Source organism: Pinus tabuliformis, chromosome 7 (genome assembly GCF_031772625.1).
Source record: "Pinus tabuliformis cultivar Carrire ecotype Pingquan chromosome 7, CPIR1, whole genome shotgun sequence".
Taxonomy (NCBI): Eukaryota; Viridiplantae; Streptophyta; class Pinopsida; order Pinales; family Pinaceae; genus Pinus; species Pinus tabuliformis.
Window position 1 is genome coordinate 1,176,770,494 of NC_142293.1, and position 72,089 is coordinate 1,176,842,582.

Below are 72,089 nucleotides of genomic sequence, written 5' to 3' on the forward strand. Positions count from 1 at the left end.
CCGTTTCCATCGCAACAGGGTCTGTGGCGGAACACCAGTAGGAACTCTGCATGCCAACCGCCATTGAGTTCTTGAATACGTAACGTAATGGACATTTAAACTCGTAAGGATTCTTTGCACTAAATGTCATTAATCTCGTTGACGCTGTAATCTGGCCAACCATTAAAGCATTCCATTTCCTTACGAAATGTAATGGACAGCGATATGTTTTAAAATATAAAACATAAAAAATCAAATGCTCCCAGGTTGACACTGTACATTATGCTTCCAGTTAATAAGACGACGCGCACTCTCATGGTCAACGTTGGAGGTATTTAGAACTGTGACAAGATCACTATCACTTTTGTAGTTAGATGGTAAAACCTTTATAAATGGAGAAAGTAAATAATGGAAAATATATGGCGCAGCAATATTTTTTTTTTTAAATTATATTTTTAAATATTTAATAGGAATATATTTAGGAAGTATAATTTTTTTATTATGAAAACATTGATCATAATATTTTATTTGAAATTTTTCATAGAAGTTATAATTTGTTTTTGTTAATAAAAATTTAAACGATAGAGGTTTTTTTGACGAGTTAGTAAATGTTTTTGAAATGAAAAATTTAATTGATAAAAGAGTTTATAACGAGAACAATTGAGGTTTTTTTTATTTGAAAAATTTATTAATTTCTTTTAATAAGAATTTATTTAGGAAATATAATTTTTTTTTAAAGGTTACACTTCCATTAATTTAAACTGATTCATTTTGGACTCGGTTTGAAATGAGGAAAGGGAAGATAAATTCAAATTTTTTTATTTTTTATTTATTTAAAATGTTTATTGAATATTATATATATATATATGAATGGAAGTGTAGTATTATTTTTTATTACGAAAATATTTATTACGATTTTTGATTTAGAAATATAATTTTTTAATAAAAAATATTTAAATTAATTAATAAAAATTAAAAAAAATCGAATAAAGTTAATATTAAATTTATGATATGTTTCCAGAGTAACTCAATCTAATAGAAGTAATAGTTTTGAAGTAATTAATGTGTTTTTGATGTAGTATATTATCACAAAGCAATTTGATTCAACCGATAAAACACATTAATCATTTTTATTTATAATGTATATATGAGATGAATGATTTCATAAGAATAATGCTAGTATTATTGGATTAAAAGACGCAAGTTATTAGAGATTAATTATCTAATCAAAATAATATCATGGATTTGGAAGTTTATTTATATTTATGAAATTTGATCTAATAACTATATTAATTATAATATTTATCTTGATAACATATAAAGTATTAAGTATTTTGATTCTTTTATCAATATTTTACCAATATATATATGGTTGTTTAAAAAATATGTATATTTATACCATTTTTTTTATATGAATTCGATTATAGAGTGATTTACATTAATATATATCTTGATAATATATAAAATATTAATTATTTTGAAAGTATTAAGTATTTTGATTCTTTTATCAATATTTTACCAATATATATATGGTTGTTTAAAAAAATATGTATATTTATATCATTTTTTTATATGAATTAAATTGCAGAGTGATTTACATGGAACAATTTATGAAAACAACGTTTCGGACTAGTTAGGTGAGTCCATCATCAAGGCAATGAGATCTGTATTTTGAGAATAGATGAATAGAAATATATCTTTTAGCTTATAATGTCGGCCTGATTGATTTACACTTATTTATTAATTAATTAATTAATCTTACTATATATATATATATATAAATTAAATTAAATTATTTAATAAATTTTATTTAAAAGACATTTTGATATTAATTATATGATTTTTTTATTTTTTTTTAACTTTATTTTATTATTATTATTATTATTATTATTATTATTATTATTATTATTATTGATTTATTTATTTTGTTTTTATTTATTTATTTATTTATTTATTTATTTATTTATTTTTAATTAATTAATTAGTTATTATAATTATTATTTATATCCTCTCTTTTTATTTTTTATTTTTTATTTTCTTTTTCTTTTTCTTCTTTCTACTCTTTAATACAATTAAATCATTATTCTTATTATTAGTTATTTATCAGTTATTTTATTATTGTTATACATATTATTATTACTAATAATATCATCATTATTATTATTATTATAATTAATATTATAATTATTATTCTTATTATCACTGTCTACTTTATGTTCCCTACATATGTGGCAAACAAAGATAAAATCAAAAGGTTGCTTGATACTAAAACTTTTTTCAATGAGCGGGATCAAAGCATGATTTTGACATATATGCACTGCATTAAACCAATTAATAACATTTAATGAATCTAAATTTAAACCAAGTTCCCGGGCCCAACATAGTAATAATTTCAATGAGAGAAACTACGGGCATTTTTTTGTTCCACTTTGAAGGCTTACTTATGATTTTAAATTTTTGTGGTTATCGATGTAAGTAAATAACCAATCCAACCCCACATCTATTCTGATCATAGGAGCCTTGATCAAAGTATGCCAATGGGATCTGTTGGTTGATTTGTTCTTCTCTGATAATTTGTGAAGCCGAAGTAGAGAAGGAGAATGGGAGTAATGAGAAGATTGTAACAATTTCAATAGCTATGAGAGAGGGAGCCAAAGAAGTGTATCAGAAAAAGCATTTATTTCTTGCGAGGCATATGCCCCACAAGGTTATTTGTGGTACATTCCTTAATTTTTCATCTCACACAACATTCCACCAATTTTGCCAAGCTTCTTTAATGTTTAAACCTCTCCAGGTCATGCTGAGTCCCATGACACTCAGAGATGCTTCCCACACTTTTAAGGTGAATGGGCAGCTTAAAAAGAGATGATTACCAACTCTTCAACATTTTTTGCACAACACACACCAGCGTGGACTATGTTTGTTTCTTTTCTGAAGATTGTCCCCAATAGGCACTTTATTATTGAGGAGACACTAGAGGAATAGCCTTGACTTTGTAGGGTATTCCAGTTTCTAGAGGGATTTTCACCACCATGCTTGTAAATCCTACACTCTTTTGTCAATTTGATAGTTGTAACCAAATTTAGGTGTGTAAAATCCAACTAGTGCATGGTTCATAGACTAATCACTAATTGTTACAAAGTAATTTGTTGATGTCCTCGTCTTAGTCCCTCTGTTGTATCATACATCAAATAAACATGTCCATATCTTCCTACTCGTGTAAGAAGATTAGGAAAATGCTCTCTAATGCTGAAGATTGACCCTTTTTGACTAAGTTCCTGCATCGTCGCTAGTAAACCCTTAAAATGCGCAACGGTTCTCTGTTGTTTTGACTATTAAGGGAATCGATTATTGTTTTCTCTTTGCTATGACTAGACCCACTCTATGGCTAGAGGGGTTGCCTTTGTCTGAAGAGGGAATACTTTCCTATACCTCGATTTGCGTCATTATGCTGGGGGCATGCAAACTTATAACAAGCATAGTTTTTCGTTTGAAGCTTGTGTAAACATGAAATTGAATCCAAGAAGAGTTCTCCATGGCTTAAGCTTGTGTAAAAATGAACCCATACCCAATTTAAATCTTGTGATTGTTGTTTTTATCCACTAAATTCTATTAGATGAGCCTTGGTTGTTTCATTCCATCACCACCATCTCTTTGGCTGATCATATGCTTTCACTTGGTTGTTTTTCCTTTCCTGAGGGACCGCAGCGATGAGTGGTTTTATTAGCCAGCCTCTTGACCATTACATGTTTTGAGCAGTTCCACCATTGTGGGAACCAGTTGCTACCCTTTATACCACTCGTTCCTCTAGGACGATTCACCTTTAAGCTATTTTCTGACTCGTAAAATATGAAAAAGATTGTCGAGTTTTTCATTTTTGTCTTCTTAAATGGAATAAAAAGGTGGTCCACTTTTAGCTCTTTTCCGACCATATAAATGTGAAAAGATGGCTGGGCTTTTGTTGTTTCAAGTTCAATTTTGGTTATGAAATCTCGTGTCTCTGATCGCCTTTTTACATTTCAGGTCAGGAACACTAATTACGAAAAGTACTCCCTGAATGAAATGGTCAAGCGGTTCTCTCGAGTATTGTTTTCTACTTTTTCGGGCCCAACGGACACAAATTTATGAAAAAGGACCCCCCTGGAGTTTTCTTTTCCTTGTCTTTGTTCAAACTCTCTAAACATGAAAAAGACTCCGAGTTTTACCTGTGTCAGACTCATTAAACCCTGATGACATTGGACTTGTCACCATGACGAGACTCGAGCTTCTTGTCCCTAGGGCTCGTTAAACTATTACTAGGTTGGACTCATCCGAAGGTCGAACTTATATCACAAGCATATGCTATCCCCTTCAAGCTTGTTTTCCAAAAATAACTGGGGTACTCCCCAGCAATGGTGGGGGAAAATTTGGAAGTTGTCATTGGTTACCTACGGCAGCTAGTCACTCTTAAACATTGACACTTTTTCTTCTCATTGGGTTGGGATATCCTCACATCATCATTTGCCTTCCGGGGTTTTTGGGTTGCCATTTTGCCTCATTCCATCTGATCCATGTTGTCTCCGTCAAACCTCTGATCCCTTGGTACCAAAATGCTACCACATTCTGGAGTCATGTCAGCGATATGTGCAAGAGTATAATCCTTCTGTAGTTCACGCCCTTACCTCCTGCTCTGATACTCTGTTTAACCATCTACCCCTTGTTCGTTATCTCACGTCGTTGTTGGGGGAAACATTATGGCCCTCCTGCGATAGATCGTCTCCCGTCGACACCAGCTCATTATCCAAGAGATTGGTCTAGAGATCCCCTTCGGTACCTTGGAGGTTGCATGCCTCAATGGCAAGCTCTTCGTGCCTAACGATAGACTTTCATCATTGGTCTTCAATTGGGTGATTCCACGAGTGTTCGACTTTAGCTCATTTTTCACACTTAGTGGATTGTACTGGATAGTACCTTGAGAGCCATTAGCATTATTGGTGGTTTCTCTCGTGCTTGTTAATGGTTTTCATCATTGACTGGTAATCAAGTGACTTTCTATCATGGTCGGCTTCAGCACATTTGTTTGCATGCTAGAATTTGTACTGAGATCAGTTAGGGTTCAGGACCCGGAAATAAGATTACATATGTTCGGGCTGCATGGATTGGCTTGTGATTGCATACATGACTCTTTGATTGGATGGCTGCGAACATACTTGAGTATTCATGGATGGCTGCGAACATACTTGAGTCTTCATGGATGGTTGCGACCATACCTTTATCATTATATATGGTCTTATCAACTCGGTGGTTGCGTCCATACCACATACCAAGTTTCATATGTCTTTTGGATGGATGCGCCCATGCCTATACTACATGTATTCCAGGAGATATCAGTTGTAATTGTGCTTGCAGGTTCTTCGAGGTAGTGTTCTAGTTTGGTCATGGTTTTGTAAAGCATTTCATCCCTCCCACTCTCTCAGGCTTCATGCTTTAGGGGGCATCTGTTACACAGTAATTTGTCACTGTCCTCATCTCAGTCCCTGTGCTATTTCATACATCAAATAAACATGTCCGTATCTTCCCACTCCTGCAAGAAGATTAAGAAAATGCTCTCTAATGCTAAAGATTGACCCTTTTTTACTAAGTTCCTGTATCGTCACTAGTAAACCCCTAAAATGGGTGACGGTTCTCTGTCATGCAATATATCGTTGCGACGTCATCACAAGTCCCCAGTTCATGACCTGCGATGATCTAGATTTGGTGAATTAGTTCAAACAATCAGCCTTCTGGATGTTTCTAAAGCTGGTTGTTGGGTCAGTTTGGCTCTCCTTTCCACTTCTCGGATGGTGGTTCTGCCTCTTGTGCAACCTTCCTTGAGGATAAGCTCCCTCTCCCTCATTTCATGGAGGCTCCTTCTCCTATAATATTAGTCACCATTGCTATGATCTACTAGTTCTTTTGGTTGGACAGTGCTGCTAGTTCTTTTGAGTTTAGTAGATAGTTTTGGTGTGAGTGTGACAAGTGTGGGATTGCTAATAGTTTGGTAAGAGGTTGTGGAGTGCCTTAACCTTGTATTAAAGCTTGTGAGTGAAAGAGAGATATTGTTGGTTTGGGAGATCCATTCTTGAGAGTGAATGCTTAAAGAAACATACTGGCTAGACCCTCTGAGAAGGCTTGCGATGTCAAGACTTGGCTGTAAATTTTGCTCTTGATTCATTTTAATACAATCAATGATGATTTCCTATATCTTGTGTACAAGTTACTTGATAGCTTACGATTTCTTGACTTTATAAATAAATATATCAACGTTGTTCTCGGTTACATGCTCTATTGTTTTCTTATGGTGTTTCAGGATGATTTCTCATTGAGGAGAAAGAAACGAAAGCTGGAGCAGCGCAATGGAAACTTCATCGACCACCGGTTTGAGGTAGGCCTCCAACGATGACTATTTAAGGGAATTGATTGTTGTTTTGTCTTTGTTGTGGCTAGACCCTCTCTAGGGCTAGAGGGGTTGCCTATGTCTGCAAAGGGAACAACTTCCTACCTCACAAGTTGGCGACTCCATTGGGGACTCCTCTGTATGTTTTTTCTCTTGTTTACTTTTGTTTGGTTTTTATTTAGTGTCTCTTAAATTTTCGGGTTAAACCATCAGTTTTTTGGGTTACCTGGGTCAATTTGGGAAGTCCCCTCACAATCTCGAAGAATAGTCTGGTGTTTCTTTGGGAGTTTTCACTTGTTTTTTCCTTGTTTTCAAGCTCGTCACTAAAAAAATCCTGATAGTCGTGACGACGTCGCCCTATCTTTGTTTTGTAAACCTGTGCGTCGTTAAATCCTATCGTACAGTCGCGATGATTCCTAGAATCAACACGTTGCGGAAGACATATGTACTCCTATGATGACGTCGCTTCGTTGCTACAGCTATTGGCTGATCATCACTAGTTGTTGGCTTTATACTCGCGACGATTCCTATGTAAGTTGTTTTTATAGCTTCATCTCCTGAATTCGCCAGTCTTATTCATCCCCTATTGTTTTCCTCTCACCCATCAGCTCGTTAATTGCTTTTGGTTAAAGTTACTGTCTCTTTGGTTTTATTGAGTGAATCTTGTGTTTTTAGGCCTTGTGACCTAGCTCTTTCAAGTTTTTGAATCATTTTCCTGAGTTGCTTGTTCATCTGAGGTTCATCCGCAACCATCTTATTGATTTACTTGAGGCTTCTTCATTGCTTGTTTCTTGCTGGTTGATTTTTAGTGTCGATTATTGAACCAATTTTTTATATTGATTCGATTTATTCACTACTAGGCATAGATCACAATTGTTTGGATCGATCAATTCACACTTTCTTGTTTGTCTGTTTAAATTAAAAACAATCAAAATAAAAATATTTCATTCATTTAGTATACGAAAGTGAAAGTACATTTGCATTTCAAATTTTCATGTCTGAGAAATTGGAAAGCAAACTTTAATTCTATCATTAGTAGTATCGATGCACTGTAGGATTGGTGTGTTAATGCATTGTGTTTCTTAGCGCTTTCATTTGCTTCTCTTGGTTTTTTCTTGGTTTGGGAATGAACTCTCTATCTTTTTTTAAGTAGGTGTTCATCGAAATGAAAGATGCTTTACTCATTCTAGTTTCATCCTAGGGTTTTGATATACATACGGTAAGGCCTAGAAATTGAAACCTAATTCGAGATCAACTCTAAAATGAACTGAATAAACTTAACAATGCATTGGAACTTAATGCACATTATTTACAGGTTTAGGCTAGAGACGTGCTCCGACGTCGTTAAACCTAGTCACTATTGCTTTCACTTAAGGTTGGGTGATTACTCCTTCTGTGACTCAATAGTTGCCTAGTACGGACTTGTGCTCCCAGTACCGTCGAGTATATATCGGGAGACCCCACTAGGTTATCATCCTACATCCATAGGAAGCCGTTTCTATCGCTCTATGAATCGTAACACACCGAACACAACATTCGAGAAGACTGACTACCATACTGAAAGTCCTTGGTCATTTTTTTTTTATTTTATCAGTAAGGTGTATATGCACTTTACGGTTTGTATAGTAAACCTTTTGCCTAATTCTCCAGAGTAGTCACTTTCGTTCCTTTTCGACTCCCTAAAAGAAAAGGATCTTCTAAGCACTTGTCCTTTCAGGCTCATTAAATCTTGAAAGAGATAGAGTCACTTTTTCATCCTTTTCTCGACTCTTGAAACATGAAAAGGTCAAGTTTTGTTCTTGTGTCCTAAAATTTACTGCCCACAAAATATTCTTGGTAACAGTTCAAATTCTTGATTACAGTGCAAGTTCCTTTCAGGCTCATTCCTGATGGCAACCTTCCCTGAGTCTACTAGCCAAGGTCTTCCCCTAGATGGAACTCCTGGTCTGTTTCCTCCATTTGGAAATGTTGGTGCTCCATATATGGCAACATTGTCTTTGCCTACGTTAACCATCGATTTTCCTGTGTGGTTGTTTTCAACCTCGGTGGTCCCGAGCATCATGACCCCTGTTCCGCCGTATGCTTCGTTTGAATCATGACACTATGATTCCAAGGTTGATCCTACACCTTCTTCCCTGTTTCTTCATCTTCATATCCTACTTCGCTTGGTGAAAGTTACACATCTAGTAACCAGGAGACTAGGAAGAAGAAAAAGAAGAAGTTCGATAAGTGCGAGGCCACCCATGCAACTATTTACCCAAGTACATCTCAGGTCAGAACACCTTCTGCTCCTCCGCAGAAGGTTAAGTTTCCTTGCAAATTGTGTAAGGATGACCATCTTCTTCGTGATTGTCCTAGCATTCCTAGGATCTTAGAAGTATGGTCTCACGATCTGGCTCATCCCTCATTTTCCTTTGAAGCTGATGTCGATGTTCAATCCTAAATTGGCAGTGATAAGAAGAAAGGGAAGATTCGATTCCCCTATAGGCTATGTGAAGGCAACCATTCCCTTCACCTTTGTTTACTCATGGATAAAGCTTCAGCTGTTTTGGAGAGTCTTACAGCTTCCTCACCTCCACTTCCAGTTGGTTATCAGAGGCTCTCTTCAGACCCTCTCCCAGTTGACAAAGAGATTAACTTAGATTCTTCTCTTTTCCACCCTTCTCTTCCTGAACATGGCTGTGCTCAGCCCGTTCTTGGCAAACCATTGGTTGGAAAGAGTGTTGACTTGGGTTCACCACCAGTGATCCACTCTGTTCCCGATGAGCATCATGATTATACTTCTCATGTTCTTCTCATGTCATTAGATTCTCTTGAGTCTGAGAATAACACTACTATCCCCATTGACCAAGAGCATCCTTCTTCGGTTCCTATAGAGCATGGGGGTAATCATATGACACCCCCACCAAGTAGTTCCATCATTTCCTTCGATTGGAGTCACTTGACTGCTTTCCAACTTCCATCCTATGAGCCGTTCCAGATTACAGTACATGTCTATGATAAGGCAGTACCTAGCACTGTCTTCAATGAGGGTGCATCAGTTAGCCTCATGCCTTTCACTACTTCGCAAGCTTTGGCCTCCCCACAGCTTGTGCCGTTCATGCAGAATCTGTCGGCATTTGATGGAGGAACCAGTTAACCTTTAGGGATCCTTCCAAAGTTCCCTGTGACTTTGGGAGGCAAAACTGTCTATATAGACATGATGGTTGTCCAAGGTGCTTTAGATTTTAGTCTTCTCCTTGGCCGTGATTATATTTATGCCATGAGCACTCTCGTTTTTTCACTTTTCTGTGTGGTTTTCTTTCCGCACGATGGAAGGATGGTGACTATTAATCAATTGTCATTCTTTAGTCACATGGTGCCTCCTGTACCATCGTCATCCCCCATCGGTTCTTATCCGCAAGTAGTACCTTCCTTGCCACAGATCAATTATGTGGCTACCCGTTTCGTCTCCGCCTCTACTGATGATCATGTAGATGGTCTCGTACATCATGTACTAGGGGCATTGGAACCCAATCTGTCATTAGTGCCTCATGACATGTATTCCTCCCAGAGTGCATTTCTTCCATCTCGTGAAGATCTCTTGGGAGTCATGTTTGCGTATGACCCATGAACAGGAGGCCTGAGGAGAGTTCTTTTCTTGTGTTGACCTCGTTAAAAAATGAAACAAGAAGTCCCGAGGATAGTTTGATCTTGTGTCAACCTCATTAAAAAATGAAACAAGGATCATCTAGCATAGTTCCTTGTCTTGTGTCAAGCTCGTTAAAAAATGAAACAAGGGTTATGATGATATTTCTTTTACTGTGTCAACCTCATTAAAAAATGAAACACCTCCCTTTCCAAATCGAGTCTTTGATTAAGATCTCATAAAATCCGAGTGGATTCTTTCAAAGATCTTGAAAGTGAACCTTCATTCTATCCACCTCGTTGAATGCAATGAAGCTTGGGGACCAGGTACCTTGATTTGCATCATTATGCTAAGGGCATCCGAACTTATAACAAGCATACTTTTTCATTTCAAGCTTGTGTAAACATGAAACCGAATCCAAGAAGCGTTCTCCATGGTTCAATCTTGTGTAAAAATGAACCCATACCTAATTTACATCTTGTGATTGCCATTTTTATCCGCTAAATTCTGCTAGATGATCCTTGGTTGTTTCACTCCATTGCCACCATCTCTTTGGCTGATCATATGCTTTCACTTGGTTGTTTTTCCTTTCCTGAGGGACCGCAACAATGAGTGCTTTTATTAGCCAGCCTCTTGACCATTACATGTTTTGAGCAGTTCCACCATTGTCGGAACCAGTTGCTACCCTTTATACCACTCGTTCCTCTAGGATGAGACACCTTTAAGCTCTTTTCTGACTCGTAAAATATGAAAAGATTGCCGAGTTTTTCCTTTTTGACTTGTTAAACGAAATAAAAAGGTGGTCGACTTTTAGCTCTTTTACAACCGTATAAGTGCAAAAAGATGGTTCGGATTTTGTTGTTTCAAGTTTGATTTTGGTTATGAAACATCGTGTCTCTAATCACTTTTTTACATTTTTGGCTCAGGAACACTAATTACGAAAAGTACTCCTTGATCGATATGGTCAAGCGGTTCTCTCGGGTATTCTTTTCTACTTTTTTGGGCCCGGGGAACACAAATTTACGAAAAAGGACCCCCCTGGAGTTTTATTTTCCATGTCTTTTTTCAAGCTCTCTAAACATGAAAAATACTCAGATTTTTACCTGTGTTGGACTTGTTAAACCCCGGAAACATTTGACTCGTCACCATGACGAGACTCGAGCTTCTCCTCCCTGGGGCTCGTTAAACTATTACTAGGCTAGATTCGTTTGAACGTCGAACTTATATCACAAGCATGTGCTATCCCATTCAAGCTTGTTTTTCAAAAATAACTGGGGTACTCGCCAACAATGGTGTGGGAGAATTTGGAAGTCATCATTGGTTATCGATGGCAGCTAGTCACCCTTGAACATTGACACTTTTGCTTCTCGTCGGGTTCGGATATCGTCACATTGTCATTGGCCTTCCGGGGTTTTTGGGTTGCCATTTTGCCTCATTCCATCTGATCCATGTTGTCTCCGTTAGACCTTTGATCCCTTGGTACCAAAATGCTGCCGCATTCCAGAGTCATGTCGCCAATAAGTTCAAGAGTATAATCCTTTTGTAGTTCACTCCATTACCTCCTCTGATACTCTATTTAACCATCTACCCCTTGTTCCTTATCTCTCGTCATTGACGGGGGAAACATTATGGCCCTCCTGCAATGGATTGTCTCCTGTTGACACCAGCTCATTATCCAGGAGATTGGTCTAGAGATCCCCTTTGGTACCTTGTAGCTTGCATGCCTCAATGGAAAATTCTTCACACCTGACGACAGACTTTCATCATTGGTCTTCGATTGGGTGATTCCACGAGTGTTCAACTTTAGCTCATTTTTCACACTTAGTGGATTGTACTGGATAGTACCTTGAGAGCCATTAGCATTATTGGTGGTTTCTCTCGTGCTTGTTAACGGTTTTCATCATTGATCGGTAATCAAGCGAGTTTCTATCATGCACGGCTTCAGCACATATGTTCACATGCTAGAATTTGTACTCAGATTGATTAGGGTTCAAGACCCCGAACTAAGATTACATATGTTCTGCCTGCGTGGATTGGTTCTTGATTGCATACATGACTCTTTGATTGGATGGCTACAACCATACCTGAGTCTTCATGGATAGATGCGACCGTACCTTTATCATTATATATGGTCTTATCAACTGGGTGGCTGCGTCCATACCACAGACCAAGTTTTATATGTCTTTTGGATGGTTGCGCCCATGCCTAGACTACATGTATTCCACTATCAGAGATATCAATTGTACTTGCACCTATAAGTTCTTCAAGGTAGTGTTCCAGTTCAGTCATGGTTTCGTAAAGCATTTCACCCCTCCCACTCTCTCAGGCTTCATGCATTAGGGGGCATCTGTTACACAGTAATTTGTCACTGTCCTCATCTCAGTCCATCTACTGTGTCATACATCAAATAAACATGCCCATATCTTCCCACTCGTGCAAGAAGATTAAGTGAATGCTCTCTAATGCTAAAGATTGACCCTTTTTTACTAAGTTCCTGCATCGTCACTAGTAAACCCTTGAAATGCATGACCGTTCTCTTTCATGCACTATATCGTTGTAACGTCATCGCAAGTCCCCAGTTCATGACCTGCGATGATCCAGATTTGGCGAATTAGTTCAAACAGTCGGTCTTCTGGATGTTTCTAGAGCTAGTTTTTGGGTCAGTTTGGGTTGTCTTTCTGCCTCTGGGATGGTGGTTCCTCCTCTTGTGCAACCTCCCTTGAGGATAAGCTCCCTTTCCCTCATTTCATGGAGGCTCCTTCTCCTATAAAATCACTCACCATTGCTATGATCTACTAGTTCTTTTGGTTGGACAGTGCTGCTAGTTCTTTTGAGTTTAGTAGATAGTTTTGGTGTGAGTGTGACAAGTTTGGGATTGCTAATAGTCTGGTAAGAGGTTGTGGAGTGCCTTAACCATGTATTAAAGCTTGTGAGTGAGAGAGAGATATTGTTGGTTTGGGAGACCCATTCTTGAGAGCGAATTCTTGAAGAAACATACTGCTTGGACCCTCTTAGAAGGCTTGTGACATTAATACTTGGTTATAAGTTTTGCTCTTGATTCATTTTAATACAATCAATGATGATTTCCTATATCTTGTGTACAATTTACTAAATAGCTTATGATTTCTTGACTTTATAAGTAAATAGATCATTGTTGTTCTCAGTTACATGCTCTGTTGTTTTCTTGTGGTGTTTCAGGCTGATTGCTCATTGAGGAGAAAGAAATGGAAGCTGGAGTAGCGCAACATAAAATTCATCGACCACCGATTTGAGGTAGGCCTCCAACGATGAATATTTAAGGGAATCAATTGTTTTTTTGTCTTTGCTGTGACTAGACCCACTCTAGGGCTAGAGGGGTTTCCTCTTTCCACAGAGGGGACACTTTCCTACCTCACAAGTTGGCGACTCCACTGGGGACTCCTCTATATGTTTTTTTCTCATGTTTGCTTTTGTTTGGTTTTGATTTAATGTCTCCTGAATTTTGGGGTTAAACCATCAGTTTTTTGGGTTACCTAGGTCAATATGGGAAGTCCCCTCACAATCTAGAAGAATAGTCTAGTGTTTGTTTGGGAGTTTTCACTTTTTTTTTTCTTGTGTTCGAGCTTGTCGCTGAAAAATTCTTGACAGTTGCAACGACGTCACGCTGTCTTCGTTTTGTGAACCTGTGCGTCACTGAATCGGCACGTCGCAGAAGACAGGTGTACTCCTGCGACGAAATCGCTATGTTGCTGCGGATATTGGATAATCGTCACTAGCATTGGCTTTATACCCGCGACAATTCCTGTGTGAGTTGTTTTTACGGCTTCACCTCTTGAATTCGCCAGTCTTATCCATCCCCTATTGTTTTCCTCTCACCCATCAGCTTGTTAATTGCTTTTGGTTAAAGGTACTGTCTCTTTGGTTTCATTGAGTGAATCGTGTGTTTTTAGGCCTTGTGACGTAGCTCTTTCAAGTTTTTGAATCATTTGCCTCAGTTTCTTGTCCATCCAAGGTTCATCCACAACCATCTTATTGATTTGCCTGAAGCTTTTTCATTTCTTGTTTCCTGCTAGTTGATTTTTAGTGTTGATTATTGAACCAATTTTTGATATTGATTCGATTTCTTCACTACCAGGCATAGATCACAATTGTTTGAATCAATCAGTTCACACTTACTTGTTTGTCTCTTTAAATTCAAAACAATCAAAATCAAAAGATTGCATTCGTTTAGTATACGAAAGTGAAAGTACATTTGCATTTCAAATTTTCATGTCCGAGAAATTGGAAAGCAAACTTTAATTCTATCATTAGTAGTATCAATGCACCATAGGATTGGTGTGTTAATGCATTGTGTTTCTTAGCAGTTGCATTTGCTTTTCTTGGTTTTGTCTTGGTTTGGGAATGAACTCCCTATATTTTTGTAAGTAGTTGTTCATCGAAATGAAAGATGCTTTACTCATTCTAGTTGCATCCTAGGGTTTTGATATACATACGGTAGGGCTTGGAAATTGAAACCTAATTCAAGATCAACTCTAAAATGAACTGAATAAACATAAGAACACATTAGAACTTAACACACATTATTTAGAGGTCTAGGCTAGGGATGTGCTCCTGCATTGCTAAACCTAGTCACTATTGCTTTCACTTAAGGTTGGGTGATTCCTCCTTTTGTGACTCAATAGCTACCTAGTACGGACTTGTGCTCCCAGTACTGTCGAGCATATATCAAGAGACCCCACTAGGTTATCATCCTACATCCATAGGAAGCCGTGTGTGCCGCCTTACGAACTGTAACACACCGAACACAGCATTTGGGAAGACTGACTCCAGTACAAAAATTCCTTGGTCATTTCTCTTTCATTTGATCACCAAGGTGTATATGTAGTTTTACGGTTTGTCTGGTAAACCTTTTGCCTAGTTCTCCAGAGTAGTTACTTTCATTCCTTTTCGACTCCCTAAAATAAAAGGATCATCTGAGCACTTCTCCTTCCAGGTTGATTAAACCTCAAAAGAGATAAAGTCACCTTTTTGTCCTTTTCTCGACGCTTGAAACATGAAACGGTCAATTTTTGTTCTTGTGTCATAAAATTTACTACCCACGAAATATTCCTGGTAACAGTTCAAGTTCTTGATTATAGTGCAAGTGTTTTTCAGGCTCGTTCCTGATCGCAACATTCCCTGAGTCTACCGACCAAGGTCGTCCCCCAAATGGAACTCCCGGTCCGTTTCCTCCATTTGGAAATGCTAGTGCTCCATATATGGCAACATTGTCTTTGCTTGGGTTAACCATCGGTTTGCCCGTGTGGTTGATTTAAACCTCGGTGTTCCCAAGTGTCATGACCCCTGTTCCGCTGTCTCCTTCGTTTGAATCACGACACGATGATTCCAAGATTGAGCCTATGCCTTCTTCCCCTATTTCTTCATCTTCATCTCCTACTTCGCCTGGTGAAAGTTCCATGTCTAGTAACCAGGAGACTAAGAAGAAGAAGATGATGATGATGATGATGATGATGAAGAAGAAGAAGTCCGATAATCACGAGGCCACCTATGCAACTATTTCCCCGAGTACATCTCAGGTCGGAACACCTTTTGCTCCTCTGTAGAAGGTTAAGTTTCCTTGTAAATTGTGCAAGGGTGACCATCTTCTTCGTGATTGTCCTAGCATTCCTAGGATCTTAGAAGTATGGTCTCATAATCTAGCTCATCCCTCATTGTCCTCTGAAACTCATGTCAATGTTCAATCCTCAATTGGTACTGGTAAGAAGAAAGGGAAGACTGGATTACCCTGTAGGCTATGTGAAGGCAACCATCCCCTTCACCTTTTTCTGCTCATGGATAAAGCTTCAGCTATTTTGGAAAGTCCTACAGCTTCTTCACCTCCACTTCCAGTTGGTTATCAAAGGCTCTCTTCAGACCCTCTCCCAGTTGACAAAGAGATTCACTTAGATTCTTCTCTTGTCCACCCTTCTCTTCCTGAACCTGGCTGTGCAGCCCATTCTTGACCAACCATTGGTCAGAAAGAGTGTCGACTCAGGTTCACCACCAGTCGTCCACTCTGTTCCCGATGTGCATCATGATTATACTGCTCATGTTCTTCTCGTCTCGTCAAATTCTCCTGAGTCCAAGAACGACCCTCCTATCCCCGCTGATCAAGAGCATCCTTCTTCAGTTCCTATAGAGCATGGGGGCAATCATATGATACCCCCACCAAGTAGTTCTGTCATTTCCTTCGATTGGAGTCACTTGACTGCTTTCCACCTTCCATCCTATGTGCCTTTCCAGATTACAGTACATGCCTATGATAAGGCAATACCTGGCACTATCTTGGATGAGGGTGCGTTAGTTAGCCTCATGCATTTCGCTACTTGGCAAGCTTTGGGCTCCCCACAGCTTGTGCCGGTCATGCAGAATCTGATGGGATTTGATGGAGGAACGAGTCAACCTTTAGGGATCCTTCCAAAGTTCCCTGTTACTTTGGGAGGCAAAATTGTCTATATAGACATGATAGTTGTCCAAGGTGCTTTATATTTCAGTCTTCTCCTTGGCCGTGATTATTGGTTTGCTTTCTGCACAATGGAGGATGGTGACTATCAATCAATTGTCATTCTTTAGTCACCTAGTGCCTCCTATACCACTGTCATCCCCCATCAGTTCTTATCCGCAAGCAGTACCTTCCTTGCCATATGCCAATTATGTGGCTACCCATTCTATCTCCACCTCCGTTGATGATCATGCAGATGGTCTCATGCATCATGTATTGGGGGCATTGGAACCCGATATGTCATTAGTGCCTCATGACATGTATTACTCCCAGAGTGCATTTCTTCCATCCCGTGAAGATCTCTTGGGAGTCATATTTGCATATGACCCATGAATAGGAGGCCTAAGGAGAGTTCTTTTCTTATGTCGACCTCATTAAAAAATCAAACAAGAAGTCCCGAGGATAGTTTGATCTTGTGTCAACCTCATTAAACAATGAAACAAGGATCATCGAGCATAGTTCCTTGTCTTGTGTCAAGCTCGTTAAAAAATGAAACAAGGGTTATCAGGATAGTTCTTTTACTGTGTCAACCTCATTAAGAAATGAAACACCTCGCTTTCCAAATCGAGTCTTTGATTAAGATCTCGTAAAATCTGAATCAAGTATTTCTAAGATCTCGAATGTGAGCCTTCATTCCATCCATCTCGTTGAATGCAATGAAGCTTGGGGGGCATGTACCTCGATTTGCATCATTATGCTGGAGGCATGCAAACTTATAACAAGCATAGTTTTTCATTTCAAGCTTGTGTAAACATGAAACTGAATCCAAGCAGAGTTCTCCATGGTTCAAGATTGTGTAAAAATGAACCCATACCCGATTTACATCTCATGATTGCCATTTTTATCTGCTAAATTCTGCTAGATGAGCCTTCGTTGTTTCATTCCATCGCCACCATCTCTTTGGCCGATCATATGCTTTCACTTGGTTGTTTTTCCTTTCCTGAGGGACTGCAGTGATGAGTGGTTTTATTAGCCAACCTCTTGACCATTACATGTTTTGAGGAGTTCCACCATTAACGGAACCAGTTCCTACCCTTTATACCACTTTTTCCTCTAGGACGAGTCACCTTTAAGCTCTTTTTTGACTCGTAAAATATGAAAATATTGCCAAGTTTTTCCTTTTTGACTTGTTGGAATAATAAGGTGGTACACTTTTAGCTCTTTTCTAACCGTATAAATTTGAAAATATGGCTGGGGTTTTTTCATTTCAAGTTCAATTTTGGTTACAAAACGTCATGTCTCTGATCACTTTTTTACATTTTCGGGTCAGGAACACTAACTACGAAAAGTACTCCTTGATCGAAATGGTCAAGCGGTTCTCTCAAGTATTGTTTTCTACTTTTTTGTGCTCGAGAGACATAAATTTACGAAAAAGGACCCCCCTGGAGTTTTCGTTTCCGTGTCTTTGTTCAAACTCTCTAAACGTGAAAAAGACTCCAAGTTTTACCTGTGTCAGACTCGTTAAACCCTGACGACATTGGAATCATCACCATGACGAGACTCGAGCTTCTCCTCCCTAGGGCTCTTTAAACTATTACTAGGTTCGATTCATCCGAAGGTCGAACTTATATCATAAGCATATGTTATCCCCTTCAAGCTTGTTTTTCAAAAATAACTGGGGTACTCGATAGCAATGGTGGGGAAAATTTGTAAGTCATCATTGGTTACCTACGGCAGCTAGTCACTCTTGAACATCGACAGTTTTGCTTCTCGTCAGGTTGGGATATCATCACATCATCATTTGCCTTCCAGGGTTTTTGGGTTGCCATTTTGCCTCATTCCGTCTGATCCATGTTGTCTCCGTCAAACCTCCGACCCCTTGGTACCAAAATGTTGCCGCATTCTGGAGTCATCTCACCAATATGTTCAAGAGTATAATCCTTTTGTAGTTCATTCCCTTACCTCCTCCTCTAATACTCTATCTAACTATCTACCCCTTGTTCCTTATCTCGCGTCGTTGATGGGGGAAACATTATGGCCCTCCTGTGACGGATCGTCTCTTGTCGACACCAGCTCATTATCCAGGAGACTGGTTTAGAGATCCCCTTCGGTACCTTAGAGCTTGCATGCCTCAATGGCAAGTTCTTCACGCCTGATGACAGACTTTCATCATTGGTCTTCGATTGGGTGATTCCACGAGTGTTCGACTTTAGCTCAGTTTTCACACTTAGTGGATTGTACTAGATAGTACCTTGAGAGCCATTAGCACTATTGGTGGTTTCTCTTGTGCTTGTTAACAGTTTTCATCATTGATCGGTAATCAAGTGACTTTTTATCATGCTCAGCTTCAACACATTTGTTCGCATGCTAGAATTTGTACTGAGATTAGTTAGGGTTCAAGACCCTGAACTAAGATTACATATGTTCGGGTTGCGTGGATTGGTTCGTGATTGCATACATGACTCTTTGATTGGATGGATGCGACCATACCTGAGTCTTCATGGATGACTGTGGCCATACCTTTATCATTATATATGATCTTATCAACTGGGTGGCTGAGTCCATACCACAGACCAAGTTTCATATGTCTTTTGGATGGTTGCACCCATGCGTAGACTACATGTATTCCACTATCAGAGATATCAATTGTACTTGCGCCTGCAGGTTCTTCGAGGTAGTGTTCCAATTTGGTCATGGTTTCGTAAAGCATTTCACCCCTCCCACTCTCTCGGGCTTCATGCTTTAGGGGGCATCTGTTACACAGTAATTTGTCACTGTCCTCATCTCAGTCCCTCTGTTGTGTCATACATCAAATAAACATGTCCATATCTTCCCACTCATGCAAGAAGATTAAGCAAATGCTCTCTAATGCTAAAGATTGACCCTTTTTGACTAAGTTCCTACATCGTCGCTAGTAAACCCTTAAAATGCGTGACAGTTCTCTGTCATGCACTGTATCATTGCGAAGTCATCGTAAGTCCCCAATTCATCACCTGTGACGATCCACATTTGGCAAATTAGTTCAAACAGTCAGCCTTCTAGATGTTTCTAGAGCTGCTTGTTGGGTTAGTTTGGGTCGCCTTTCCACCTATGGGATGGTGGTTCCGCCTCTTGTGCAACCTCTCTTGAGGATAAGATCCCTCTCCCTCATTTCATGGAGGCTCCTTCTCCTATAAAATCACTCACCAATGCTATGATCTGCTAGTTCCTTTCATTGGACAGTGCTGCTAGTTCTTTTTAGTAGATAGTTTTGGTGTGAGTGTGACAAGTGTGCGATTGCTAATAGTTTGGTAAGAGGTTGTAGAGTGCCTTAACCTTGTATTAAATCTTGTGAGTGAGAGAGAGATATTGTTGGTTTGGGATACCCATTCTTGAGAGTGAATGCTTGAAGAAACATACTAGCTGGACCCTCTGAGAAGGCTTGCGACATCAAGACTTGGTTGTAAGTTTTGCTCTTGATTCATTTTAATACAATCAATGATGATTTCCTACCATCCTTCGAACTATACTTAATATAAGTCTATTATCATATATCAATCGCATTAATTTAATAAAAAAACATTTATGATACCAATGTCATCACCATATCAAATATCTATTATCATATATCAATCACATTTAATTTAATAGAAAACATTTCTCATACCAATGCATCACCATATAAAATAATCACATCACACCCCAATCATTTTGAGTGCGTGTGGAAGGTAAGTCGTCTTGGTATTACATACAAATAAAATCAATAAATAGTTATCCTGTAGTACACTGAGTTGTCTGGCACTTTATTTGAATGAAGTAATAAATCCCAACTTTTAAGTCTTTGTTGTGGGACCTCCGATCTGTTGCTTCTTCCAGACCAAAACGTCCATCTGATTGGACGTTCATTGACCTCAATGAACCATCATCAACATCAATGATGAGTGTTTTTTATTGAAATTAATTTTTATCATTAGGTTTGTCTGTATTCAGTCATTTTAACATTTTCCTGATATGCCTTCCCATCATCATAGAGCTAATTCTATCTCTTGCTCTCCATAAAGTGCTGAATCTGATTTACTGACTATTTCGTAGTCATATTGGCAAAACAAAACCTAAACTACCCAAATTGGCTATTCGAGCATCCTCCCCGAACATTTGGCAACTAGACGAACATGGGTGTCGTTAATTATTTGACTGTGTTTATGAACATTTGATTTTCAAATATTTATTTGATTCCCAAATAATTCGCTGTGTTTATGACCATTTAATTTCCAAATATTTATTTGATTCCCAAATATTTAGGGAATCAATGATCATACTTATATTCTTTTAACTTTTAAAATATTCTAGAAAATCAACAATCTAACCATTCATATAATTTTTGAATATTCAAAAAATCAGCCATAGAGTAAGCTCAAGGAATCTGTTCATCTAATTCCTAAATATTTGAGCAAGCTCAGGGAATGTGCTACAGTGGCAAGAAGAACCAGGGGAAACATTCAACCCAGTTTCTTTTATGATTATCTTCCACAAACTAATCTCTCCTTCTTGGTTATTGGATTGGAGAAGATATCTGAGATCCACCCAGCAGAACAAAACCACGCTGTTGTTCAGGCAATTGCAGCCACACATAGTCCGGTGATGAGCATTTTGTGTCTTTTCCATAACCTTTTTCTATTCTCTTAAATTTTTTGTTACAAATTCAATGTCAGATAGCATTGAAGCAATCAGCTGGTGTGTCTGTGAAGAAACAAACGAAAAACATTTTGCCAGCAGTGGTAATGACTCTATCATCGTAAGAATAAATGACTTTCGAGCAATGGTAAACTCGAAAGCCCGGTAGTCCCAGGTCTTTCGACAGAAAGTAAACAATATGAGTAGGCTATAAATTTTATCAGTAATTAAGGGTTCATTCAGTTGCTTCTATGTTTGAGAAGTAGAAGTTAAGTATGTTATCGTATATTTAGATTACAATATTTTAAATAACAACGCCATGCAGTGAACTTCGAGCACATACAGATGGACAGAAAGTTACTTATCTAGACACATTTTATTTGTAAGAAAGAATCTTATTTTGTCGGAACAGGTAGAAAGAATTGAACTCAAAATATTCACCTCAATTGAACTCATTCTTGTCCATTCCATTTTGGAATATTCTAAAAGTTTGCAATCTAGTTAAGTTCATAGAGTAGCCCAAAAGTTAGTATGGTGCTTGGACCGTTAATGAAAGTTCTTGGACAGTTAATGAATGATACTAACTATCTACAATAAAGTGAAGTCAAGTACATCTTTTCGTTTGTTTACCAGTAAAGAAAATTCAAAGTTTCAAGTTATAATTTTCTACAAGGAGGCCATGGTAACCTTGATAAAGAGTGATTTCCTTAAACCTTGGCACGCCCTCCTCAGCACAAGTTGATGCCTTTGGATGCAAAGTAGCCACCTTTCCAACAAATCAAGCGACAACAGCATGTAATTTCAAATAGGTAAGCAAGTATCATCCAATTTGAAGCATAATTAATAGTTTTTGGGCACAAATGTGTGTGAGAAATGATAGAATATGAATAGAGATGTTATGTGATCTATGTAATTTTGTACCAAACCCATTTGGATGATTCCAGAAGGGCTGTTATGCCGATAGGCTTCCCCCTATCAGAATCGGTAACTTAATCATTTTTTTAATTAATCTTTTTGATCGAATGGCCTGAATTGAAAGATGCCAGTATATTCTTGTAGTTGTCACTAAATCAATGAATGAAATTTACGACATTAACTTTCTTTCATTTTTAGATCACATGTTTAAACCATGCTTAAATTAATTCTTACAAAGCATGATTAAAAATTTAATGTGTCTCTTGTTGATAACCACATATGTTCATTAGTGAGAAATGTATTTAAAAAAATTATAAAATATTAACCTAAGAGACGTGGATCAAAGAGGAACAACCCACCGACAGTTTTCCTCAAGCTTGTGAAACGATTAAAAGTTGAGACGTGCACCTTATACCTCTTCATATTCTGAAACGTATGTCTATTCAATTGTTTCCCAAGTGTTTTGTCTATTAATTTAATGATTATCTTATGTGGGTGGTTTAAACGTATCTGTGTTCAACCATACCTTTTCACATTCTGGTTTCAAACATACCCATGCTCAACCATACCTTTTCACATTCTCAAATGTACCCGTGTTCAACCATTTTCCAAGTGTTTTCCGACACCTATAAGGATTACCTGAGTGATTTCCTATGCGTTACTAATTCTCAAGCGATTTGAAGGTGGTTGCATTACTAATTCAAAAATTGTGAAATAGGTTCCTTTTGATTCAAAAGTGGCTTCAGCAAGTCTAGATCTGTACAAAGGAGGAAAAGGTTGTGGATCATGCTCTCAGGTATTCGTAGTTGTTGGAGATATATATAGATTTTTTTATAGAATCTTCCATCAACTAATAAAATTCTATTCTATTTTGTCTGCGTAACCAGGTGAAATGCACCAACGATCCTCTATGTTCCGAAATGGGAGTTACCATTGTGGTCGCTGATGAATCATCTGAGCAATCACAGTTTGTTCTCAGTGGTACTTCCTTCCAAGATATGGAATTTGATCCTTGTAGAGGTATAGATCTGCTCAATGCTGGAGTCGTGTCTAGTTTGTTTTGAAGGTATTTATCTTCTCTCTTATCAGATGAGTCGATGATTTTAAAAAATGGTTTGCAATAAGCTAGTCTTATCTTTTCTTCTGCAATGCAACACAATGCTTCATCTTATATATAGGTCAACTGCATTTTGTACTATACAACAGGGTGCCTTGTGAATATCAGAGAACCAATATTGCCTTCCATAGCAATTCGGGCTCCAGTGCTCACTGATTGGGGATCCTTGTTGAATTCGTAAATGGAGATGGAGACCTAGGAGCGGTCAATTTAAAACAAGTGGGTGCTTTACACACTTAAATTAAATTCCCCCCATTGTATACGCTATATTGATTATAATTACACTTGCAAATTTATCTAACGACTTCATTCGTGTTTCGCTTGTATTCTCTTCACACAAACTCCAATACATGGCAACCAATGCAACAAACATGGGGTGAAAATTGGGACATGAACAGTGGCCCTTGCCAGCTAGAACACTCTACTGTTTCCATGTAAATGAGCACAATGACTGATTTTCGTTTTTGTCCTTTTTTGTGTGAAAAATATGAATGCTAAATCCTCTTGGTGATGTGGCGGGTGGGTTAGAGATGGTGGTGAAAGGTCAAGGGCTTGGGAGGCAAGTAGGGGTCTTATCATGTCTTCATGGATGCCTTTTCCACAATTTGCCCTCAAAACAAGCCATTACAGGTCATCCTACAAGATGTCCTAATGCTTCCTACATGATATCCTAATGCTCCTACAGGATCTGACCAAGAGAAATATGAGTGATTTGAAATCTGGTGTAGGGCTTAGGGAAGGTGAATGGTGGGAGAAATAAGGCAAAGGAGTGACTAAGACTTCTTCATAGCTCAAAACAGAGTTTGTAAGATGGTTGGATTTGGTCAAAAAAACCTGGAAATTTGTTCTTATGGAATGATGAATTGGTTGAGGGACTTAGTGGCCTTTCGTGATCATGGATGGATGAGGTTAGGCTGGGGTTTCTGGTCATGAGATATCCATGCACTGTAGAAAATCCTACACTGCACCAGTCACTAATATTTATTCATGAATCATGTCAAACAAGAAAGATTTTCAATCAACTAAAGAAAACAGAATTTCAATATCTAGTTCCCTAGTTCATGCATGGAAATACTTGCAGAATAATGTGAAACACTATGATATCTAATACAAGGTTGAAGATATCAGAAATTACAATTGAATCCTATTCTTGAAAACTGAAATATGCTGACCTAAGTAGCAGAAAACCATAAATTCCATAAGAAATTAGAATTCTGTCTTTTTGGGGCTGCATAGGAGTTCTTTCCTCAAACCATGGTCCCTAAAGGGAGGAGTGAGGCCAAATCCACCCACTAACAAATTTTTGGTATTTCTTTATCTTTCTAAGCTACTACTAAAGTAATGCACAAATGGAAGCGAACTAATCAAATTCACAACTACTTGCAATGAAATAATGCTAAAACCACTTCAACCATTAATCTATGAAATCAACTAATCATTCAAGTACAAGAATAGGAGCCTTTACTGCTAGGGTTGGGCCCTAACCCAAAATCTTCATCCCTCTGATTCAACTCAGTGCTAGATCAAGGAAATGCTCATTCTCATTATCATATCAGAAAAATTACATAACAATGTCTTCTACAAGTCCTGAACTCGAAAATGCTTAATGCTCTTACATAAAAAAATCCAAAACCTAATGAGGCTCTTGTTCTCCTTATTTCTAAAATTGAACTGTTGAATGAGTTCCTTAAATTTAGGGAGGCTTGGCTCCCAAACTCAAGATGAACTGGCTCTTAATCGTCATTGGCTCCGCTACCCATGATCTTCATGACTCATATCCTTACAACTCCGAACTAGTGTGATTTGATGGAGGAATATTCGAATGAGTGATAATTAAATGAGGAGTATCTATCTCCTACAATCTATCCTCTTTATCTCATTCGAGTTTCTACCCTTAATTAGCCAAAATTTCCATGATTTTATCTCAAAAACCTACAATAAATGCATATTAGACCACTAGACATAACATCTTACTTTTACTCATCTCATTAAGAAAAATATAGTTAAAATATGTAAATGATTATGAGAAGAGTTTATTTTAATAAGCTTGGAGGTGTACTAAGGTCCATATAGTTAGCCAATGATGAGGCTCATCATCACCCTCTACTAAAAGTGCTGCTCATCCTCTGAGAAACTCAATCTATATCCATGTCCTTCATTGCTCTCGTGGCCTCCGTGGCATCCCATGCTTCTGCTGTAGTTTCTTCTTCATGTGAATAAAATCCCGCCTCCCTCTCTATCTCTTCCCACTAATTCCTTTCTTCCTATTCTTTCCTTCCTTCCAACATGCCTAAGAGCAGTGGTGGATTGAGTCTGCAGCCAAATCAATTGACTTTGAGTATTTGTAGAGCTTACTTGTACATGGGTGTTCTATTTAGTGCCTCTCTCATTCTATGAGGAGAATGGTATTCTCTGATTTTTAGGCCGTAGGGTAAGGTGTTCCATCTCCTTTGGCAAGCTTCCATGTTGTCATCTCCTAAGAACTTGAACATGTCTTCAAAGTGTGTGACTGCTTGCTCTTGGGCAACAAGGTACCTAGGTGTAAGCTTAGGATCATTTACAATCAAGTTGTGGGTGTTGATGACAACTATTGGGTTATATTGCTCAACTCTTATCATGAGGGGTTATATCTCTTCTCTTGCCATTACCTTCTTCGTCTTTGCAGTTATTGCCTCCTCATGATTCATCCATGATGCTAAGGCCATCAATTCCAAGTCCCCTAGTTTGGAATTTAGGTCCCACACATTTAAATATGTCAAGGCCAGGTTGTGTAGGTAAAACTCAAACCTTTTTTCTCTCTCTTCCAAGGTGATTTGATCATAGAGATCAATGAATTGTCTATAGTCTTGGAAGGGCATAGTGCCTCTCTATGCTAAAGTATTAATTTGGAATTCAATCTGTTGTTCCTTAAGATAAGGAATAAGACTTTGTTGGAATCCTGCACTGGATTGCCTCTAAGGATAAACTAGCCATAGCTCCCAACTGGATTTCCCTTTCTTATAATTGTCCCCTTAGCCCTGCGTTCTCTGCCTCCAACTGAGCTTTCATCATTTCCTCTCTGTCCATTATGCTACTCAGTTCTCTTCCCATCTCCTTTACTTTCTCCTCCATGTGGCCCACATCCTCCACTCCTTTGGATTTGGTAATTTGCATCCACCTGTGTGCTCTTGCCCTTTTATTTTCAAGCTCAAAGAATAAGAGGATGGAAAATTTCTGTGGGATGACCCTACCCCCTTCAATGAAACTGTAATAAGAGTCAAGGTTGGGTTGAGGACTAGGTTATCTCAGTTCTAGGTCTTCCTTCTTTGTTTCTTGCTGAGTGATAGCTTGTTGGTCCATTTTATGAGTTTCCTATAGGTTTAGAAAAGTTTCCTGTAGGATGGCCTCTACTTTCTGTAGATGTTTCTATGTCTCCTATAGGAGACCTTTTCCCTTTGATGAAGAAGACCTTGTGACAAGCCTCCTAACATAGGTGATGGGAGATTTGGGAGAGGATTTCCTTGATGATCCTTCTCCTTGATTTTCCTGAAGAGGAGCTATCATTTCTTGCTGCTTTGGTGAGTCTTTAATGACAATGGGAATTTTGGTGGGTGTTTGAGGTCTTCCTTGGCTGATCCTTGTGCTTTTTATTGTCCTAATGTACAATGGTGTTTGTCTTTGTCTCTTCCCTTTTGACTTGATAGGTCTACTTATGGTAGTAAGAGTAGTTGATGCCTCTTTCTCAGTGGGTTCTGGAGATTCCCTTGTTCATTCTTCCCCTTCTTTGCCTTGAATTGTAGACCTCCATTCTTCTTTCTATTATGTTTCCTCTTTCCCATTCTCCTTCACATCCTTGTCTTTTTCTTCCTCTTCTTCCTCCAGTTCCTCACTTTGTTCATTTGTTTCTTTTTTTGTTTCTTCTTCTGTCTCTTCCTCATTTTCCTCCTCATTTTCTTCCTCTTTTTCCTCCTCTATTTCCTCTTCATCCCTTTCACTAGCAATGGGGATTTTGACGTATTCAAGAGCTTTTATTTCTCCCTCTACCTGCATGTCTCTGAAATTTGTCCATGTAATAGAGAGTCTTAGGTTTTTGAGAGCATATTCTAGGATAAGTTTGATTAACCCATGATGGGCTAGTTCTTGATGTTTTCCCTCCTACACTTTGTTGCTCATATCTATCTTTGATTGAAGAAGAAAGTAGGGTATACTTAGTCTATTTTGAGGAGGTGTGTTTGCTCCAAATCTTAGTTCTTGGAGAAGCCTGAAATGGTATCCATACACCACACTGTATCTCCCTTCACATGATATATATTTAATGAGGTGGTAGCTAACTTCATTCCAAGGGTATGGAAGGCTTCCTCTTCTGACCTCATTTTTTTCCTCCATTTCCTCCTCCCCTTCCAAAAAGAATTGATTCTTTGCAGGGGTGTTGTTACCCTTATCTTCTTTTCTCTAAGGAAAACATAAAGGAAGTGTGGTGATTTTTCTTATGACATCAGGGGTGATTTATACTAATAGGCCTTTCACCACAGTAGTGGCATGGGTCCTAGTGAGGGGTATGAGTGAGAGAGAAAAGTCTCTGGCAACCTCATCATCGTATCCCCTCATTATTTCAAAGAAGCCCATCCAATTGTGCCTTGTGAATATTTCTACTATAGGAGGGTGTTGATGAATTCTTACCGTGTTTGTGGGTTCCCTCTTGTTAAAACCCCCTTTCATATTTCCCTTGGTAATTGTGGAGGCTTGTATGGGTATATTTTGATAATTCTAGTGGGTGAGAGATTTAAATGATAACTTTGCAATATAATTCCCCTAGACTGCAACTTCCTTAACCAAATCCAGGATTTTTTCTTTATTTTTAACTAGAAAATATGGGAAGGTATTAGCTCCTATCTCTTGGTTACTATCTGATGAAGCCAAACATTGATCTTTCCTCCCTAAATGCCCACTGATAATCCTGTAGATGACTGCACTGTATCCTGTAGGTCTTCCTATAGAATCATGTAGGTTTTCCTATAGGATCCTGTAGGTGCCCCTGCGCTGCAAAATACTCACTATCTTTCCAGTAGACGCTGCTTCAAGAGGCCAAAAGAAACCTTGTTTTTATGAATCCTCGAGATTGTGAATCCCTTCTTTCCTGGAAATCAATGTTTTATTTCCTCATATGGTTGATCGTGTGGGATGATGTGTTGGCTGCCTAAGGATGAGCACACACTTTTGAACTGTTGGTCCCACTATCACTCCATCATTCCTCCTTACCTCGTAATCATCTCCCACTTTGATCATCCGTAATTTAACCATTTTTGGCCTTATCTCCCATTTCCCTCTGATTTGACTGCTGCCACATATGGAGTGGTCTAACTGTTTTCTCCTCATCGACTAGCCGAAGGTGGCCAAGTTAATTGGCCACCTTTGCTTATAAAACCAAATCTTACATAATCCTACATTTTTTTTATCATATCATGCTAACGAGAGAGAATAATAAAGATGAAATACCTATGGGTAAGATGCTTTGATGATGCTGCTTGTTGGAGAACGATGTCCCTGTGTTGTGTATTTGCTACATATTTTTTTGTATTGGCCTCTTTGGATGCTTGTTTCCTTTGATGTGCATGTACTGGAGAGTGATGCTGATGATCCTGCTACTGTTTCTAAGATCTAGAAGAGCTTCATTGACATTGGGATCACTATGTGAAGATGATTGCAACCCTATGAAATTTTGTTTAGTGGGATAGGCTGCTATAGGATTTCCTACAGGAAACCTACAAGATGTCCTATAGTTGCCTCTCCCCTAAACTTTCATTTTTTATTTTTTATTTTTATTTTTTACTTATGGAGCATGAGGGTTGTTGTCATGGGTAGAGAAGGGGTCTAGTGATTGGCAAGTGAGAGGTATAGCCTTCAGGTATTGTCCCCTTGTCCTTTGTTCTCACCCTCTTCTATTTGTTTTTTTCTTTGAAAACTGTAATCTTTTTGGAATTGACTTATTGGATGAATGCAGGGGTAACATGGTGATGGGAGGCATGGTGATGAGTTGGTGGAGTGAAAATTTTATTTTTTGACATAGGATGGTCTTCCCCTTGCTCTAGGGTCACTTTTCTTTGGATTCCTAAGCCACTGTAATCCCTATAGGAAACTGTTGTAGGTTTCTAGGAATCCTGTAGGATCACAGGGAATCCTGTAGAAAACACAGAGCCTATGTAAACTGAGCTGGAGGAGTTCATAAATGGAGGGATTGATGGGATAATGAAGAATATGGGATGGAGGAATGAAAATATGCAGTGTATAGGTCCTTATTCTCCTCTCAAGTTGCACTGATCCTCTTCCTGCTGACCTGCAAACAACATTTTCAAAGTTTTTCTTTTCTCTCTTTTTTTTTCTTTTTCTTTTTTTCTAAACAACTAGTCTACCTCAAAGAGGTTTTCATCTGAGCTACTTGCCCTGGGTTCCTCAAAATAGGTTTTCACCAAGAGATCTTTTTATCCCCCCCCTTATTATTTTTTCGAAACCATTGGGCTGCCTCAAGAGGTTTTCAACCCAACAGTGCGACTCAGGTGCCTCATGGAGGTTTTCACCTATGCCTCTTTATTATTTTTTCTTTTTTTTTAGGGACTTGATGGGGTAGAAGTTGAGACTTGCTCCACCACCATCACTGTCTTGCTGATGCCACTGATGAATTATTACTTTGACAAGTGCTTCTTGTAGACCTTCAATTTGTACCCATTGACAAGTAAAGGAATGACCTCTGCATTAATGGTTCTTACCTGTATTGAACCATTATCATGACATTTTTCTATGACATAGGGCCCTAACCATCTATTCCTTAACTTGCCTTTACAATCCTTGTATCTGGAATCATACAACAAAGCTCAATCACCTTCTTGAAACTATTTTTCCTTTATGTTCTTGTCATCTCAGATCTTCCTTTGAACTTGAGTCACCTCTGTATGTAGAAGGGACTACATTCTAAATTCATCTAACCCATTCAGCTAGAGAAATATTTCTTGTTGTGCCCTCGTGAGATCTAGATGTAGATGTGTTACCATTCTTAAGGTGTTGTATTCGAATTCAATGGACAATAGGGCCTTCTTCCCATAGACTAGCTCATAAGGAGTGAATCAAGTGGTGGTCTTTGAGGTGATATTATAGAACCAAGTAGCCTCAACTAGTCTATCTGCCCAGTCCTTTTTGTTGCTACTAATTACTTTAGTCAGAATGCCCTCCAACGGTCTATTGGTTACCTCCACATTCCCATTGGCCTATGGGTGGTAAGGAGTGGATGTTCTATGCTTGATCTTGTGCTATCTTAACAAATTTTCAATCATGTGAGATTTAAACCAACTTCATTGATCAGTGACCAATTCTCTAGGGTACCCAAACTTATAAAATACATCTTCCCTTAAGAACTCAGCCACTTTGTGCTATGTTTCTACTTTGATAGCCTTGGCTTCAACCCACTTGGTTAAATAGTCAGTGCACACAATGATGTACTGCTTTTGCCTGGATGGAGGGTCAATGGGTCCAATGAAATCCATGCCCCACTTGTCAAATGGCTCGAAATTCACTTGAGGTTTCAAAGGCATTTCATCCATTGGGGTAGGTTTCCCCATCCTTTGGCACCAATCACACTAACTAGTATACCTCCTCACATCCTGGTGAAGAGTGGGCCACTAATAACCAGCTTGTAGCACCTTGAATGCTATCCTTTGGCTGCAAAGTGACCTCCACAAGACCCATCAGGACAGGCTAGGAGGATGTCAAAGACTTCCTCCTTCTTGACACATCTTTTTAGAATTTGATCCTGGCCTAGTTTGAAGAGGTTGCCCCCAATCCAAGCGAATGGGGTGCTCTTCCTCACAACCTTGCTTTTCCCTTTGGAGGAAAAAATTGGTGGAAACTGTGTAGACACCAGGTAATTTTCTATGTTAGCAAACCATTGAGAGAGAACTGAAATGGAGAATAAGTGTTCATCTGGTAACTGATCATCAACCATTCCTTCCTCTCCTGTAGGCAAAGTCAATCTAGATAAAAAATCTACAACAACATTCTCCTTACTAGGCTTATCAATAATAGTTAGATCAAACTGTTGTTATAAAAGTAACCATCTAATAATCCAGGCATTCACATCAGGTTTATTCATCAAGTATTTAATTGTAGCATGGACAGTATGTATAAATGTTTGGTAACATGTAATGTAATGCCTAAATTTGTTCAATGAATGCACAACATATAGTAGCGCCTTTTCAGTCACTGTGTAGTTCAGTTTGGCTTTTGAGAGATTCTTACTGATGAAGTAAATGGCATAAAGTAACTTGTCATATATCTGGCCTAGAGCTGCTCATATCACTTTGTGAAAGGAATCAACATGTATATGGAAAGGAAGGGCCCAATCTGGGCCTTGGAGAACAGGTGCAGTTTTCAACTTGTCCTTTAGGGTCTCCAAGGCCTCTTGACAGCTTTCTGACCATAAAAATTCAGTCTTTGGCCAATAGCCCAAATAAAGGAGAAGCTAACTTGCTGAAGTCTTTTATAAATATCCTATAGTATCTAGATAAACTTAGAAAACTTCTGACATCCCTCTGTTTTTTGGGAGGTGGGACCCTTTGGATGATGGCTATCTTATTTGGGTCCACTTGCAGCCCTTTCTGGGATATTGAATGACCTATAACAGTCCCTGCAGTCATCAAGAACTCACATTTTTGGGGACTAAGGGACAAGCTCATTTCAATGCATTTGTTTAGCACCTTACCCAAGTTGTGGAGAGCCTCCTGGAAATCACACCCATAGGGTGTAAAATCATCCATATAAATTTCTACTGCATCATGGACTAGCTCGACAAAGATACTCAGGACTTCCCTCCAGAATGTGGTAGGGACATTGCACAAGCCAAAAGGAAGGACCTTATAAGCGAAAGTACCCCAACGATAGGTGAAGGTGGTTTTATCCTAGTCCTCTGGGCTAATCTGGATTTGATTGTACCCACTGAATCCATCTAGGAAAGAAAAAATCTTTTTCCCTGCCAGGCCATATAGCACTTGGTCAATGAAAGGTAGAGGGAAATGGCCCTTATTTGTTTCTTTGTTTAACTCTTAGTAATCAACAAAAATCCTCCACTTCCCATTTTTCTTTGGAGCCAACACAAAAGGAGAAACCCACTCACCATCTGAGATAGGGTAAATGAATCCTGTATCAAGCAGCTTTTGCAGTTCTTCTTTGACTATATCCCTGAGGGCTGGATTCATTCTCCTTTGGGGTTGTCAGACTGGTTTGAAACCTTCTTTGATATAAATGTGGTGATAGCACACTAAGGGGTGCACTCCCTTAATTTCCTTGTAACTCCAAGCAAAGGCATCCAGATGTTCCCTTAGCATGTTGCATAATTTTTCTTCTTGGTATACAAAAAGAGAGGGGTTGATTTTCAAAGTTCTCTTAGGGCCAAATTCTATTATTTTGACATGGGTAGGGTTTGAATCAGCTAAGAATTGAGAAATATGATGGTTTCTCTTGGTTTCCTTTACTACTTCCTCTAAGGACAAGGTGTTGGGAGTTGGACTTTGGAGTATGTGTTCAATGAGATCATCTTCATTCAGATGTCCTCCTCCCATGGCAGTTTCTAGGGTATATAGTTGGGCTGAGTAGATTTCATCTTCTTCCTCCTCTTCTAGCCATAAGGGAAAGTCATGCTCTAGAGATGGATGAGAAGGAGGGTACAAGACCAACTGGTTGGTCAGATGCCCATTTTTTATAGTCATATTTCTTGCCCTGCAACATATGTAGGCATCGGCAATGGCTAACCAGGGCCTCCCAAGTATGAGAGGATAACAACTAAGCTTGGCCTTAGGTTGGAGAACTAGGAAGTCTGCAGGGTTGTTTATGGGAAAACTAGTGTCTTTCTGAATGACTAGCCCTCTAGGTTTGGCAGCTACACTATAAACAACAGTTTAAAGCAATTCACGATTTCTTCTATGTATAATAGATAAGAGAAAGACAATGGAACCAACCTGGAACTTCCACTTAATCCCTTGCTTGATCTCTCTCCCCCTTGAGAGAGCTTGGAACTCCTCCCCATACTTATCCCGCTTGGAGAGTACCTGTAGAAACACAACACCAAAGAACCATCAAAGAATCTTGATCTATTATATCATAAACATTATAGAATCAGATATATAATGAACATACAATAGCATTCACAAATGATAACATTCACAATTGCATAATCATATGGAAGAAAACTTGAAGAACTTTATTAAATAGAAGGGAGAATTACAACCCAGTTGTTTGATCCAGCATCATCCCCCTAGCATCAATCCCTCTTCACCTCATGAAATAGCAAGATCACACCAACAATAGAATGCTCTTTCCTCAAATACAAACTATTAGCACTTCCTTGCAATTCACAATATTCCAGCCTCTGGATCTCTTATATGAGGGATCCATTTATAGATGTGTGCAAGGGTGTGAGTCATCTTTGGGGTTTTGATTAGTTTCATTCCACTTGTTACAATTGGTTCCACTTGGAGATTTCTTGGATCTCTTACTCATCCTGGGCGAATTCACAGAGGCAAGTGTCATAGGAGAGGTTTCTAGAATATTCCATGAGAAACCACCTAGCAAAAATTTTCCCATCCTCGCCCATCGCACCCTTTAGGAGGTCCAAACAGTATGCATCACACCTGAGTAGTGTATCACTCAGTATGGATAGCACCTGGCCAGTGTAGTAGTCAATATGGTCTAGTTTAGGCCATTTTTGGATGGTCTTTCAGGTGGAACTTTTGGGGAATGATGTAATCAGATGACCATGTTATTTTAGGGTATGAACCAACTCTTTTAGGGGTTGATGAGCTCTAGTTTATCAAAATATAAGATTGGGGTTGAAGTACCCAAATATTTCTATAACAGTTGCCCCCTAAAGCATGAAGTTGTAAATATTGATGTCGGGTGAATGCTTTATCATGAGGATCTGAGGTTTCGAACTAGAAGGTGACCTGTATAAGATATAATACAATACATCATCATAATATATTTTTTCATGATCTAGCTGAGGCAGGCATTCCCATGCTCAACTTTATAGATTCATTTCATGTACATAGATCAGATAGTCGTCGGCAGATGCAGATTGATGATTCTTCAGATGTAGAGTCATCATCTTTGGTTTGGATGACCATATTTGTAGCGTCTTTGTATATTTGATGTTTTTATATCCCTGAATATATCTCAGCCTGGATGGATGAAACTAGATCCGGGGTCTTCAAACTCATTAAATCTTCGCCTGATGTACAAGTCAATCCATTTGAAGAGATGTTCTGAAGTTGAACATGGAAAGACATCGCCTGATTACTAGCCAATAATGTGAGCTGTTAATAGACGCGAGAGGAATCACCGATAATGATAATGACCATCAAGGTACTATAGTACAATTCATGTGGTGTGAATATATGATCTGATGTTGAACACCACGCAAAATCTTTCAGTCGAAGCCATTGATGTCAACCTGTCGCCAGAAGTGAGAAACTTGCCATTGATGTATGTAAGCTTCAAAGCACTAAAAAGGGTGTTTCTAAGTCAACTTCTTGGATAATGAGTTGATGTCAATGAGAAGTGACTTGTCCTAGGAAGGCCTTAATGTATCCCACATCTACGACATGAAACAAAGCAAATGATTTTCTGGAGGTGAAAACGATCTGACGACACAAGGTTCAGGAATGGCGGTCATGGAAAATGAAGGTTGAAGGTATTGCAATGGATGAGGCATTAATTGGATTGTAATTTCTCAACTGAATGACTTCACTTGAACATGTTGGTGTCACTGAGATGGATTGGTAGTGTTAACCCCAAAAAATGGATGGTGTGGAAGGCCAATGGTGAGATGACCGGCGAACGGAATAACCCAACCCGACTCAATAATTGTGATGGAGTGAAAGTGTCATGTTCAAGAGTGACCTGCTACCATAAAGTTTTTTAAGTTTTCTTCCCTTTTTCCCCAGTCATTGCTGACCAGTACCTCTTTATTTTTTTCAAGCTTGAGGAGGATAACATATGCTTGTTCTATAATTCACCCTTCGGGCAAACCTATCGCTATGTTTTAACAAGTCTAACGACAGTGAAACTCGGTCTTGTCTAGAATGGACAAGTTTGTCGCTATTGTTTTAACAAGTTTAACGACAAGGATAAATTGGTCCTTTTCATGTTTAGAGAGTTTGAAAAGGGACGAAAAGGAAACTCCAGAAGTTCTTTTTTGTAAGATAATCCCTTAGGTCCGAAAAAGATTAAAATAATACAAAGGGGATGACTTTTCTAATCACTTTAACGAGCCGAAAAAGACAAGTGCTCAAACTTTTTCATGAGATAATCCCTCGAGTCCTAAAAAGATTAAAATATATAGGAGGGATGGCACTTCTGATCACTTTAACAAGCTGGAAAAGCCAATTGATCGGCAATCTTTTCATATTTAACGAGTCTAAAAAGGGTTTAAAGGACACTCAATTTTGAGGAACGAGTGGTGTCTAGGGTAGCAATTGGTTTCGGGTAAGCTTGGAACTTCTCAAAACATGGTTGTTTGTGGGAAAAGGTTGGCTAATAAGACCACTCATCACAGATGTTCCTAAAAATGGTAAACAACCAAGTGGAAGTGTATGATTGGCCAAAATAATGGAGGTTATGGGAGGTACACAACCAAGGCTCAAAAGGCTAATAGCATGGAAATCACAGAGGTTATTTGCTGAATGTGGGTTCATTTTTTAACGAGCTTGAACCTTGGAGGAGCTATGCTCGGTTTCGGTTTCATTTTTACACAAGCTTGAAATGACCAAATTATTCTTGAATAAGTGGTAAAAGATGTTTAATTCATTGTTTAGCACATCAGATTCTTTTGACGGTCGTTCAACCTACTCAATCACTCCATCAAATTGATTAGAAATACATATATATGTAGGAAAAATGAACTAAAACTAACGTTTTACTTGAAGTACATGAATAGTAAATACAAAAAGTAGTTTTACCTTTCATTTTCATCACTTCATTTCAAATTTGGGATTTTGGAGCTCTGGAGTGGTTTTCCCCCTCAAATTTCACCAGTCAATTTTGGGAGATCCGGTGGACTATTCTTCATGCCATTAGGACCAGGTAGGAGCTAACCCTGAGCTCTTCATTTTCATTCCATCTTTTCTTGATTTTGAGCCAGTTTTTCCATTTTTCTGGGTCCCTGGGGTTTGAAGAATTCGTTCCCAAATCATTGCACCTAGCCTATATCGAAAGGTGCGATGCATATTGAGTTTTACACTGGCTAGTTAGTATGCATCTCACCTTGCTCAAAGGAAGGGTGCAATGGGCGCAGAAAGGCAACCTTACATATTGATTTTTTATCAAATTTTTGGCTGTTTTTGGTCAAATTTGGATCCTAACTCATCTTTTGTCTGCATTCCAGATATTTGTTGGATCAAGATGGTTGTCACATGGCGTGAATGAGAACATGAAGAGGAGGACATGATTTCTTTACATGACCAGGGCACGAAGAATAGTGGAGTCACCAATTTGTTTCTGGGAAAACTAGTGTCTTTTCGAATGACTAGCCCTCTGGGCTTGGTAGCTACCCTAGAAATAACAGTTTAAAGTAATTCACGATTTCTTCTATGTATAATAGTTAAGAGAAAGACAATGGAACCAACTTGGAACTTCCACTTAATACCTTGCTTGATCTATCTCCCCCTTGACAGAGCTTGCAACTCCTCCTCGTACTTATCCCGCTTGGAAAATACCTGTAGAAACACAGTACCAAAGAACCATCAAAGCATCTTGATCTATTATATCATAAACATTACAAAATCAAATATATAATGAACATACAATAGCACTCACAAATGATAACATTCACAATTCCACAATCATATGGAAGAAAACTTGAAGAACTTTATTAAAGAGAAGGGAGAATAACAACCCAGTTGTCTGATCTAGCATCATCCTCCCAGCATCAATCCCTCTTCACCTCATGAAATAATAAGATCACACCAACAATACAATGCTCTTTCCTCAAATACAAACTATCAGCACCTCCTTGCAATTCACAATATTCCAGCCCTGGATCTCTTAGATGAGGGATCCATTTATAGATGTGTGCAAGGGTGTGATTCATATATGGGGTTTTGATTAGTGTCATTCCAGTTGTTACAATTGGTTCCACAGGGAGATTTCTTGGATCTCTTACTCATCCTTGGGCGAATTTAGAAAGGCAAGTGTCATAGGAGAGGTTTCTAGAAGATTCCATGAGCAACCACCTAGAAAACTATCTCGGACATTTTTCCATCCTCACCCATCGCACCCTATAGGAGGCCCAAACAGTATGCATCACACCTAAGTAGTGTATCACTCAGTATGAATCACACCTAGCCAGTGTAGCAGTCAGTATGGTCTAGTTTAGGCCATTTCTGGATGGTTTTTCAGGTGGAACTTTTGGGGAATGATGTAATTAGATGACCATGTTCTTTTAGGGTATGAAACAACTCTTTTAGGGATTGATGAGCTCTAGTTTATTGACATATAATATTGGTGTTGAAGTGCCCAAATATTTGTATAACAAGGGTACTCCCAGGAGTCAATGGAGACAATCATATCCTCAACAATCCCCTCAGGGGCTACTATGGAATGGTCTGCAAGTTGCAAGACTGTTGTGGTCTTTCTTAATGAACCCTAGAGATTGAGCTTGAGCATGGTGTCCTTAGTCATTACATTAATGGCAACCCCAATATCAATTAAAGTGTGTGGGAAAATGGTTCCATTGATGTGTACATCTACTACAGGGCTTCCAGGGTCCAAATACTTTGGGCAAATTACTTGCCCTAGCATTAAGTTAGATAGTTGTCCAATGACATTAATGGTAGGGGTGTCTCTTTTTCGCCTCCCTCGATGTTTGAAAAACTTCTCTTTAATAAATTTGTTTTAAATAGGTACATCCTTGATGGCTTGGAGAAGTGGAATTTTTACACATAGATTTTTCAATTCACCTAGAAGTTCATTCTCTTCTGGGGTAGGTTGGACTGGATGAGTTAATCTCTCAGGAAAGGATGGTGGATTCACTCTAGGCATGCTTTCCTCTCTTTCCTCCTCACTCTCCCTAGGTGGAGATGGAGGTTGGTTGTCTAGGAGTACTCTCCCAGATCTTAGGTTGATTTCCTGAATCTCCATAGCATAAGTAGGATAGGATGTCTCTCCACTGTATACTTGTTGTGCTTGTCTATTTTTCAGGTTCGGATTTGGCTGGGTAGGCATCTGAGGTTGTTTAGCTAGAGAAGGGTGTAAAAGCTATGGTTGAGGAGGAGGTGAAGGCAATAAGGCTGGAGAATTATTGTATGGGGGCCTCCACCCCTCAGGTGGTGCATTCCACTAAGGCTATGGCAGAGTATATGGCTGAAATGACTGGCTGGTTGGAGGGGAATGGTACTGAGGTGCAAAAGACCAAGAGGGATGAGTAGGGGGCCCCCAAGAGGGAATGGATGTGTGTTGATTAGGGTTGTAATATGCATGGGATGACCCTTACATGCCTTGTTGGTATGGTCGAGGCCCATGGGGTCTCCTTTGATATATGTAGTAGAACTCTTTAGTCACCCCTTCAATTCCCTGATACACAACTTTTAGTCCAGGTAGAGAAGGGTAGTTGTCTATGGAGAAGATTTTTATCAGGCTTAATGGGCATTAATTCTTAGGGTTCCTCCTTGTGCATCTAGGGCAGAAGGTGGCTAATTATCTCTTTGCTTCCTCCTGATTTCTCTTGATGTGAGTAGTGTCCATCTGTAGGGCAAGGGTTTGCAACATTTAACTCTTTAAATCTTCCAACATATTTCCAATTTCACCTTTTATGGATGTGTTGAAAGAGGATGAGTTGGCCATTGGTTGACTACCACTACCCTTTTTCTTAGCTGCCCTAGAATGGTTCCTAAATATAGTCTTGATACCTTCACAGGGTAGCTGGTAGATGTCCCCTTTTTTTAGTAGGTTTAAGGTATCCAAAAGATCTTCCCTTACCCCTCAAAGCAGGACTAGCTTCAGTGGCTTAGGATCAAGCGTGCACCTGACCCTTTTGTAGCTAAGCTGGAATCTTTCTTGATAATCCTCTAGGGATTCATCATGCCCCAAGGTCATCCTAAAAATTTCCTCTTTCCTCTTTAGTGTCTTTGGACCTACAATAGTCTTGATACTTATTGTTGAAGGCTTGCTGCTACATCTGAGCCTAGGTTGTTATGCTATCCCTAGGTAAACCCATGAACCATCGCAGAGCTACATCCTTAAGAGTGGATGGAAATAATTTCAACTTCTACTCATCATTGGTGTAACCATAAGTTATGCATATGACAACGAACTCAAACAAGAAAGTATCTAGATCTTCTAATGTTGAGCCATGGAAATGAGGAAGAGAAGAGGGGCTTTTGTTTTCATCTTGGTATCCCCATTAGTTTCTCTGATGGGAAAGGTACCCTCAAGTATTTCTCTATCTCCCCTGTCATTTTTATTTTCAGCCATTAGGTCAATTGGAATGGGCTCTCCTTCTTCTTATCCCCTGTAGGCTCTTCAAAAATCTCTGGTTGTTCACCTAAGGGGTCCCCCAATTCACAGCTACCGAGAAAGACGGAAGGTTGGTTGTTAGAGTGGTGGGGGTATTTGGTAGAAATTTTCCTAAGTTATCCCTATTCCTATGAGGCATGAAAGAAGTGTTTCTGTTTTGTTTTGTGGTTTTTCTTCAAGCTTTGAGACTAATTGCAGAATTGAAATAACAAACTGAATGGAAACTAACTACTGAATGAAATCTCACTTGCATAATAGAGAAGAAAGGAAACCAACTTACAATTACTTTTGTAGAAAGGAAGCTAATAGCAGAATGTTAGAGATAAGAAATGGGAGAAAGAAAGTAGAAATCACATCTTATTGAGACGCTTCCCCGATAATGATACCAAAAAGTGATGAGCACCAGCATTGCAGCAAGAACGTTGCAACTCTTGGGGCTACCAACTTTACTTTATCAACCCGGGGTTCATACAAACTTGGACGTGATAGTGATGTATTCAAAAGCAGATGTGATGGGTCCACTCTTTTTCACTGCTAGGTTGGCAATAAACCACTATGCTTTCTTAAACTAGCCTTATATTGATTCAGAAGAAGTTTGATTACGAATGAGGAAAGGGGGAATTTGCACTAACTGAAATATTGTCTACTGTAGTATGGAAAGATTGAAATCAAATGCTTAAACACACCACTCATCTAACTAATTTCTAAGAGGCTTTGCTTCAAAATAATGCTAATTTAACATGTGTGTAATCCTACTTTCCTAGGTATACAATCTGAAATAACCAAACACTCTACTGTTGTGCATGTAATTGAACACAATAACTCTTTTTTCCTTTTTGTCCCTTTTTATGTGAAAAATATGAATGCTAAATCCTCTTGGTGATGTGGCGGGTGGGTTCGAGATGGTGGTGAAATGTCAAATGGCTTGGGAGGCAAGTAGGGGTCTTCTCTTGTCTTTCTAGATGCCTTTTCCACAATTTGGCCTCAAAACAGGCCACTACAGGTCATCCTACAGGATATCATAATGCTCCTACAAGATCCCCTGTATTCTTACAAGATCTAGATGAGAGCAATAGGAGTGATTTGGAAGGTGGTGTAGGGCTCAGGGAAGGTGAATGGCGGGAGAAATAAGGAAAGGGAGTGACTAAGACTTTTTCAGAGCTCAAAACAAAGTTTGTAAGATGGTTGGATTTGCTCAAAAGAGCCTGTAAAGTTGTACTTATGGAATGATGAATTTGTTGAGGGACTTAGTGGCCTTTGGTGATTATGTATGGATGAGGTTAGGTTGCAGTTTCTGGCCATGAGATCTCCCTGCACTGTTTAAACTCCTGCACTGCATCAATCACAAACATTTATCCATGAATCATGTCAAACAACAAAGATTTTCAATCAACTAAAGAAAACAAAATTTCATTATTTGGTTGCCTAGTTCATGCATGGAAATACTTGCAGAATAATGTGAAACACTATGAGATCTAATACAAGGCTGAAGATATCATAAATGACAATTGAATCCTATTCTTGAAAACTGAAAAGATGCTGGCCTAAGTAGAAGAAAACCCTAAATTCCATAAGAAATGAGAACTATGTATTTTTGGGGTTGCATAGGAGTTCTTTCCTCCATACATGGTCCCTAAAGGGATGAGTGAGGCCAAATCCACCTGCAAATTTTTTTTTGGTATTCCTTTATCTTTCTAAGCTACTACTAAAGTAATGCACAAATGGAAGCAAACTAATTAAATTCAAAACTACTTGCAACAAAATAATGCTAAAACCACTTCAACCATTAATCTATGAAATCAACTAAGCATACAAGTACAAGAAGAGGAGCCTTTACTGCTAGGGTTGGGCCCTAACCCAAGAGAATCAACCATCTGAGTCAACTTAGTGTTGGATCAAGGAAATTCTCATTCTCATTATCATATCAGAAAAATTACATAACAATGTCTTCCACAAGTCTTGAACTCGAAAATGCTTAGTGATTTTACATAAACAAATCTGAATCCTAATGAGGCTCTTGGACTCCTTATTTATAAAATTTAAGTCTCCAAAGAGTTACTTAAATTTAGGGAGGCTTGGCTCCTGAACTCAAGATGAATTGGCTCTTAATTGACATTGGCTCAACTACCCATGATCTTCGTGACTCGGCTCCTTGCAACTCCAAGCTAGTGTGATTTGATGAAGGAATATTCGAATGAGTGAGAATTAAATGAGGAGGATCTATCTCCTACAATCTATCCTCCTTGTCTCATTCGAGTTTCTGCCATTAATTAGCCAAAATTGCCATGATTTTCTCTCAAAAGCCTACAATCAATGCACATTAGACCACCTGACATAACATCTTACTTTTACTCATCTCATGAAGCAAAATATAATTAAAATATGTAAGGAATTATGAGAAGAGTTGATTTTCATAAGCTTGGAGGTGTACTAAGGTCCATATAGTTGCCCAATGATGAGGCTCATCAGTTGTCCTTACATAGTTTCAACCAGCTCCTCTTGACAAATCCCTCATGTTGCATACCATCCAAGTTCTTTAGTTTTTCTATGCCCACATCTATTACATGTTGGATGATATATGGCCCCATCCATTGCATATGGAACTTACTTGGATTATTGAGAAACTTATTGTTCTATAGTAAGACCAAATCCCCTACTAAAAATGTATTTTTCTTAATCCTCCTATCATGTCAGGCTTTATCTCGAGCTTTTTGCACTTCCTAGTGGAAACTAGCCAACGCTTGATCTTCTTTCAATTGCAATAACTCCTACAACCTTTTCTCCACTATGTGAGAATCTAATAGCTGCCTAGCTACGATGATGCATAAAATCGACACTAGAAACTCCATGGGAGTGATAACTTCATGTCCATATGCTAATTAGAATGGTGTCTACCCAATCAAATTTTTACATGTAGTCCTATAGGCCCACAAGACTGCAAGTATCCTCAAGTCCCAATCATCATGAGCACATTGCACACCTTAGTGAGTGTGTCCTCCAATATTTTATTAGATTCCTCCATAGTACCATTAGCTTATAGATGGTAGGGAGTTCTTTTCTAGTGATAAATTTCAAATTCCTCCATCAACACTACAATAGTCTTGGTCAAGAAGTGAGCTCCCTGATAACTCATTAAGATTCTTGGGCATCAAAACCTTATTACTATATTTTCAAACAAAAATCATGCAGATATAACCATGTTGTAATCCTTTGCTGGTGCAACCTCTACCCATCTATTCAGATGACCAGTAGTGGTAATTATGTATCGTGTTCCATTCCTTCTTGCTGGTGGGTCGACTAGTCCTATGAAGTTAAATTCCCACTTTTCAAGGGTTTGTAGAGTGAGATGAAGGGTCAAAGTCATTTCATCTTGACAGGATGGCCTCCCCACTCTTTGGCATACATTGAAGTCCTGCAAAACTATTTAGCATCAAAGTGTATAGTTGGCAACCAGAATCCTATGCGCATGTTATTCTGCATCATGTATGGTCCTGTGTAGTTTCCCCCTGCAACACCTGCATGTGCTTCTACCAAAATCATCAATCATTCATGCTCCATAATGAATCTACCTAGCATGTGATCTAATCCTAATTTTTACATGGATCCTGCAATTAACTGGTAGTTTAATGCTTTCACCACTAGTTTCTTATTTTGTGTGACCATATAATCCTCTACTGCCACTCTTGCACTTAAAAAGTGTGCAATTTCTACAAATTAATCATCTACCATGGTGAAAACAAAAATTTTCACATCTGACAAATTTTCCTCCGAGTTTTGTGCCCCTTATCCGAAGGATAAGCATGAAAAATAATTAGGTCCTACGTTCAATTTTCCAAGCTTAACCGCCACTTGGAAATTGTACTCCTATAAATAGAGAAACCATCTGCAAATCGCCCTCCCCCCCCCCCCCCCCCACCCACCAAACATGGGCTTGTTGACGAGGTACTTCAGTGTAGAATGGTCAGTGTAAAATTTGAATTTGTTACCCAACAAATAATTTTTGAACTTCTGAAGGGCACACGCCATTTCCAATCCTTCTTTTTCAGTCATAGGGTGGTTTTTCTCAATCGTCAATAAATCTCTGCTAGTAAAGGAAATAGGATGAGCAATCTCCCCTTCCCCAAGTTACATTAAGATTGAACCCAATGCAATGGATGAGGAATGGACATTCACACAAAACTTCTTATTCCAATCCAAAAATACTAAGTTGGTATAGACACCAAATTCTCTTTCAAGGTGTCAATGGTTTGTTGACACTCTTTATTCCATTGAAAATATATCCCTTTCTTCAAAAAAAAATCCATAAGTGTTGTAATCTTGGCATAGCCCTATATAAATTTTCGATAATAACCTTTATGCCCCAAGGTATATCACAACTATCTAAGTAAGGTAGGTGGTGGTAGGTATACTATTACTATGATCTTGGTCATATCCACCAACAACCCTTGTTTGTAGACATCGTGTCCCAAAAGAATACCAAAGGGTGCACAAAATATACATTTCTTAACATTTATGGAAATTTGCAGTTGTATGCACCTGTCCAACATCAACCACTTTACTTCAATGTGTTTCTTCAATAGACTAGACACTATCTAGTCATTCAAGAAAACCTAGAGAAACTTATGCATGAATTCCTTGAATGTCACAACCATTATCCATGAGAAAATGGATGGTGAATTCTTTAATCTGAGTGACATTTTAATACATTGGAGGAATCCCTATTCCATTGGAAAGGTTGTGTTATGGTTATCATTATTTGCAATATTTACCTAATGATAACCAAAAAATCCATCATTGAAGGAGTAAGCCTCATGCCCACCCACATTCTCTAATATCCCATCTATGAATGGGTTAGTAAAGGGAACATGCACACATGCATCATTCAATTTTCAAAAGTCCATGCAGATCCTTATTTCACTAGCCTTCTTGTTTTGGACCACCATCGGACTTATCCATTTGGACTCTTCCATAAGTTCAAGAATTCCTTCTCACAACATCTTATCAAATTCTCGCTTGATCTTCTCCTTGTAAATTAGTTTCATCAGATAAGGCCATTGCTTCATAGGCTTAGCATAAGGTTTCAAAGGAATCCTCATCCCTCTCGATTCCCCAACAATCCCCTTCATCTCTTCAAAAATGTCGAGGAACAAGTCCTTGTACTCGCACAGTAGGTCTGTGACTTTCTCTATTGTCTCATCGTCCTAGTAATCCCCTGTTATAGCCATTTTGGGATTCTCTTGTGTCCTAATGTTCACTTTATGGGTCTCGATAAACTACACATAGGCAATGAATTTCATCGACAGTCCATCTTATGCACATTACCCTTCTACCTATGGGATTTGTATATTTTGGGGATCATCCTCATCTTCACCCTATTCGACTACATTGTAGAATTCTAAAAACTATTGTACTCACTGAAATGTTTATTCAAGGAACACAATGGTTCATTTTCCAGCACTGTCGACTACCTTATGAATTTTTTTTCCTCTTGCAACACTTTCAAAGCTTCATTAGGTGCTGGTTATTCTTCTACAAATCTAAATGTGGCTATAAAACTCTGCTCCATTTTGTTCCAGTCCTTTGTTCCTCTTTACACCTCTAGCTCAACATACCAATTTGCAGGAATGGTGTCCAACGTATGTACAAATTAGTGTACTCCCTCTTATTATGGTATACATCCTTTCATCCATGTTGCGATAAACCATTTTAAGTGCATCATTGGGAACTCCTAGCATGAATACTTATCTCTAGGGACTTGGAATCCATTCCTAATATGATACCCATTAAATGTGTACATTTTCGTTACCCCATCACTTGGCCTTGTGCATATCTCACCATCTAGCTTGGGTTACCTGAAATGCAACACCCATTGTGCAACACAACATCCAATGTGGGAATTCTTCGATGCTCCAATATATGGTCTTCAAACGTTTGCACAAAAATAAGGTTCTAGCTTTCCAAGTTAGGGTAATGCTCTTGAAATTCATATACCATGTCAATACACAGTCTCTAAAGGTTTCTTCCAACTATGCAATCTTCATCACCTCATCCTCTACCTAATTGGTTGTCCAGAAGGACTCGCATATGAATAAATGATGTTCTATGTGTTAATTCCTAACAACATGAAACATGGGCATCCATAATTCTATGCCCGCCATTAAAATATATGTATAAATTATCGATGAACTACCTTCACTTGCACTCAGTGAACTATTGGTAAATTGTGCACTTTTTTATGCACCAAACTAAGCTTGAGTACCCCACAATGCTCCTCCTAGAACTTAACCAATTCCACTGCTACTAGTATCTCCACCTCCTTGACTATAATTACCTTCTATACCAGTCATGACAATATATTGAGTGCTTACCTGTAGATTTTTAGAAGCGCGTGGGGTCGTGAGTTCAACACTAGTCACGATCTTATTCTATTGTCTATGATTCAAAGACTCCATGCTAGAGGGACTAAACTGCTATCCTTACTCTTCTTCTATATGAAGAGTATCAAACTACATTCCTTTATAACTCGGGTTGGTTTCACTACTCCTCACTCTCCAGTGGCCTCACGTAGCCCCTTTCCCTATGTTTCTCCTTTAGCCAAGCATCAATTTTTATCAACCTCCTCTCGTGTCATCCCATCAAAAACTACTTCCACTCCTTAAAGCACCACCCCCCAAACTCTCTATATCCATACTATCTACTCACCTTCATTTGTGCAATCCTTTAATAACTATAATCCTACACCACAATCTTCTTTCTTTTTCTCCTTTTCCTCTTATTAGTTCATCTCCTAGTTCTTCTCCATTTCCCTTGGCGCTTGAGAAGTTTAACTACCCATTTTGTGTAATTCGAAAGGCATAAATCCTTATTCATATAATAACATATTGATGGTTGATGGTAATGACCATATAAATATACCTCATGGTCCCCTCAGAAACTCTCTCTATGCCACAATATAAGATACTTCCATTTCAACCACAAACTAAAAATGTATCCCTCAAGCACACTTTGAAACTAAAAATCTACAACACGTGAAATTTTGTTACTCACTACTTGCAACTATCTTACCTCCTCCGGAGTCCACCTCCTCAGTTTACTATGGTGATATGTTCGAATTTTGTCCTACAATTGCTGAACCCACTTCGTAAGGATATTCACGAATTCTCCAAGGAATTATTCATCGAGTTTAGTAAACATATGTTTCTACAACCATTTCTCTACATTATTCCTTTTATACCCAATCTATTATGCTACAAACTCATCATCCTTCCACTTAAGCCATAGAGTAATTTCTTCCTTGGTGGGATTTCGTGGCTTCTACATGCCTACCTTCAAACAATCCCACCACATGATAATCATGGTCCTAGCAATAGAACCATTTTTTAGCACATGAGATTGTAACATATGGAGGATTTTCTATGTAGTTAGCCAACAAAACCCACTCAACATCGGCCCTTTTGAAAATTCCCATAAAGTGGATGAAGTGTCACTCGAGATGCTAATGGGTGATTTTTGGAACTAGGTTTCCGTAGTCAGACAAGATTGTTAAGATCTTAAGGAACTAAAATTCAACCTATAGAATAAGGTTTGTACACCCATTAGACATACACATAGCTATCATCTTGGGACTACACACCTCGTAGGACCTCTAGGCTCCAGCCTTCACTAGTGAACTGTAAACAACCCCCCACCTTAACCTCAATGGAAAGCATTCACTTGCTAATCCAATATCCCTGGAAAATAGTTAGAGAGATGGAACAATAACAACAACAACAAAACGTTGTCATCAAAACTAGAAACAAGCATCACCATAGCATTTGTCTTATCAATATGAATTTAGTGATATAAAATTTTAACTCAATATAACATCTAGATTGGTAGTTATGTTCCTTTAAATTTATGATGAATCATAGGGTGCCATGTCATCAAACCTACCACATGTAACCCACATGGCCATGCCATGTGGCTCACCACCTAATGTTACATAAAAACCCAAAAATGGCTACTTACCTGTTTATTACATCTTCGTCCCAAGCTCCACACATCAACTAGAAAGTCCATCCCTGCAACCCAACTATAACTTCCAAGTGCACCCTAGATAAAACTTTCGGTGCGCCTTGATGAAAAGTCTTGGTGAAACCTAACGAAAAGTATCGGTCCAACCTAATGAAAACTCTTGGTGCACCTCAACAAATATTCCTGGTGTAACACCAACTATATCTTCTAGTGCACCTTGATTGAAACTCCCAGTTTATTCGCAGCTAAAACTCTTGGTGTAACCCCAACTATTTCTTCTGATGTGCCTTTGATGTTTTCTTCTGGGGTAGAATTTCCAAGGTCAATCCTTCTGGTCATATCTAGGTGCTATGAATAATCAAACCTTTAATCATGCTTCTTGCATTACGAGGCTTCTTGTTAGGCCATGCAGATAAGCTTAGGAAACTAAGACTATAGGATTAAGTCTAATGCTCGGCTTCATAACAATGGTACTCTTAGTTGTAACTAAGCCATGAGAAATACATTCATCCTTGAATCTGATGGTTTTCAGTAGGGATTTCTCCCTTTCTTCACTCTATGTCATTCATGAACATATCCAAAATCAACCATTCTAGCCTTTGTAGGGTTATCCTGGAGCTGGTCAATAGGGTTACATGTATGCCAGATACCAGAATACTCCTTATTCTAGTGCCCATGTTCCTCTTTATGAGAAACCCTCTTATCGAGGAATGCAAGTACCTTTTTCATATGCTATTCCTTCTCATCTAGGCTATCATCCACTGGATTTTAACTTGCAGTTACCTCTTATAGAGACTCTCGAATTGCCATATTTGACTCGGCTTACCAACAATCCCATCACTCATTCCCTTTGGTGGTTGATAATTCCCACCAAATTTCCTTCTAATATCCCAAAGTTCAATGGGAATCCTAGAGAAGACCTGTCAACCCATGTCATGACATATCATCTTTGGTGTTCTTCGAACTCCGTTAATGATGATTCCATACAGATACGTCTTTTCCAATGTACTCTCACAAGTACCGTAACTAAATGGTACATTGAATTACCTAGATCTTCGTTTCATGATTTTAGTTCCTTGGCTACCACCTTCCTCACACATTTCAAGTTACCCATCTAGTATGAAACTGGAATGCAACATCTGACCATATTCAAACAAACTAAAGCCACTCACATTCATATCACATTCATGAGTGGAAGCGTCGTCATTGGTTGGGTAAGACCTATGTTCCAGATCAATTTCTAGCATAATGGCTCATTAAATACCTATTTCCATCTATCATAGAGGATGTGGCCAAAGGAGGAGTCGTTAATAAAGAGAAAGTAAATTCTCATGCTTAGGATTTGGACCTCATCTATACCCAATTTGGCACACTCTATGAAAATATACTAGATTCTAATAGACCATCGAACGTTGTTCCTCCCACTCTTGGTAAATAATCTCATGTTTTTGATGGTCTAATTGGTTTTGCTAGTTTTCAGATAGTGAGAAAACCATTTGGTGTTGATCTCACTCTCTCTTCCAAAAATCCTTCATCCTATCCTCCAGTGGCTTCTTCTTCCCAGGTAAATGTCATTTCATTTGATAAATGAAAATCTCAACAACAAACAGGAAGCAGGAATAAAGGAAAAGGAAAAAAGAAGAAAGATTCTTCATCACAGGATAAACAAACAAATCATTCCTTTGATGAGAAACAAAAGCCTCACTACCCATGTTTTATTTTCAATCAGGAGAAATTTTCTTGTGACTTTCCTCTCCCCATGGAAGTGAATCAATTTCTGAAATCCTCCACTTCTCTTGTCGTGTTGACTGACTCATTTCCCAATCAGGATTCCCATATAGTTTCTCGAGACCCATCTTCCTCTAACACAGTTTTAATTCTTTCCTCCATGAAGCATAAATTTTATGTTATGGTGTCTACTCGAAACAAAGACTATGGTAATTTTAATCCTCTAAATGGTCAAGCTACTAATCAACTTGTGAGTTTGGCATCATCTCATCCTATCATCCTTCACCCATGTTTCCTGCAGAGTTAACTATTAAGCCTCTGAAGGGTGTTATTCATCAATTTTCTTTCAACCCTCATGCCAGGATTGCTCAAAATTGTAATGTAGTGGAGGACTTGTCTCACTCTCAATCGTCTATTTCAACCCTCGAGGCGTTGTAAAACTACCTCGCCTAGAAAAATGTTTTTCTTTCCACTATCTAATGTGTGGATCCTTTAGATTCCAACCTAGTTATTTTTAGTGATGAAAACTATAATGATGGCCTTCTTTCTCAATTGAATTTTATCAATTGGATCATCGTCCATTGTAAGAACATTCATCATTCTATTGTCGATGAGGGAGCCTCAACCTACATCATGTCTATGTCTTGTTGGAAAGAGATTGGTTCGACTCAACTGAGTCAGTCAGCTACCACATTGAAATCTTTTGACGGGAGAATATATAAGCCTTGCGGTATTTTGAATTCCTTACAAGTAGCATTAGGCTGAAAAACTATATCCATAGAAGTTGAAGTTATTGACAGACCACTTGCTATAATCTTCTATTGGGTCACATGTGGGTTTACGCCATGGCCATAGTCATTTTGAATTATTTCCATATGATCACCTTTCCTCATAAGGGAGGTATTATGGCCATTGACCAAGTCACCTTTTTCTCCCCTGATTCTCATGTTACCAGAAGTGTCCTGCTTGTATGGGAAACTTTGAATTCTTATTAGCATGTCGTTGTTAGATTTTTGAAGGATTCCTCACTTATGGGAAAATTTTCTATTCCTTCTCCTCCTCTTCCCCACAGATCATCTTCAATTTCTTTTATGAATATGATATAATCTTCTATTATCTAGACCGATGCATGGGTTGTACCAAAATAAAATAGTATCCATAGTTTTGGCGATTGCATGCCACTTAGCCCTATTGAAATCAATTACGAATCTATCTATTCAGATTACGTGGCTCATACCTTATATTTGATCAATTGGGTCGATAGATCATTGGATTATGGCATGTCTTTTAATCTATTCTCTCGTGTATTCTCTACCGATGAGAGCATCATGGAGATCATTATGCCAGATGATCCACAGTGGGATGATCATCACCATTGTTCCTCCTTACCATATTCCATTGAGGATAATATTAATGATGTGTATCTACCCAATGTCGGCAAGTCATTTACAATTTTTGTTTCTATCCACAAATTTGATTCAGAGAAGAATATCTTCAATACCAAAGAGATGATACCTCTTGATATCTCTTTTAAACAGGGCATTATCGAAAATCTACCCATTGATGCATCTTTCTCTCCATCTGAGATTGAGACCTATAAAGCCCTATTTTAGGAGTTTTTTTATGTCTTTTCCTATACCTATGATGCAATGTGAGGTATTGACCCAAATATAGTAGTGCATGAGATTAAAACTTATCCTGATGCCAAACTAGTCTAACAACACCTCTGTCTGGTCCATCCAATGAAGGCTACTGCAATAAAGAGTGAAGTTGAAAAACTCCTTCATGCTGGTTTCATCTACCTCATTCCTCTCATGAGTTAGGTGCCAAATATTGTCCCTGTCATCAAGAAACAAGGGATAATCTGTGTATGCATTGATTATCACGATGTGAATCACACTTGTCTGAAGGAAAATTTCCTAACCTCATTCATCGACTAGATTTTTTATGACTGTGCAGGTTGTGAAATGTATTATTTCATTGATGGGTTCTCAAGATATAATCAAATAATAATTCTCCCAGTAGATCCACCTAAGACTGCCTTTATTTGTCCTTTGGGTACATTTGCCTGCCAAAAACTCCCATTTCGTCTAAAGAATGTTGGGGCCATGTTTCAACGGTCAATGGATTACACTTTTCATGATATTAAACACATCATACATCCTTACTTAGATGATCTCCATGCTCATTCCAGGTATCAGGCTCATCACCTAATGCACGATAGGGCCATTTTCTTACACTGTAGATGTTATAATATTCGACTGAATCCATAACAATCTGTGCTCTGCGTTACTTGAGTCAACTTATTGGTTTTTTTTATTTCAAAACATGGAATTTGTATTGATCCTTTAAAAGTACAAGCAATCATCGACTTGCCTGCACCTTCTTCACTCATCCATATTCAACAAATTCAAGGGAAATCTAACTTCTTGAGATAATTTGTCCCTAATTATGTTTAATTTACCGAATGATTCACTCTTCTGCTTAAGGAAGGGGTTCCCTTCCATTGGGATAATGCAACTCAGAAAGTGTTTGATTCCCTGAAATATGTACTAGTTTGGGCATCTCTGTTATACCCCCGTGATTATCAACGCGACTATTTCCTATATCTCCCTATTTCAATTTCTATCATAGAAATGATATTATTCCAAGAAGACAATGTAGGTATAGAACACCCAATATATTATCTGATTTAGAATCTCAGTGATACCGAGATTAGGTATACCCATGTGAAAAAGTTGGTTTTGGCATCCGTTGAAGCCCTCCAAAGGTTCCACCAATACATCTTGCTCTGGAGAATTAGAGTTATTACAAATTAAAACCCTATTCCATCCAATTTTTCACGTCAATTGGTGGGGAAAATTAATCTAAATGGATCGTCATCCTGCAATATTTTGACCTAGAATTCATCAAATCTAAGTCAAATAAATCCTTGGTGTTCGCTGAGCTTATGTGCGACCATCCTTCCCCTGATTTTGAATCGACATCTGACAATTCTATCACAATATGATGAGTTGTTTTTTTTACTTCATCATCTACACCATGATGTGGAGACATTCTGATTGATCTAAAAACCCATACTTTCCAGTCTGAGACCTCTCGCTCCGAGCAGCAATGTATTCAATACCAAGCAAATAATTACATCATTATTGGTGACACTCGTTATCAATGCGGTGTTCATATAATCTTACGAAGGTGCCTCTTGCAAGAGGAGGCCAAGAAATTCCTTAATGAATTCCACTCAGGGGCATGTGGCAGTCATTTATCTGGCTATGCTACCGCATAGAATATCTTATGCGCTGGTTACTTTTGGCCTACCATTTTTCGACACTATATTCTTGTTGTCTAGAAGTTTCATGCACATTGTCAAATTTATGATCATAAGACCCATGCTCCGCCTGCTCCATTGCATCCCTTTATCATCATTGGACCATTTGTGAAATGGGGTATCTACTTCATGACATATAACCCTCACTCGATCGGGGGTCATGGTTATATCTTTCTTGTAGTAGATTATTTTACTAAATGGCTTGAGGTGATGCCTACATTTAACAACATTGGTGAAACAAATGCATATTTATTTTTCAATCACATTATCACATAATTTGGTGTTGTGCAAGCCATACTTATGGATCATTAAAAGAATTTTTGGAATCATTTGATGACCGGCCTAACTACTAAGCTGGGACTTTCTCGTGAAAGGTCCACTCCCTACTATCCTCAGGTTGATGGACAAGTTGAGGCTATCAATAAAGTTCTCAAAACTATGCTTCAACGTATGGTAAGAGTCCATAAATCAGAATGGAATTTTTTCCTTTATGTTGCCTTGTGGGCATACCAAACCTCAGTGAGGACTGCTACTAGATTTACCCCATTTCAGTTGGTTTATGGTTTGGAAGTAATCCTTCCAATCAAATGTGAGATTCCATCACTGAAACTAGTTGTTGAATTTATTCCTACCACTTTTATAGAAGAGGAATGTCTTTTACATATGACAGATTGGATGAAACACGACGTGATACTGCTATAGCTAATTAATCTCATAAAATATATATCAAGGTGCAATATGACAAAAGTGTCAAGATTCGTGTCTTCTTAGAAGGAGACCTTGTTCTTTTATATGACTAAGAATCTGATAAGTTAGGACCAGGAAAGTTCCAACCTATGTGGTTAGGTCCATATATTGTCAAGTGTGTCATTGCAAAAGGGGCCTATGAGTTAGTTGATTTTGATGGAATTCCATTAGTGCAGCTTAAGAATAGGATGTACCTAAATAAATACTATGCTTGACTTGATGTGTAGTAACATGGTGTACATACTATCTATAGGTGTGTTCAGTGTGTCTCTTTAGATTTTCCTAGGGTTCCTGTTTATTTCTTTTATGTTTGGTTTGTAGATTTCGACATCCCTTGAACCGTAGTTTAGATATGTTAATGGTGCTAGTAGTAATACTCATAAACTATCCACTGCAATGTGGGCTATCTTTTCTCCAAATGGCAAGTTAGTGAGACTACAAGGGATTTGTATTGGTAACTCTACCAACAACATCGTCGAGTATAGTTCAGTGGTCGAGATAATGTCTGATGCTATTTCACATGGTATCTATTATTTATTCATGAGACTTGACTCACAGCTCATGGTGCTAAAACTTCCTAATGTTTATTCAGTTAGAAGTCCTACCATCTTGCATATATTTATAAGGGTTAAACTTCTAGAAAGACATTTTGATTTCATAAAATATGAACACATTTCTATAAATATAAATACATTGGCGGATGAACTTGCTAACCACATTTTAGCTACACATTCACAATGTGTAAATAAATTTCAATACACATCACATCATTGAAAGAAAAATAGAAACATGGAAACACTAAAGATATCTATATCTACATACATAGATATAGAATTCTGTATATATATATGTATATATATATATATATTAATATATATATATATATATATATATATATATATATATATATATATATGTATGTATGTATGTATATATGCATAAACACACACACACACACACACACACACAACTAAAGTTTGGTTTTACAAAATTTGTGCCCGAGACACATATGGCCACACAACCCATAAACAAAACTACATGTGAAATCTAGATAGAATAATCAAAGTGCTCATGATAACAAACCACTAAACAAGCTATCTTGCAGAGTAGCTGACCAATACGACTAGGAACTACGATGGTGTGTTACTGAAGTCTCATTGGAAAATAGTCGATCATGGTCTCATCTATCCCGTGTGTCAACCCCTCAATGTGACGCTCCACCTCTATTAGGATATTGGCTACATTTAGATCCCGCAGTGAATCTCATCTTTCTACAACAATTTGTGTCGGTTCTACTACTGCTTGTAGTTTTTCTCCTACACAACGAAGATATGAAGCACCTATTAATCAAATATGCCCAATAAATGCATGAACATATCAATAGTTTAACACTCGGAAACATCAAAAACATAAAAACACAAAAATATAAAACTTCCAAAAATTCAAATGGTCAAAATATGTTACCTATAACATCCCATTGATTACCCTAAGGAAGCATGAGCTCAGGGTCGTCGCAGAAATCCATCCCTATGTATGACTAATCATTGACCATAATGAACTGTTTACACAACCATCCAAATAAGGCTGGTGAGAAAATGATTCCTGACGGGCCTACACATTGGGACATATGATCTATCCACCTCATCATCTGTGATACCCTCAGATTAATGGGCTCAAGTGTAATTTGTTGAGGTTGTAGTAATGAAATCTGTTCTAGGGAAAAAGAGACTAAAATGGAACTATATCAAATAATTTTCAACATTCCTTAAATCTTTCTTTAGACAAATGTTCTTTCATATTGATCAATACCCCCTCACTCCAATTAAAGGCTGCTGGCTCCAAAAATTCCACACTATACTGCATGTATGATCTCCTAGCTACATGAAGTGTTGAGCTACTCACCAATCTGGAAATGATGAAGAAGATCATTCTTAAGGGAAAATGGGTTATATATTTTAAGATGATATTTTGATCTCTAGTTTTCTTAAATTGAGGTCTGTAGTAAGTAGTGATATATTCTTTCACTATTTCTCCACCCCTTCTCCCACCTAAGAGAGAGATGGGGGCACCTCTCTTGGATAAACCAGTCATAAAATATATGTCTTATACTGTAATCTCAAGAAGAAGTTCCCCAAATCTAAATGCATGTGCTTGCACATCCCATGCATGAACAATATATGCTAGTAATTCAATTTGTTGCCTCATACCAGGAAGCCAAAAGAATTTCAACAATCCACAATCTTTTAGTGCCTAGATGGTAGCAAGATCATTAGCTTCATTTAAATCATGTTCTTCATGTTGTATTTCTCTCCAAATAAAACCCATTTTATCTAATGAAGACCTAAAACATAAAAAGGAGGCTCATTAAGATCATTTCCATGCAACAAAACTAAAAATTTTTGAAGGGAAATTGGCAAACAAATTTGGGATTTGCGCTCAATGCACCCCCAAGAGGACAGACAACATGTTGCACCCCTCCATGCAGTGTACCATCACTTAGATGCAATGCATTTTTCAACTATCTGGGTTTACATTGGTCCTAGGGCGAGTTTTTTTAACCCCGAGGCCTTAAAAAATGGCTAAAACTTTCATGAAATCATAAAATGGGAGCATGAATTGAAATAGAAAGGTCTTAGATCCTACTTGGAAGTGATGACACTTGGAATGATCCTCCAGATTGAGCACAATATACTACAAAAGGTCAAGAGGAGAACCTATTCAAAACTCTCATCGTTGAAGGTAAATGCTATACTCATTTTGGATATTTATGATTGTTCACATTTAATGTTTTGACGTAGTTACAACACATTTTTACCATGAAAAAAGTATTTTTAATCCTTATTATGATGTTCTGAGTAGGTCGACATCTATTTGAAAGATATTTTCATGTTTTGAACATATTGTTTTGACCAAGGAGTACACTGTTATCACTTTTTCAGGCTCTGTAAACTTACGAGAAAGCATCCCCTAGAGTTCTCTTTCAGCTCTTTTCAATCTCCCAAAAGATGAAAAGATTGTTGAGAACTTCTCTTTTTGAACTCATTAAATTAAATTAAAGGATGTCTACTCAATATAAGTTTAACCCTTTTCTAGACTAAGATAGACTAACTATGAAAAAAGAATACCTTAGTCAAACATGGCTACGAGGTTCTCTTGAGTATTATTTTCTACCTTTTCAGACCTAAGGGACTATCTATGAAAAGGAACATCTGGAGTTTTATTTTCCACCAATTTTTCAAACTCTCTAAATATGAAAAATATGTCAAGTTATACCTTCGATGGACTCGTTAAAACATCAAATGATGATGGACTTGTCGTTCATGATGGGACTGAACCACTCCTTCTCTGGGTTAGTTAAATATTCCCAAAGGGATTCATCCGAAGGATGAACTTACAGATCAAGAATATGTTATCCTCCTCAAGCTTGTTAAAATATAAAGAGGTACGGACCAATATGGTTGGTGAAATTGGGAAAAAAAGGTACTCCATTTGTTAATGGCAGCAAGTTGCTCTTGAACACGACACTCTTCCACTTCATCCCTATGGTTGTTGGGTTAGGAAATATGCTTGTCTTTTGGTTTATCATACTATTTCAAAGCCTCCAATTTTGGTTTTGGGTAAATGTTACCAACTCCATTCAGTGTCATCGTTTTGTTCAAGAGAAGTCATTTAGTTAATATCTACTACAATACTCTTAAGGCTTCATTCCATGTCTACCATTCTTGATCTAGTTCTGTGTCAGCATCATTCTGATCATTTTGTCTCAAATCATCATGCCCATTTTATGTCATTAATGGGGGATACATCAAGGCCCTCCTACAATGAGTCACGTCCTGTCAACATCAACCCATTATCCATGGAGTTGAATTAGAAACACCCCTTGGTGTGTTGGTTCTTACATACATTAATGTCGAGTTTTGTTGTTCTCAACAACAGGTTTAAATCATTTTCCTTCAACTAAAATATTCTATGTGGTGTTTGACATCAACTCATTTATTCACACCATACTAATTTTACTAGAGTACCTTGAGAAACATTGACATCATCAGTGGTTTCTCTCGTGTCTATTAACGACTTACAGCATTGGCTAGCTGGTCAATAGGGTTACGCGTATGCTGGTTACTAGAATATTCCTTATTCTATTAACCATGTTACTCTTTATGAGCACCCCTCTTATTGAGGAACGCAAGTACCTCTTTCTTACATTATTCCTTCTTATCTAGGCTATCATCCACTGGATTTTAACTGGCAGCTACCTTTTATAGCGACTCTCGAATTTCCATATTTGACTCGGCTTAACAACAATCCCATCACTCATTCGCTTTGGTGGTTGATAATTCCCACCAAATTTCCTCTGATATCCCAAAGTTCAATGGGAATCCTGGAGAAGACCTGTCAACCCATGTCATGACATATCATCTTTGGTGTTCTTTGAACTCCCTTAATGATGATTCCATACAACTACGTCTTTTCCAATGTACTATTACATGTACCGTAACTAAATGGTACATTGAATTACCTAGAGCTTCATTTCATGATTTCAATTCCTTGGCTACCACCTTCCTCACACATTTCCAATTACCCATCTAGTATGAAACTGGAATGAAATATCTGATCATCTTCAAACAAACTAAAGCCACTCACATTCAGATCAAATTCATGAGTGGAAGCCTCGTCACTCATTGGGTAAAACCTATGTTCCAGATCAATTGCTAGCATAATGGATCAATAAATCCCTATTTCCATTTATCATAGAGGATGTGACCAAAGGAGGAGTTGTTAATAAAGAGAAAGTAATTATGCGTGCTCAGGATTTGGACCTCATTTATACCCAATTTGGCATGCTCTATGAAATTATACCAGATGCTCATAGACCTTCGAACATTGTTCCTCCCACTCTTGGTAAATAATCTCATGTTGTTGATGGCCTAATTGGTTTTGCTAGTTTGCAAATAGTGAGAAAACCATTTGGTGTTGATCTCACTCACTCTTCCAAAAATCCTTCATCCAATCCTCTAATGGCTTCTTCTTCCAAGGTAAATGTCACTTCATTTGATAAATGAAAATCTCAACAACAAACAAGAAGCATGAATAAAAGAAAAGGAAAAAGAAATATTCTTCATCGTAGGATAAACAAAAATTCATTCCTTTGATGAGAAACAAAAGCCTCGCTACCCATGTTTTATTTTCAATCAGGAGAACTTTTCTTGTGACTTCCCTCACCCCATGGAAGTGAATTAGTTTCTGAAATACTCCACTTCTCTTGTTATGTTGACCGACTCATTTCCCAATCAGGAGTCCCATATGGTTGCTCGAGACCCATCTTCCTCTAACATGGTTTTAATGCTTTCCCCATGAAGCATAAATTTTATGTTATGGTGTCTACCCGAAACAAGGATTATGGTAATTTGAATCCTCTAAATGGTCAGGCTACTAATCAACTTGCCATTTTGGCATCATCTCCATCCTATCATCCTCTACCCACGATTCCTACAGAGTTAACTATTAAGCCTCTGAATGGTGTTATTCATAAATTTTCTTTCAACCCTCATGCTAGGGTTGCTCAAAATTATAACGTAGTGGAGGACTTGTCTCACTCTCAATCATCTATTTCGACCCTCGACGTGTTATAAAACTACCTCGCCTAGAAAAATTCTTTGCTTTCGACTATCTGATGTGTGGATCCTTTGGATTCCAACCTAGTTATTTTTAGTCATGAAAACTATACTGCTTGCCTTCTTTCTCAATTGAATTTTATCAGTTGGGTTATCATCCATTGTAAGAACATTCATCATTATATTGTGGATGAGGCAGCCTCAACCTACATCATGTCTTTGTCTTGCTGGAAAGTGAGTCAGTCACCTACCACATTGAAATCTTTTGATGGGAGAATATATAAGCCTTGCGGTATTTTGAATTCCTTACAAGTATCATTAGGGGGAAAAGTCGTATCCATAGAAGTTGAAGTTATTGACAGACCACTTGCTATAATATTATGTTGGGTCACATGTGGGTTTACGCCATGGCCATGGTCATTTTGATTTATTTCCATATGATCACCTTTCCTTATAAGGGAGGTATTGTGGCCATTGACCAAGTCACCTTTTTTGCCCTTGATTCTCATGTTACTAGAAGTGTCCCACTTGTATGAGAAACTTTGAATTATTATTAGCATGTCATTGTTAGATTTTTTAAGGATTCCTCGCTTGTGGGTAAATTTTCTCTTCCTTCTCCTCCTATTCTGCACAACTCATCTTCGATTTCTTATATCAATATGATATAATCTTCTATTATCTAGACCAATGCATGGATTGTACCAAAAGAAACTAGTATCCATAGTTTTGGCGATCGAATGGCGCTTAGCCCTATTGAAATAAATTACGAATATATCTATTCAAATTATGTCACTCATACCTTATATTTGATCAACTGGGTCGATAGATCATTGGATTATGGCATGTATTCTAATCCATTCTCTCATGTATTCTCTACCAATGAGAGCATCATGGAGATCATGATGCCAGATGATCCATAGTGGGACGATCATCACCATCATTCTTCCTTACTAGATTCCATTGAGGATAATCTTAGTGATGTGTATCTACCCAATCTCAACAAGTCATTTATGAGTTTTGTTTCTATCCACAAAGTCGATTCCGAGAAGAATATCTTGAATACCGAAGAGACCTTGATATCTCTTTTAAACAAGGTATTATCGAAAATCTACACATTGATGCATCCTTCTCTCCATCTAAGATTGAGACCTATAAAGCACTATTTTAGGATTTTTTTGATGTCTTTGCCTATACCTATGATGCAATGTTAGGTATTGACCCACATATAGTAGTGCATGAGATTATAACTTATGGTGATGCCAAACTAGTCTAATAGCACCTCTGTCTGGTCCATCCAAAGAAGGCTACTGTGATAAATAGTGAAGTTGAAAAAATCCTTCATGCTGGTTTCATCTACCTCATTCCTCTCATGAGTTAGGTGTCAAATATTGTCCCTGTCATCAAGAAATAGGGGATAATCCATGTATGCGTCGATTATCGGGACGTGAATCACACTTGTCTAAAGGAAAATTTCCTGACCTCATTCATCAACTAGATTTTTGATGACTGTGCAGGTTGTGATATGTATTATTTCATTGATGGGTTCTCCAAATATAATCAAATCAGAATTCTCCCAGCAGATCGAGCTAAGAATGCCTTCATTTGTCCCTGGGGTACATTTTCCTACCAAAAATTCCCATTTCATCTAAAGAATGTTGGGGCCATGTTTCAACAGTGAATGGATTACACTTTTCATGATATTAAACACATCATACATCCTTATGTAGACAATCTCCCTACTCATTCCAAGTATTAGGTTGATCACCTAATGCACCATAGGGCCATTTTCTTATGGTGTAGACACTATAATATTCGACTAAACCCATACAAATGTGTGTTCTGTGTTAGTTGTAGTCAACTTCTTGGTCATGTTATTTCAGAACATGGAATTTGTATTGATCCTTTAAAACTACAGGTAATCATCGAATTGCCTACACCTTCTTCACTCGTCCATCTTTAATAACTTCAAGGGAAAGCTAACTTCTTGAGACAATTTGTCCCTAATTATGCTTAATTGACTAAATGATTCACTTGTCTACTTAAGAAAGGGATTCCCTTCCATTGGGATAATGTAGCTTAGAAAGTGTTTGATTCCCTGAAAGATGTACTAGTTTCGGCATCTCTGTTATACACCCTTGATTATCAGCACGACTATTTCCTATATCTCTCTATTTCAATTTCTATCATAGAAATGATATTAGTCCAAGAAGACGATGTAGGGATAGAATACCCCATATATTATTTGATTCAGAATCTCAATGATACCGAGATTAGATATACCCATGTGAAAAAGTTGGCTTTGGCGTCTGTTGAAGCCCTCCAAAGGTTCTACCATTACATCTTGTTCTAGAAAATTAGAGTTATTTTAGATTACAACCCTATTCCATACAATTTGTCACGTCAAATGTTGGGAAAAATACTCTAAATGGATAGTCATCCTGCAATTTTTTGATGTAGAATTCATCAAATCTAAGTCAAAGAAATCCTTTGTTTTCACTGAGCTTATGTGTGACCATCCTTCCCCTAATTCTGAATCGACATCTGATGATTCTATCATTGATGAGTTGTTTCTTTTTATTTCATAATTTGCACCATGGTGTGGAGACATTCTGATTTATCTCAAAACCCAAATTTTCTAGTCTGATACCTCTCGCTACGAGCAGCGACGTATTCAATACCAAGCCAAGAATTACATCATTATTGGTGACACTCGTTATCAATGTGGTATTGATATAATCTTACGAAGGTGCCTATTGCAAGACGAGGCCGAGAAAGTCCTTAATGAATTCCACTCAGGGGCATGTGGTGGTCATTTATCTGGCTATGCTAACGCATAGAATATCTTACACACTGGTTACTTTTGGCCTACCATTTTTCGAGACTATATTCTTGTTGTCCAGAAGTGTCATGCACATTGTAAAATTTATGATCATAAGACCCATACTCCGCCTACTCCATTGCATCCCTTTATCATCGTTGGAATTTTTGTGAAATGGGGTATCTATTTCATGAGATGTAACCCTCACTCGATCAGGGGTCATGGTTATATATTTCTTGCAGTAGATTATTTCACTAAATGGCTCAAGGCAATGCCTGCATTTAACAACATTGGTGAAACGACTGCATATTTATTTTTCAATCACAATATCGCATAATTTGATGTTGTGTAAGCCATACTTACAAATCATGGAAAGCATTTTTGGAATCATTTGATGACCAACCTAACTACTAAGTTAGGACTTTCCCATGAAAGTTCCACACCCTACTATCCTTAGGTTGTTGGACAAGTTGAGGCTATCAATAAAGTTCTCAAAACTATTCTTCAACATATGGTAAGAGTCCATAAATCAGAATGGAATTTGTTCCTTTATGTTGCCTTGTGGGCATACCAAACCTTAGTGAGGATTGTTACCAGATTTACCCCATTTCAGTTGGTTTATGGTCTGGAAGTAATCCTTCCAATCGAATGTGAGATTCCATCACTGAAACTAGTTGTTGAATTTATTCCTACCACTTTTATAGAAGAGGAACGCCTTTTACATATGACTGATTGGATGAAACATGATGTGATGTTGCTATAGCTAATTAAGCTCATAAAAGATATATCAAGGTGCAATATGACAAAAGTGTCAAGATTCGTGTCTTCTTAGAATGAGACCTTGTTCCTTTACATGACTAAGAATCTGATAAGTTAGGATCAGGAAAGTTCCAACCTATGTGTTTATTTCCATATATTTTCAAGCGTGTCCTTGCGAAATGGACGTATGAGTTAGTTGGTTTTGATGGAATTACAATGGTGCAGCCTAGGAATAGGATGTACCTAAATAAATACTATGCTTTAATTCATGTGTAGTACCACTGTGTACATACTATCTATAGGTGTGTTGGGTGTGCTTTCGGTGTGTCTCTTTAGAGTTTCCTAAGGTTCTTGTTGATTTATTTTATGTTTGGTTTGTAGATTTCGACATCCCTTGAACTGTAGTTTGGATATGTTGATGGTGCTAGCAGTAATACTTAGAACCTATCCACTGCAGCGTGGGCTATATTTTCTCCAAATGGTGAGTTAGTGAGTCTACAAGGAATTTGTATTGGTCACTCTACCAGCAACATCGTCAAGCATAGTTCAGTGGTCGAGCTAATGTCTGATGCTATTTCACATGGTATCTGTCACTTAGTCATGAGACTTGACTCACAGCTCATGGTGCTAAAACTTCCTAATGTTTATTCGGTTAAAAGTCCTACCATCTTGCATATATTTATAAGGGTTCAACTTCTAGAAAGACATTTTTATTTCATACAATATGAACACATTTCTATAAATATAAATACATTGACAGATGAACTTGCTAATCATGTTTTAGATACACATTCATAATAAATGTAAATAAATTTCAATACACATGACATCATTGAAAGAAAAATAGAAACATAGAAACACTAAAGATATCTATATCTATATCTATATATAGATATAGATATATATATATATATATATATATATATATATATATATATATATATATATATATATATATATATATATATATATATATATATATATATATATATATATCTGTGTGTGTGTGTATATATATGTATATATATATGTATGTAGGTATGTATGTATATATATATACACACACACACATATATATACATACATATATATGCACACACACACACAAATATATATATATATAAAGTTTGGTTCTACAAAATTTGTGCCCGAGACACATATGGCCACACGTCCCATAAACAAAACTACATGTGAATATCTAAAAAGACTAATCAGAGTGCTCATGATAACAATCCACTACACAAGCTATCTTGTGGAGTAGATGACCAATACGACTAGGCACTGTGATGGTGTGTTACTGAAGTCTCATTGGAATCTAGTCAATCATGGTCCCATCTATCCTGTGTGTCAACACCTCAATGTGATGCTCCACCTCTATTAGGATCTTGGCTACATTTAGATCCCGTAGTGAATCTCATCTTACTACAAAAATTTATGTTGGTTCTACTACTACTTGTAGTTTTTTCCTACACAACGAAGATATGAAGCACCTATCGATCAAATATGCGCAATATATGCATGAACATATCAATAGTTTAAGACTCACAAACATCAAAAACATCAAAAACAAAAAAAAAAATGTAAAACTTTGAAAAATTAAAATGGTTGAAATATGTTACCTATAACATCCCATCGCTCACCCTGAGGAAGCATGAGCTCAAGGTCGTCGTAGAAATCCATCCCTACGTATGAATAATCATTGACCATAATTAACTATCTGCACAACCATCCCAATAAGGCTGGTGAGAAAATGATTTTCGACAGACCTACACATTGGGACATATGATCTATCCACCTCCTCATCCGTGGTACTCTCAGATTAATGGGCTCAAGTATAATTTGTTGAGGTTGTAGTAATGCATTCTGTTATTGGGAAAAAGAGACTAAAATGGAACTGTATCCCAATTTTTCAACTTTCCCTCTCTTTCTTTAGACAAATTTTCTTTCATATTGACCAATACTCCCTCACTCCAATTGAAGGCTATTGGCTCCAAACATTCCACACTATATAGCATGTATGATCTCCTAGCTACATGAAGTGTTGAGCTACTCACTAATCTAGAAATGATGAACAAGGTCATTCTTAAGGGAAAATGGGTTACATATTTTATGATGATATTTTGATCTCTAGTTTTCTTAAATCGACCTCTGTAGTAAGTAGTGATATATTCTTTCACCGTTTCTCCATCCCTTCTCCCACCTAAGAGAGAGATGGGGTCACCTCTCTTGGATAAACCAGTCATAAAATATATGTCTTATACTATAATCTCAAGAAGAAGTTCCCCAAGTCTGAATGCATGTGCTTGCACATCCCATGCATAAACAATATATGCTAGTAGTTCAATTTGTTTCCTCATACGAGGAAGCCAAAAGAATTTCAACAATCCATAGTCTTTTAGTGCCTGGATGGTAGCAGGATCATTAGCTTCAATTAAATCATGTTCTTCATGTTGTCTTTCTCTCCAAATAAAACCCATTTTATCTAATGAAGACCTAAAACATCAAAAGGAGGCTCATTAAGATCATTTCCATGCAACAAAACTAAAAAAATTTGAAGGAAAATTGGCAAACAAATTTGGGATTTGCGCTCAATGCAACCCCAAGAGGACAGAAAACATGTTGCACCCCTCCCTATAGTGTACCCTCACTTAGGCGCAACGTACTTTTCAACTATTTGGGTTTACGTTGGTCCTAGGGCGAGTTTTTTTAACCCGAGGCCTTAAAAAATGGCTAAAACTTACATGAAATCATAAAATGGGAGCATGAATTGAAAGAGAAAGGTATTAGCTCCTACCTACAAGTGATGACACTTGGAATGATCCTCCTGATTGAGCACAATAAACTGCATAAGATCAAAAGGAAAACCTATTCAAAAACTCTCATTGTTGAAGGTAAATGTGATACTCATTTTGGATATTTATGATTGTTCACATTTAATGTTTTGACCTAGTTACAACCCATTTTTCCCATGAAAAAAGTATTTTTAATCCTTATTGTGATGTTCTGAGCAGGTTGATATCTATTTGACAGATTTTTTCATGTTTTGAACATGTTATTTTGACCAAGGAGTACGATTTTATCACTTTTTCGGGCTCCGTAAACTTACTAAAAAGGATCCGCTAGAGTTCTCTTTCAGCTCTTTTCAATCTCCCAAAATATGAAAAGATTGTTGAGCACTTGCCTTTTCGAACTCATTAAATTAAATAAAAGGACGTCTCCTAAATATAAGTTTAACCCTTTTCTAGACTAAGATAAAATAACTACGAAAAAGGAATACCTTAGTTGAACATGGCTAATAGTTTCTCTTGGGTATTATTTTCTACCTTTTTAGACCTAAGGGACTATCTATGAAAAGGAGCATCTGGAGTTTTATTTTCCACCTACTTTTCAAAATTTTAAATATGAAAAATATGTCAAGTTATACCTTCGTTGGACTCATTAAAACATCAAACAATGATGGGCTTGTCATTCATGATGGGACCAAACCACTCCTTCTCTGGTTAGTTAAATATTCCCAAAGTTCGTCTGAAGGATGAACTTACAAATCAAGAATATGTTATCCTCCTCAATATTGTTAAAATATAGAGGTACATACCAATATGGTTGGCGAAATTGGGAAAACAAGGTACTCCATTTTTTAATTGCAATGAGTCGCTCTTGAACATGACACTCTTCCACTTCATCCCTGTGGTTGTTGGGTTAGGAAGTATTCTTGTCTTTTGGCTTATCATACTATTTTAAGGCCTCCACTTTTGGTTTTGGGTAAATGTTACCAACTCCATTCATTGTCGTCGTTGTGTTCAAGAGAAGTCATTCAGTTAATATCTACTACAATACTCTTAATCCTTCATTCCATGTCTACCTTTCCTGATCCAGTTCCGTATTAGCATCATTTTGATCATTCTGTCTCAAATCATCATACCCATTTCATGTCGTTAATGGGGGATACATCAAGGCCCTCCTATGATGAGTCATGTCCTATCCATATCAACCCATTATCTAGGGAGTTAAATTAGAAACACCACTTGGTATGTTGGTTCTTGCATACATCAATGTCAAGTTTCGTTGTTCTCAGTGACAGGTTTACATCATTTTCCTTCAACTGAAATATTATATGTGTTGTTTGACATCCACTCATTTATTCACACCATACTAATTGTACCAGAGTACCTTGAGAATCATTAACATCATCGATGGTTTCTCTCATGTTGGTTAACGACTTACATCGTTGGCTAGCTGGTCAATAGGGTTACGCGTATGCTGGTTACCAAAATACTTCTTATTCTGGTGCCCATGTTCCTCTTTATGAGGACCCCTCTTATCGAGGAACGCAAGTACCTTTTTCTTACGCTATTCCTTCTTATCTAGGCTATCATCAACCAAACTTTAACTTGCAGTTACCTTCTATAGCGACTCTCGAATTGCCATATTTGACTTGGCTTACCAACAATCCCATCGCTCATTCACTTTGGTCGTTGATAATTCCCAACAAATTTCCTTCTAATATCCTAAAGTTCAATGGGAATCCTAAAGGAGACCTGTCAACCCATGTCATGACATATCATCTTTGGTGTTCTTTGAACTCCCTTATTGATGATTCCATACGGATACGTCTTTTCCAATGTACTCTTACAATTACTGTAACTAAAAGGTAAATTGAATTACCTAGAGCTTCGTTTCATGATTTCAACTCCTTGGCTACTATAACACGGTTTTAATGCTTTCCTCCATGAAGCATAAATTTTATGTTATGGTGTCTACTCAAAACAAGGACTATGGTAATTTTAATCCTCTAAATGGTCAGGCTACTAATAAACTTGCCAGTTTGGCATCATCTCCAGTCTATCATCCTTCGCCCACTATTCCTACAAAGTTAACTATTAAGCCTTTGTAGGGTGTTATTCATAAATTTTCTTTCAATCTCATGCCAGGGTTGCTCAAAATTGTAACGTAGTGGAGGACTTGTCTCACTCTCAATCATCTATTTCAACCCTCGAGGTGTTATAAAACTACCTCGCCTAGAAAATTGCTTTGCTTTCGACTATCTAATGTGTGGATCCTTTGGATTCGAACCTAGTTATTTTTAGTCATGAAAGATATAATTCTTGCCTTCTTTCTCAATTTCATTATCAATTGGGTCATCTTCCATTGTAAGAACATTCATTATTCTATTGTGGACGAGGGAGCCTCAACCTACATCATGTCTATGTCTTGCTGGAAAGTGATTGGTTTGACTCAACTAAGTCAATCACGTACCACATTGAAATATTTTGATGGGAGAATATATAAGGCTTGTGGTATTTTGAATTCCTTATAGGTAGCATTAGGGGGGAAAATTATATCTATAGAAGTTGAAGTTATCAATAGTCCACTTGCTATAATCTTCTATTGGGTCACACGTTGTCGGCCGGATAAATTGTTCCTGCAGACAAGACCGATCTCCCTAGTATCAACTGATATCTAGCAACAATCAGAACACGCAAATCTACCTTTCTCTAAATATTGCGATTTATAAATAAAAAAACAAGAGGTGTCTTTAGACCCTACCTTAAGTCCAACGCTAGTTTGTGGCAGCCACGCTTCGACCGTCCAAATGAGTTTCCTTTTGAGAACCTGCAAACACAAACAAGCACACATCAAATAACACCTGCATAGCTAATATAATAAATCATATTCATCATGGTGATCAAGGAATCCATGAAATAAACCATAAGAGACAGCTTATTGAGAAAAATAAACTTGATTGTATTAACTTTGAACAAAGAATAACTTTACAACCTTTGGTGCCTTGATGTTGTACAAGCTCCTCCCAGGGTCCAAGCAAGAATCTCCTCTACTTTGACAAGCCTCACACTCTTCCCAATGAGATCAAAAGGTATGTAATCTCTCCTCTCAATCTCAATTATGAAGTATAAATTCCAACAACATTTACCCTAAAAAATATTCACCTTTCAACCTCCTTAGTAACCAGCCCAATGCCTCATTTTATAGTGCAGAGGGAGGAAGTTACAGGTCCACCTATGAAGGGATAGAGTCCTCCTTCAAAGGGATAAGCTCCTCACATCAAGGGGTTAGCTCCTTTAGTTATGGGATGCATGAACATCAAAGGAGCGAACTTGCCACCTCAATATTCCCTCTAAAAGCTTCCAGAAATAACCCAAAGTGAGTTTTTAAGAATCTACTTGCGCCTTTTTGACTTTTACAGGGGTCCACACCCTTTACACAGAAACAGAGTGGGCAGGTCCGCAGGGGAAATGACCAAGGGGTGCGGGACTGCAGGTAATGCTAAGAAAAAGTGTGGAACCAGAGTTTTATAGATTTTCAAGGACTTTCTCTCATTTTTCAAGGCTTGACATGAAGAGCTAAGGTTTAAGACTTGCATAGGAGGAAAGTATGAGTGGTGATAGACTCACACTGACTACAGAATGTCATGGTGACAATATTTTGTGTAATAGATTTCCCCCTAAAGTGTGAAGTCTATAATAGATGATGATAGTATTTTTCATCTAAGAAGAGTGAAGTACTTTATCATTTCGAGGATCATCCTGTGGAGGGCCTGGTTGGAACTTGTAAAAACATTCAATACAGAATATATATGTGATCATATCATCGCTGAGGTAGGCATTCCCATACTCAGATCAAAATTGATTAGAAAACTAACTAAACTGCTCTGATATAGGAATGATCTTGTAATACATCACAAATATAGAAATATGTAGACACAGTATGGGCACAACCATCTATTTATTAATAGTCCACTGTATAATGAATAACAAAATTCCTCGTAGCCTGGATGGTGGAAACTAGATCCAGGGTCTTGATTTCTACTTTCCGAAATAGTACAATTCTATCCACGTGAATGAATGTGTCGAAGTCGAACATGGTAGAAACAACTTGATTACCATTCAATGATGTAAACTATTAACAAGTGTGAGAGAAACCACCAGTAATGTCAATGGCTCTCAAAGTACTCAGTATAATCCATGAAATGTGAATAGATGAGTTGATGTCGAACATGTCACGGAATCCTTTGATCGAAGGTCAATGATGCAACCTGTCGTCGAAGGTGAGAAACTTGCCATTGAGGCATGTAGATTCCAAGGTACTGACGATTTCTAGATCATCTTTCTAGATAATGAGCTGAAGTCGATAGAAAATGATCTGTCGTAGGCAAGCCCACAACACAAAATCATAGATCAAGTTTGAAGAAATATGTTTTCAAGGACTGACTCAGGGATGGTCAAGATGGATGACAGATATTTTGCAGATGAATGGTTTATTTTCACTGACCTCTTGAACACATAATGACACTACAGATGGTTTGGTGACAATTGACCCAAAGCTAATACCCAGAAACCGGCTGAAGACTTTCAATATGGTTTGATTAACTGTTAGGCAAAGGATTTCCCAACCCAGGTGAACAAAAAGTGTCGTGTTCAAGAGTGGTTGAATGCTTTTCTAAGACAAAAAGTATAACAAACAGGTTCATTTTTCTCTCTTTTCCCCCACCATTTCTAGCAAGTACCTCTTTATTTTTGACAAGCTTGAGGAGGATAACATTTGCTTGGTTATATGCTCATCCTTCGGATGAGTCCAACTTAGTTTAAAATTTTAACCCTAAGAATGAGTGGTCTGTTCCTGTTTGTAATTCAATAGGTCCTTTACTGTTAAATTTTAACAAGTCCAATATAGGAGAAACACGACGTTTTTCAATTTTAGGGAGTCAGAAGAAAAACTTAAGAAAACTCCATGGTTGTCCTTTTTCGTAAATTTGTGTCTCCCAAGCCTGAAAAAGTATAAAATAATACTTGAGAGAACCGCTTGACCATCATCATCAAGGAGTACTTTTCATAATTAGTGTCTCTGATCTGAAAAAGTAAAGAAGTGATCAAAGACACGTCGTTTTATAACCAATATCGAACGTGAAACGACAAAAGCCCGGCAATCTTTTCATGTTTATACGGTCAGAAAAGAGATGTAAGCGGACCGTCTTTTTAATTCTATTTTAACGAGCTTAAAAAGAAAAACTCGGCAATCTTTTCATATTTTAGGAGTCAAAAAAGAGCTTAAAGATGACTCTAATGTTTTTTGTTGAAAATGATCAATTTTGCCTAAAAAATATGATATTCTGCACAAAAGCTCAAACATCACTCATACCTGTTTAAAATAAATAAAAATGCATCAAAAAGTTACCTTTTTAAAGTAAAAAATAAACAAATTAAAAATTCATTTATTCAAAAAAGCTTATAAAAAGGGTTTTTGTAAATTCATTTTTACCGTTTGACTTCAGAGTGAGAAAAAAGAGCTTTTGGGTAAGAAAATTCTCGTGAAGATTGCGGAAAATCCATCTGTTGGAATTGAAAACCATCACCTCCAGGTAATCCACATCACTTTAATCTTGCATTTCAACGGTTTGAATTTTGTTTTTAGGTTTCTATTTTTATTTTTAGGAAAAATTTAGTTTAAAAGACCACTCGCGGGGGTCCGCAGGCGCAGCATGCGAAACCTGCGGACCCCGACTTTTTCCTAGAAAGGAAAGAGCCAGGGGCCCACACCTACTATTTAGGAAGAATGTGGACCTACGCACTGTCACTAACTGGAGAGTGCAGACCCCGCGACATAGGTTTTACAACTTCAAATTTTTCAATTTCCGCCCAAAAACTTTGAATTAAAATGTTCTAATCCGCCTTTTCTTTTAATGTAGGATATACACTATGCTTATTTGGTGGGAACGAGAGCATGAAGATGTGGTCCTTGCCGCAATTAATCATCAACCTTCAATATATGCATTGAAGGCATGCTGGTTATTTAAATTCTGGGCCATACCTGGCATGAAGGCCCAAGTAGACTTTTTGTAGTGGCTGGTGGACAGATGGAATATACAGGACCAGTGTTTCATTATTGGTGGCCACCAGCTCGAAATGGAGCTAGAGGGCATTTACTTCTTGACTGGTTTGCCGAAGAGAGGTGAACATTTGACTCTATTCGGGACTAGTCCAGGTGGCCGGTCTGTCGATAGTCTTCGACTAGAGTTTTGTAATGACCAAACAAAGGACAAAAGGATTGATATCAAAACCATCTCCCATCTTGGACTCAAAGTGATTGCATTTACTATCACTAGACTCTGCAGAAGCGCAACACTCCATGTAGCCATTGGATCCCAAATACGAATGGCAGTAGACTGCTATCGAGGCACCATCTTCAACTGGTGCGAAGCTGTGTTCGCTAATGTAAAAGGCCAACTGACTGGAGCAAAGAATAGAAAACTAAAAAACTTTGGATATGGTTTCTTAGTTGTGATCTTTGGTCTAGAGAGGGTCTCGATGTTGGTCCCACAGCATCTTTCCATTGAAGCTGGACTTCCCTGAGAGCCTAAGCTAATGC